Consider the following 72,089-nt stretch of genomic DNA (forward strand, 5'->3'; position numbering starts at 1 on the left):
TGTCGACAACATCCTCAAGCTGCAAAGTGAACCTGTGAAAGACTGCAGTTAACATGCAAGGCCGTAGCATTGTTGGTTCTGTCTTTGGTTACTACTGCCTGTGCCTGTGAATTTAGCACTCTAATACCCCAAAACTCTGTGCTTTTATTAGTACTCTAAAACCCCACAACTCTCTGTGGTTTTATTAGCACTCTAATACCCCAAAACTATCTGTGGTTTTATTAGTACTCTAAAACCCCACAACTCTCTGTGATTTTATTAGTACTCTAATACCCCAAAACCATCTGTGGTTTTATTAGTACTCTAATTGTCACGTCCTGACCATAGTAAGATATTATTTTCTATGGTAGAGTTGGTCAGGGCGTGACAGGGGGAGTTTTGTGTTTTTCTATGTTTTGAATTTCTATGTTTAAGTTCTAGTTTTTCTATTTCTATCTTGTTGTTTTTTGGGATGATCTCCAATTAGAGGCAGCTTGTCCTCGCTGTCTCTAATTGGAGATTAATTGGAGATCATGCTTAAGTAGGATTTTTTTCCACCTGTGTTTGTGTTTAGTTCTATTCTGTTTAGTCTATGTACCTGACAGAACTGTGAGCTTTCGTTTTTCTCTTTGTTATTTTGTCTTTAGTGTTTTTGAGTTAAAATAAATTTCATCATGAGCACTCAACACGCTGCACTTTGGTCCCCTCTCTATGACAGTCGTTACAGAACTACCCACCACAAAAGGACCAAGTAGTGTGGAAAGGAATGGACCTGAGAAGAAATTCTGGACGGAAAAGGACCCTGGAGTCAGGCTGGGGAGTATTGCCGCCCGAGGGAGGAGATTGAGGCAGCAAAAGCAGAGCTGCGTTATTATGAGGCGCTGTACCAACCACGAGGCAAGTGCGAGAGACAGCCCCCTCCAAAAAAAAAAATTGGGGGGGGGGGGAGGCACACGGGGAGATTGGCAGAGTCAGGTTGGAGACCTGAGCCAACAACCCGTGCTTACTGTGGGGGGCGAGTGATCGATCGAGCAAGCACCATGTTATGCGGGGATGCACACTGTGTCGCCAGTGCGCAGTTACAGCCCGGTGCGCGCAGTGCAAGCTTCCCACAGTTGCCGTGCTAGAGTTGGCATTTAGCCAGGAAGGAGTGTGCCTGCTCAGCGTTCCTGGTCTCCGGTGCGTCTCTTCGGACCAGGTTATCCTGCGCCAGCTCTACGCACGGTACCCCCAGTTCTCCAACACAAACCTGTGCGACCTGTTACAATGCCCCGCGCTTGCCGAGCTACGGGGGTTATCCGGCCAGGACGGGTTGTGCCAGCCATAAGCTCCAGACCTCCTGTGCGCCTCCACAGCCCAGTATACCCTGTGCCTGCTCTTCGCACCCGGTCTCCAGCAACGTTCCCTAGTCCAGAACTCCCAGTAACGTTCCCTAGTCCGGTGAGACCTATTCCAGCTCCACGAAAGAAGCCTCCAGTGATGATCTATGGTCCAAAGCCTGTAGAGATGATCCATGGCACGAAGCCTCCAGTGATGATCCATGGCCCGGAGCCTGTAGGGATGATCCATGGCCCGGAGCCTGTAGGGATGATCCATGGCCGGAGCCTGTAGGGATGATCCATGGTGCAGAGCCTGCAGCCACGGTCCCCAGCGCGATGCCTCCAGCAACGCTCCCCAGTCCGGATCCTCCAGCGACGCTCCCCAGTCCGGAGCCTCCAGCGACGCTCCCTAGTACGGAACCTCCTGAGAAGGCCTGCAGCCCAGAGTCTTCAGCGACGGCCTGCAGCCCAGAGTCTTCAGCGACGGCCTGCAGCCCAGAGTCTTCAGCGACGGCCTGCAGCCCAGAGTCTTCAGCGACGGCCTTCAGCCCAGAGTCTTCAGTGACGGCCTTCAGCCCAGAACCTCCAGCGATGATCTACAGTCCGGTTCCTTCAACGACGATCCACGGTCCGGTGGTACAAAAGCAGAGGGATCAGCGGGTGGAGCGGGGGTTACGCCCCGGAGCCGCCTCCTCTGCTGGAGGATAAGGTTATGTGGACTGCGCTAGAGCCGCCATAAACAGTAGTTACCCACCCTACCCTCCCTTTTTGTTTTTGTTTATTAGTAACATTCGGAGTCTGCACGTTTGGAGGGGGTACTGTCACGTCCTGACCATAGTAAGATGTTATTTTCTATGGTTTTTTGGGATGATCTCCAATTAGAGGCAGCTGGTCCTCGTTGTCTCTAATTGGAGATCATACTTAAGTGGGGTTTTTTCCACCTGTGTTTGTGGGTAGTTGTATTCTGTTTAGTCTATGTACCTGACAGAACTGTGCGCTTTCGTTTCTCTCTTTGTTATTTTGTCTTTAGTGTTTTTGAGTTAAAATAAATTTCATCATGAGCACTCAACACGCTGCGCTTTGGTCCCCTCTCTACGACAGTCATTACACTCATACCCCACAACTCTCTGTGGTTTTATTAGTACTCTAATACCCCACAACTCTCTGATTTTATTAGTACTCCAAAACCCCACAATTCTCTGGTTTTATTAGTACTCTAATACCTCAAACTATCTGATTTTATTTGACCATGGGGAAAACAGCTGATGCACAGAATACAATGCAGATTATCTTCCATTGTTTGAGCAATTATTTTGCTTTAGCATTCTTTTACTTAGTGAAGATTTAATCTTTCACTTCTTCTATCCCACACAAATTGATCTGAGCGATGTGAGATGGAATGTTTTCCCCTTTTAGAAAAATCTACAAAAATACCTGTTATGATTCTGTATATACCAATTACAGTAAAGTGAGACAATATCATCTGCTCTAATGATATATAATGATATATATATAAACTAACATATTTCATTTTGTCATACTCATTTGTCATATTAATGTTTTGTCATATTCATATTGTATAGTTATTTTCAAAATAAATAATAAAATTGCTTTAAATCCCAGACTGATTGAACTAAAATGTTAGAAATAGAAATATCTGTAATGATATGGTCAAACTAGATGTCACACTGGACAAGTAGATACAGGATTCACTGGGTCAATATACATATTGTGTCAAGTATCTGGCTAACTAACTTGCATTGTTGGTCAAAGTAAAGGTAAGGTTTTATGTGATGGATGATTATTAAACTTGTCAAAACAACTACATACAAGCCAGTAGATGGTAGTTGTTTCTTTCAATCCTAGTCATCAATAGATCTACAACCAGATACCAAATAAGAACTTGTATTTTTCACAAATCAACATGTTTTAAAACAAAAATGCATGTTTAATGTCACACACGATACACTACTGAAATAATGAATGTATAATATATTAATAACGAATATGGAACACAACGTTGATGCCTGGTTTGATGACAGCAAAGGATCATATGAATTAATCCACAATTCTTTATATTACTTAATCGAAAATGATTCACATAGCTTTATACCACAATAAGCTATTGACAAATGGGGTATGTGATGAATTGTGTATTTCTATGTTGCCGTGATGGGCAAAATTGTGATTGGATCTGCATCGTTGTTCCAGGGTGAGAAAAGTGGCAGGACATCATCCTGATAACTTGGTCCATTGGTAAATGAGTAGATGAGTGAACCTTCTTCTGCACTAAAGAAAGTCACCTTCCTTTCCTGATAATCCAGATAGATACCGACTTTATCTGGAATACCTTTGTCAAGAACACGTTCTTTATCCTCCATGGCTTTAAGTCTTTGCCCATTGGATAGTCTGATTACCCAGAAGCCATTAGTTGGACTGAAAGCCAACGGCCCCTTCCTGTTAGCCGTTGTCTTGGCAACGCCAAGCACCCAGTCATCCTTCTCCTTCACATTCACCTCCCAGTAACTCTTCAAAGGACTTCCCATATTGCCCAACACAAAAGGCTCTTCATCAAAACAGTTCTCAACGATGATTTTTCTCTGTGGTGATTCATTAGTCCACTGTAGTGACTTCCCATCTATCTTCAGTTTAGGGTGAGCAGTGTCCACATCCAGATTAACATTCACTGTGGAGAATAGGAAAACACATTTTTATTTACTCATAATTTTCATTGTAATTTAATATTCACTGATTTAAAGCTTAGTTATATAGGACATATAAAGTATTTTATTTTATTAGGTATTTTAATTGAGTTGAAAAACAGATTCTGTTGTCACAGACCATTACCTTCATGTGAGCGTGCTTGATTTATATCTGGAAAAAAATACATTTAAAAAAGTATAGCAATGAGAAATTCAATGTCTCACATGTCATATGAATATTATCTGAAATTACATTACCGAACTTTGCAGTCTTCTTCCTGGATCTTGCTGATGCATCTACAATTGCAGTGATAAACCAGAATGATGTATGGTACACAAAGGTAATAACTGGGAAAGTTAATGTGTAACTAACAAAAATATACTGACTTAATGTTGCGTGAGATGGTGCAGTAGGGTAAGTTGGTGCAAAGTTGGTGCTTACCCAGAATTTATACAGCATCCTCTGTATTAATGTACAATATTTCTCACCTTTCTTTGGAGATAGTTTGAGATTAGTACCTGTCTGTAAAGTGTTTTCTTGCTCTGCAGTTGAGTCATAACCTTCAGATCACCAAAACAATAGAATTCTCCTTCAATAATGTAAATAAACACTCTTCATCTGAAATATTTTGTCAGACCCTTTAACTGCACATGCTTCCCCCCCCCCCCCACACAAACACTTCATCCACTATGTATAACATCACACACTAAAATATTACGTCATAAAGAGTCAGAGGTCATGTATTTAAATATACCAACTCATGATTGTCTTCTTTTGTAATAATGATTCACTAAAGTATTTCATGAAGAGATTAAAAGCTTACCCTTCTTTGTTGAATCCCATGTGATCAGTGCTGTATGAAGTAATACATTGTTGAATAATACATTTTCTTCTATGGAAAGACAAATATCCATCATAATCTTTCTATGCAGAGACGAAAACAAACTTACTTTCTTCTTCTGGTTTTGAACCATTACATCCTGTAAAATAAAGACAGAGTTATGGCTTATTTCGACCCAGTGGTATATGTACTATAGTTGTAATGAATATAGTAGTCAGGGGTAAATTCATGTATTTGGGGCTAATGATTTAGGTTTGTATATGTGAGCAGCTTTACCCATGGTGATGGTGGCTAAATGGTAACAGCTAACTGTCAAATATTCCCCAATACATCACATCATGTATTTAGGACTAATGATTGAGGGCTGGATTCAATCCATACAAATTTAAAGGCAATGTTCAAGAATTCGCGGAGACTGCATTGACGGTAAATGCTGCATACCGTATGTCGGCTCAATCGGAAAATTACTTTCACATTTGAACAGGGATCTTCCATGATACAGATTGAATACAGCCCTTAAGTAACTATATCTGAGACAGCTTTACCCATGGTGATGGTGGCTAAATGGTAATAGCTAACAGTCATATAGTCCCAGAACAACTCTGTGTCTTGTCCTTCTCCAATACTCAGCCACGGCACCTATAAAGAAATGATCAGCCTTATTTCACATTTGCTAAGCCTGATTCACAATGTTAACAAAAACTAAGAGACGAGTGTAAAGGAAACACGATGCCACAAAAACGATGGAAAATGTCTTGAGTACAGAGGAAGGCAAACATTTTCTCTCCTTCATTTTTTAATTGGAGAAAGTAACTCGCAATGCCTCTGGTCAGTCTCAAACACAGACTCGTTATTGTGTTACCACCAAAAGAAGTGGATGATGCTGAATGGTTTTGTGATACACTCAACCCTGTGGTATTAAACATATTATAACTAACACCTCAAATTTATAGCACTTTATTTATAGTGTCTGTGCACACTTCATAACGGCATATGACACTGTTATTCCATTTAATGTAATAATGTGACACAGAGTTTGATACATTCTATAACGCCCTATTATAACACTGGTACGTAGACACGTATGTAGCATGTAATAACATATGAAATAAGTTGTCATGCAGACTGTGTAATAGCAGTCGTTATTAAAAGGGGACATAAGCGCATATGACAACAGGATGAACAGTCCTCTATAAAAGTGACATAAGCGCATATGACAACAGGATGAACAGTCCTCTATAACACCCATTATAACTCGTTTTATAACATCTTACGCCGTTACTCATAACTATTTAAAACTACTCATTAAAGCTTATGACAAATGTTATGTGTTATACAGCTGTTATAAAGGCTTTATGAATATGTCAATAAGGACACCTACATTAAACTGTTACCTTTGGGACTCATTGGAACAAGCACTAAAAGTTACCAATTGTGTACAATTACTTGAAGTAAGTACCATAAAGTACCCATTGATACCTTATAATGTCCTAGCAAATGTGTAATTTATATACCTGTAAAAGAAAGTACTACCGAAATCATTTTCTACTATGCTAGTTGAATTCCAGAGATATTTCAAGAAAGTGATTAGTTAGTTTTACAAAGGCAGTACTTCAGTTATCCTGTTGAAGGCTTGTCTTTCAGGGATATTTCAAGTTGTCTCATACCAAAAGGATTATTGTTTAACCCACTAGTATAAAAGTTCAAAGATACAGTAATAAAACAATAACGGTGAATGGTTAGTCAGCGAGGGGAGGGGGGGAGAGAAAGAGAGAGAGCGAGAGAGAGAGAGAGAATCAAGGAAGATTGATTTCAGGACCTTATGGTGATTATTTTTTCAGACACTTACCTTGTGTATAAATGAATGTCCTGTTTTGTTGTATATTTACCACCTATAGTCTCAAATATTATTCATTCCAACTTCCCATTTACCAAATTGCTAATGCTAAAGGCTATTGAGTGGCCATAATTATGAAAACAGAAAGATTTGATAAAGAGACAGCATACTGCAGCTCCTCTGGTTAATGTGTAACCAGTCAATTGAACCTTCCAGCAAGAATCACGTAGGGAAACTGGGAAGGTCCAGGTTTTATCAAGACATCAGTATCTTAAGGCTTCCTCATTACAGTGCTTTATAGGAAAGCTGCCTCTCCCCATGGCCAGTTTAGTTACTGCAAGCATTATATATATACTCTATGCAAGTGATTTGCAAACCTTTTTGTCCCACGACCCCATTTTGATATCTGAAAATTGTCACGACCCCAAACATGTAAAAAAACTAAAACAAATCATTAACAGCCATTGTTAACTTTTTTATTTGGGGCTATGGCAGTCAATTTAAAAACATTCTAATAGTACTTCTGATTTCTGATTTTCTCAACTCACCATCACATATTTTAAGTGTGGGGCTATGACAGTGAATTGCAAATTAGACTGACATGATCATTGGCAATTTTAGCATGTAAAAATTGGTGGGGAATTGTATTTATTTTTATTTATGCATGCCAGCAAAGCCACTACACAACACTAAACAATACATGAATTGAAATATAATGGTGAGAAACCGTGCCCAAAAACTGGTAGGGCCTACATAAAGCTGTCCCAACAGCAGAATTTGAACAGCAGTCCCAACACTTTTACCTCTGTTACACCTGGCTATCAGCAGAGAATTGTCTGGCAGCAAAACAGTTCATACAGCCTCATTTACTGCCTTTTAAAAAAGCATAGCTGATATGGCTACCTTGCTAAACAGATGTGGTGTCTACTTGCAATTGAGATGTACAAACTATTGCATAAGGGGACAACGAGCGTATAAAAGGCAATCCGTAACATTGATTAAGACATTAATGAGCGAGCTAGGACTGACGTGGTCAATATAACTATTTGTTCAGCACTTTTGAAATGTACAGCGACAGAATTCAGAACATGGGCCGTTCTTACAGTATTCTCCCTGTACACCAAGTCAGAACCGTAGGATAAAATACGTGTGGTCTATAAGCAGACAATGAAAGCTCTTACAATATTTGATTATTGTCACGTCCTGGCCAGTATAAGGGTAATTGTTTTGTAGTTTGGTCAGGACGTGACAGAGATTATTTGTTTTATGTGGTTCAGGGTGGTGTGTTTTGTTAAAAGGGGGTTTGATTAGTAATTCCGGGTGTTGGTTTATGTTTAGGTATTTCTATGTGGAGTCTAGTGAGTGTATGTCTATGTTTGGTTAATTGGGGTTGGGACTCTCAGTTGAAGGCAGGTGTTGTCTATCTGCCTTTGATTGAGAGTCCCATATAGTAGGGTGTGTTTGTGTTTGGTATTTGTGGGTGATTGTTCTGTGTTCAGCCTTATGCTTTACCAGACTGTTTGTTGTTCGTTCGTTCGTTAGTTCTCGTGTTTTTGTTATTTTTGTATTCAATTTTTTAAAAATAAATAATCATTTAAGATGAGCATACACATACCTGCTGCGTATTGGTCCTCCTTCACCGACGACAACCGTGACAATTATAGCATTTCTCTAAAACAGTCTATAGGCTGAATGTGCACCACCAAGTCAGAACAGTAGGCTAAGTTAAGAGGGGAAAAGGGAGCAAATTATTATAATGAAGCACATGGGCTTTTAACAGCTTACTACACAACATACACTTAGTATTACTTTCTTAGCTACAGCACAGTATACCATATCTCCCTGGAATATTACATCCTTTATGCAGCAGCATACAAAACATTTTTGGACTCACCTTGTTGTGCTGTGCTCACTTGAACAGGAAGGTGGCACGGCGGTCCTTTATGGCAAATTTAGTCATCAGAGTCTGACATTCTCTGGATTTATGGTGCTTTCAAAACAATTGGGAACTCTGAAAAAAAACAAGGTTGAATCGTGACGTCAGTGATCTTCAGGTCAGAGCTCTAGAAAGAAGCCCGAGTTCCTGACTTGGAATTCCGAGTTGGATGACTGTTCAAAACATATTTTCCCAGCCGGACATCGTTTTTTTAGAGTTCCCAGTTGTCTTGAGCTCACTGAAGTCTGAGATTTCCCAGAAGTCATGCTGGAGTGACAGCATGGCGAATATTGACTGTTGATTATTTTTTTATATGTATTTTATTATAATTTTTCACCCCCTTTTCTCCCCAATTTTGTGGTGTCCAATATGTAGTCACAGTCTTGTCCCATCACTGCAACTCCCAAACGGACTCGGGAGAGGCGAAGTTCGCGAGCCGTGCGTCCTCCAAAACACGACCTAGCCAAGCCGCACTGCTTCTTTACACAATGCCCGCTTAACCCGGAAGCCACCTATGTGTCAGAAGAAACACAGTACACCTGGCTACCATGTCAGCGTACATGTGCCCTGCCCGCCAGTTGCTAGAGCGCGATGGGACAAGGACATCCCTGTGCTGGCCCATGGGTCTCCCTATCGCGGCCGACTGCGACAGAGCCTGGACTCGAAACAAGATCTCTAGTGGAATATTTATCATTTTAAGCTTGGAAAGAGACCCTTAATCCCAAATTTGGACCACACACCCACTACACTGAATATCAGGCTAGTGATTGCTTGCAATGCTTGCAGTTAGCCACTGATTCCTTCCAAACCACTCATTTTTGAATTTGCAATTTCCAACTTCTTGTGTAATGTTTATGTCCAATGGCCGATGAGCACTGCACATTTTATCTATAATTTCTCTTCATATGTCAAGAATTGAAAAGGATTTGCCAGTAGATTGTTGACTTGATTCATGATGATGACTGCTAGCTTTCTAGCTAAGATTTTGATAGTATGGTGTTGACATGATCAGTCCAATCAAAGCTACGGTACACAATGGCGTCATTTTAGTTGTGGCCAATGACCTTCGGCACTTCTAATGTAACTGTATAGCAGCACCGAAGGGGCTTGAATTTTCAAGTTCTTCCTGTAGATTTTGCAGTGACGTAGTGTCCCCTTGAGTGACAGAACACTGAGCCAATCACGGCGCAACTAGAGAACATTACCAACCCCTAAGCGCCGTATTTTCCGCTGGCTGCCCCACCCCCACAGAAAGCACTGAGCAAGGCTGAAACACCTGCATTTTAGAGCTGCTTAACTTAAGAAAGCAAAAAAGAGACCATGTTTGCATGAGGCTTTATTAATTAAATGTTGTTTTTTTTTACATTGTTTGCAAACTGATATGTGACACGTATGAAAATAACATGCAAAACAGGCCCAAAAAAAACAGGTGGTGAATCACCTGTCGTGGTTTCTGCCCCACCTGCCCTGAATGACAGTCGCCACCGATGTATCTTATCTCACCAGCACTAATGAGATGGTATGTGCTTAATGCATGTCGCGCCGGAGCTTCTCAAAGTCAGGGCGCGTGGTCGATAGTGCGCAACTCATCTCTGCTGTCACATCCAACCTGGATCGATATTTGGTTTTAATGCAGACGAGAGCATTAAATCCAGCTTCACACAGATATCCGCTGGCGAAGGGTACCATGAGTTTTATAGTGCTTTCAAGACAACAGGGAACTCGGACAAATACGAGGTCAAATCATGATGTCAGTAATCTTCAGGTCGGAATGTCGGAGCATTAATACATTAGTAAAGGATATGGACACAACGTTGATGCCTGGTTAGATGACAGTAAATTATCATGGAAAGTCATCCACAATTCTGGATATGACTTAATCAAAAATGATTCACATAGCTTTCAACCACGACATGCTATTGACAGACAGTGAATGCGATCATTTATGTTTTTCTATGGTGCTGTGATGGACAGAATTGTGATTGGTTTTGCATCATTGTTCCAGGGTGAGAAAAGTGGACGGACATCATCCTGATAACTTGGTCCATTGGTAAATGAGTAGATGAGCGAGCCTTCTTCTGCACTAAAGAAAGTCACCTTCTTTTCCTGATAATCTAGATAGATACCGACTTTATCTGGAATACCTTTCTCAAGAACATGTTCTTCAACCTCCATGGCTTTAAGTCTTTTCCCATTGGATAGTCTGATTACCCAGAAGCCATTACTTGGACTGAAAGCCAACGGCCCCTTCCTGTTAGCTGTTGCCTTGGCAACGCCAAGCACCCAGTCATCCTTCTCCTTCACATTCACCTCCCAGTAACTCTTCCATGCACGGCCCATATTGCCCAACACAAAAGGCTCTTCATCAAAACAGTTCTCAATGTTAATGTTTCTCTGCTGTGATTCATCTATCCACTGTAATGATTTCCCATCTATCTTCAGCTTAGGGTGAGCAGTGTCCACATCCAGAGTAACATCCACTCTGGAGAAAAGGAAACCAAATATTTTATTCATTTATGATTTTCATTGTAATTTCATCTTCAGTGATTCAAAGCTTAGTTATATAGGGCCGATAAAATATTTTATTTTAGTAAGTATTTTAATTTAGTTGAAAAGCAGATTCTGTTGGCAGAGACAATTACCTTCATGTGAGCGTGCCTGAAATATTTCTGGAGAAATATATAAAAAATAAAAAAATAAGTTAAAAATTAGAAATTCAATGTATCACATTACCTATTAATATTTTCTGAAATTATATTGTTTTTAAAAGAGACGCATTAACGATATTAGCAGTTTTCTTCTTGGATCTTACTGATGCATCTACAATTGTAATGATAAACCAGAATAAGGTATGGTACACAAGGCTAATAACTGGGAAAGTTAATGTGTAACTAACAAAAATATACTGACTTAATGTTGCGTAAGATGGTGCAGTAGGGTAGGTTGGTGCAAAGTTGGTGCTTACCCAGAATTTATACAGCATCCTCTGTATTAATGTACAATATTTCTCACCTTTCTTTGGAGATAGTTTGAGATGAGTTTCTGTCTGTAAAGTGTTTTCTTGCTCTGCAGTTGAGTCATAACCTTCAGATCACCAAAACAATAGAATTCTCCTTCAATAATGTAAATAAACACTCTTCATCTGAAATATTTTGTCAGACCCTTTAACTGCACATGCTCCCCCCCCCACCCCACACAAACACTTCCTCCACTATGTATAACATCACACACTAAAATATTACGTCCTGAAGAGTCAGAGATCATGTATTTAAATATACCAACTCATGATTGTCTTCTTTTGTAATAATGAGCAACTAAAAGTATTTACATGAAGAGATTAAAGGCTTACCCTTCTTTGTTGAATCCCCTGTGCTCTGTTCTGTATAAAGTAATATAGTGTTGAATAATACATTTTCTTCTATTGAAAGACAAATATGCATATTTTTATGGCAAGGACAAGAAAACAAACTTACTCTGCTTTCCTGGTTTTGATCCAAATGTTCCTGTAAAAGATGGAAGCAGTTTTTGACCCAGTGGTATAATTAATATAGTAGTCAGGGGTAAATTCATGTATTTAGGGCTAATGATTTAGGTTTTATACGCGAGCAGCTCTATCCATGGGGATGGTGGCTAAATGGTAACAGCTAACTGTCAAATATTCCCCAATATATCACGTAACACATTTAGGGCTAATGATTGAGGTCTGGATTCAATCCATATTGCAGAAGTATTGCGGATCGACGTTATGGCTTGATTGAAATTTAACTGCAATGTTCCAGAATTTGCGGCGACTGCATTCACGGTAAATGCTGCATACCATATGTCGGCTCAATCGCAAATTTGCTTTGAAATTTGAACGCGTATCTAACACAATACGGATTGAATCCAGCCCTTAAGTATCTATATCCGGGCAGCTTTACCCATGGTGATGGTGGCGAAATCGTATTCCTTAACAGTCAAATAGTCCCAGAACAACTCTGTGTCTTGTCCGTCTCCAATACTCAGCCACGGCACCTATAAAGAAATGATCAGACTCATCATGTCTTGACCTAATTAACATTGCTAACAAAAACCAAGAGAAAGGTGCAAAGGAAACATGATTCCACAATAACTACAGAAAATGGCTTGAGTACGTAGGAAGGCAAACTTGATCTATTCTTAATTTTTTTAATTGGTGAAAGTAACTTTCAATGCCTCTGGTCAGTCTCAAACGCAGAACTGTTATTGTGTTACCACCAAAAGAAGTGGGTGATGCTGAATGGTTTTGTGATACGCTCCACCCTGTGGTATTAAGTACATTCATAACTGTTTTATAGCACCTCAAATTAATGTCACTTTATTTCTCTGTGCACACTCCATAACGGCATATGACATGGTTATGACACCCATAATTCCATTGAATGTAATAATGTGACACAGAGTTTGATATATCCTATAATGCTCTATTATAACATCTGGTACGTAGACACGTATGTAGCATGTAATAACATATTAATTAAGTTGTCATGCAGACTGTGTAATAGCAGTTGTTATTAAAAGGTGACATAAGCGCATATGACAACAGGATGAACAGTCATCTATAACACCCATTATAACTCTTTTTATAACATCTTATGACGTTACTCATAACCATTTGAAACTACTCATTACAGCTTATGACAAATGTTATAATGTGTTATATAGCTTTTATAAAGGCTTTATGAATAAGGTCACCTATAGTAAACTGTTACCTTTGGGACTCAATAGAACAAGCACTAAAAGGCATTTGGTATCAGGTAGTTATCAATTGGGTACAATTATTTGAAGTAAGTACCAGAATGTACCCATTGATACCTTAAAATGTCCTGGCAAATATGTAATTTATATACTGTAAAAAAAAATGTACTACCCATATCACTTCCTACTGAGCTAGTTCAATTCCAGAGACATTTCAAGAAAGGATTACGTTCTAAAAGTGAGTATTTCATTTCAGTAGGGCAGTATAGTTATCCTGTTGAAGGTGTTCTGTTTCAGGGATATTTCAAGCTGTCTCAGATCAAAAGGATTATTGTTTATCCCACTAGTATAAAAGTTCAACGATACAGTAATAAAACAATAACGCTGAGTGAATCAGAGAAGATTAATTTCAGGACCTTATGGTGATTATTTTTCAGACACTTACCGTGTGTATAAATTAATTTCCTGTTTTGTTGTATATGTACCACTATAGCCTCAAATATTATTCATACCAAGTACCCATTTACCCACTTACTAGAGCTAAATGCTACTGAGTGGCCATATGAGAACAGAAAGATTTGATAAAGAGACAACATACTGCAGCTCCTCTGGTTAATATGTAACCAGTCAGTTGAACCTTCCAGCAAGAATCACGCTGGGAAACTGGGAAGGTCCAGGTTTATCAAGTCAGCATTATCTTATTGACTTTGTCAGTATAGTACTTTATAGGAAAGCTGCCTCTCTCTCATGGCCAGTTTAGTTACTGCAAGCATTATATATACCAGGGGTTCCCAAACTTTTTTAGCCCACGACCCCATTATGATATCTGAAAGGGTCACGACCCCATTATGATATCTGAAAGGGTCACGACCCCATTATGATATCTGAAAAGGGTCACGACCCCATTATGATATCTGAAAGGGTCACGACCCCATTATGATATCTGAAAAGGGTCACGACCCCATTATGATATCTGAAAGGGTCACGACCCCATTATGATATCTGAAAGGGTCACGACCCCATTATGATATCTGAAAAGGGTCACGACCCCAAACATGTAAAATAAAAAAATGCAGTTCACAGCCATTGTTTACTTTTTTATGTGGGGCTATGACAGTCAATTGCAAGTTAGTCTGACATGACATGTATCTCTGACATGTATCTCACCAGCAATAATGAGATGGGTGTGCTTTAATCATGTCGTGCTGGAGCATCTCAAAGTCAGGGGGCGTGGTCGACAGTGCGCACCTCATCTCTGCTGTCACATCCAACCTGGATCGATATTCGGTTTTAATACAGATGAGAGCCCTGAATCAAGCGTCACACAGATATGAACTGGCAAAGGGTACCATGTATTTTATTGTCCTTTTAAGACAGCATGGACCTCGAGGTAAAATCATGACGTCATTGATTTTCAAGTTGGAATGTCGAGCTCTAGAAAGAGGCCTGAGTTCTCGAGTTGGAATTGCGAGTTAAATGACCGTTCAAAACAATTTTTCAGAAGTTGGAGATTTCCGAGTTCCAGTTCCAAGTTCCCAGTTGTTTTTAAGGCGGCATTAAAGCTCAGAAGCAGACGGCACAGTATTTCCTTTGAATCAGGAAACAAAACTTCATCGTAGTGACCCGTAAATGCATTCGGTGACATGAAAGCTCAATCAGCTGTTTGATTTCAACACCCATTATAGCTAGTTTTATAACATCTTATGCCGTTACTCATAACTATTTGAAACTACTCATTACAGCTTATGACAAATGTTATAATGTGTTATATATCTGTTATAAAGGCTTTATGAATGTATCAATATGGACACCTACAGTAAACTGTTACCTTTGGGACTCATTGGAACAAGCACTGAAAGTTACCAATTGTGTACAATTATTTGAAGTAAGTACCATAAAGTACCCATTGATACTTTAGAGTACTACCCATATCACTTCCTACTATGCTAGTTGAATTCCAGAGACATTTGAAGAAAGGATTACATTCTAAAAGTGATTAGTTAGTTTTACAAAGGCAGTACTTCAGTTATCCTGTTGAAGGCTTGTCTTTCAGGTATATTTCAAGTTGTCTCATATCAAAAGCATTATTGTTTAACCCACTAGTATAAAAGTTCAAAGATACAGTAATAAAACAATAACGCTGAATGATTAGTCGCGAGGGGAGAGAGAGAGAGAGATAGAAAGAGAGAGAGAGAGAATCAAGGAAGATTAATTTCAGGACACAATGGTGATTCTTTTTCAGACACTTACCTTGTGTATAAACGAATGTCCTGTTTTGTTGTATGTGTACCACCTATAGTCTCAAATATTATTCATACCAACTTCCCATTTATCAAATTGCTAATGCTAGTGAGTGTCCATATGAGAACATAAAGATTTTGATAAAGAGACAACATACTGCAGCTATTCTGGTCAATGTGTAACCAGTAAGTTTAACTTTGCAGCAAGAATCACGTAGGCAAACTGGAAAGGTCCAGGTTATATCAAGAAAACAGAATCTTATTAGACTTTCTCAGTACAGTGCTTTACAGGAAAGCTCCCCCCCATGGCCAGTTTAGTTACTGCAAGCATTATATATACTCTATCCAGTGGTTCCCAAACTTTTTTGGCCCACGACCCCATTTTGATATCTGAAAATTATCACGACGCCAAACATGTAAAAAAAAAAAAAAAAAAATCATTAACATCCATTGTTTACTTTTTTATTTAGGGCTATGAGAGTCAATTGAAAAACATTCTAACAGTACTTCTGATTGTCTTCTCAACTCACCATGATGTATCTCACCAGCACTAATGAGATGGGTGTCGCGCCGGAGCTTCTCAAAGTCAGGGGGCGTGGTCGACAGTGCGCACCTCATCTCTGCTGTCACATCCAACCTGAATCGATATTTGGTTTTAATGCAGACGAGAGCATTAAATCCAGCTTCACACAGATATCCGCTGGCGAAGGGTACCATGAGTTTTATGGTGCTTTCAAGACAATTAGGAACTCGAGGTCAAATCACATGTGGTCAAATCATGAACTCAGTGATTTTCAGGTCGGAAAGTCGAAGCTCTAAAAAGAGGACCGAGTTGTTTTGAACGTTGCATTAATGCTCAGAGGGAGACGGCAGTGTATTCCCTTTGAATCAAGTACCAAAACTCCTTCGTAGTGACCTGTGAATGCATTTGGTCACATGGAAGCTCAATCAGCTGTTCGATTTCACTTACCAGCATGTTAACTAAGCCAGGATCGTAGTCATATGGATTGGGAAGTAGGTCTCTCTCCAATAATAACTATTATTTCTGATTCCACTGATTCGTTCACTCATCTGTGGAATGTTTTTGTATTTCCCTTGCATGCTTGCGTTCAGTTCATTCAGTTTACCAAATTTGTCTGTTACATAGGCAAGGAGACACATTTTCTTTTCATTACACAGAAAATCAACCAAGTCAACCAAACAGTTCCTCTCTCGATGTGAAAAATCTGTCCAACACTCCCCTTCAAAAACCACCAAGCCTCGGAGTGTATTAGAACATTGTCTTGCTCTGATCCCATATCTCCACATAGTTTTGCAAACAGGCGTGCGCAGAGTGGATGTGGTTTGATGTAGTTTACAATCAAAGTTACCTGCTGCAGTACATCTCCGAGTTCTGTGCGCAGCTCTTTTGCCACCAGTTGCTCTCGGTGAATCATATAATGTGTCCATATGGCAGAGTGAGACACATTCATAACTAGAGTGCAGAGGCCTGCCTGCCGCCCCATGATAGATTGTGCAAAAGCCCACCATTCCATCCCATGGAATCTGATTTTCAATTTAGCCATGCAGCACACTGAACATCCAGTGTGCTGTTTCATACTCGAGAATCGTGAGACACAACAATATGTCCTTGTGAATACCATCCCTCGACATGTATAGCGAACAAACGTCAATGCATGGGCATCTTGGCCCTCAAAGCTAATGTACATTTGGAAAGCATAAGGTGGAGAGTTTTTGAGTCGTTCAGTCAGTTTCCTCTTTCTTGCTAGAAATAGCATAAATTATTTGTTTGACAGTGTTATCTGACAAAGGTTTTGATGTGAGTTTCTATGCCTCTGCCTCCCCACATATTGTTTTTACCATATCAATTGCGGAAGATAATATAAAAGTGTGTGGTTTCATAGTGTTGCGGACCTAGCCATTCGCTGTGGGAATGATTCAAGTGTTGCCTTTTCCCATGATCTAAGGATGCTCTCTGTTTGAATTTTATTTAGTTATTTTAGTTATTTTCATTTGGAGGCATGGGCGGCAGGGTTGCCTAGTGGTTAGAGCTTTGGACTAGTAATCGAAAGGTTGCAAGTTCAAATCCCCGAGCTGACAAGGTACAAATCTGTTGTTCTGCTCCTGAACAAGGCAGTTAACCCACTGTTCCTAGACCGTCATTGAAAAGAAGAATTTGTCCTTAACTGACTTGCCTAGTTAAATAAAGGAAAAATACACATTTAGATTTTTAAGGTTAACCACATTAAAATGATTTTGAGATACAAAGACGATATTATAATATACAGTTGAAGTCGGAAGTTTACGTACACTTTACATACGCACTCAAATGATGTCAATTAGCCTATCAGAAGCTTCTAAAGCCATGACATCATTTTCTGGAATTTTCCAAGCTGTTTAAAGGCACAGTCAACTTAGTGTATGTAAACTTCTGACCCACTGGAATTGTGATACACTAAATTATAAGTGAAATAATCTCTCTGTAAACAGTTATTGGAAAAATGACTTGTGTCATGCACAAAGTAGATGTCCTAACCGACTTGCCAAAACTATAGTTTGTTAACAAGAAATTTGTGGAGTGGTTGAAAAACTAGTTTTAATGACTCCAACCTAAGTGTATGTAAACTTCCGACTTAAACTGTATATATATATATATATATATATATATATATATATATAGTTATGCTCTTTACTTGTCAGTGTTCCAAACTAGACATGATTTGTCTTTGTACCTACACATGCAAAAACTATCAGATGGAATTCATAGCAAGCAGTGGACTGGATTAATCAGCTTTAATGAAATAGAACAGAACAGATTAACTGGAATGATATTCACTCTCACGGGATGGGTTGCCAGAAATTACTAGTTGAAAGCCACACCCCCAATAAGCCACGAATATGACTGTGTTGAGGCATGGAGTGCTGTCAGAAAGTATGCACACCCCTTGACCTTTCACAAATTGTCTTGTGTTACAAAGTGTGATAAAAATTCTCTACTGTCAAAGTGGAAGAATATTATACATTTTTTTTAATTAATGGAAAATAAAGCATATTTATTTTTATTAGATTGGATAAGTATTCTACCCCCTGAGTCAATACATGTTAGAATCACCTTTCCTTTGGCAGCAATTACAGTTGTGAGTCTTTCAGTCTCCAAGAGCATTGTAGGCCTGGATTGTGCAATATTTTCCCATTATTCTTAAAAAATCTTTAGGCTCTGTCAAGTTGGTTGTTGATCATTGCTAGACAGCCATTTTCATGACTTGCCATAGATTTTCAAGCAGATATAGTCAAATTTGTAACTATGTAACTATGGAATATTCAGTGTTGTCTTGGTAAGCAACTCCAGTGTAGATTTGGCTTTGGGTTTTAGGGTGTTTCCAGCTGAAAGGTGAATTTGTCTGTTGGAGAACAGACTGAATCACCATTATGCTGTATGTGCTTAGCTCCTTTCCATTCATTTTTAACCTAAAAAAAACATCCTGGGGTGGCAGGTAGCCTAGTGGTTAGATCATTGGGCTAGTAACTGAAAGGTTGCTAGATTAAATCTCTGACCTGACAAGGTGAAAAATCTGTTGTTTTACCCCTGAACAAGGCAGTTAACCCAGTGTTCATAGGCTGTCATTGTAAATAAGAATTTGTTCTTAAATAACTTGCCTAGGTAAAAAAGATTAAATAAAATAAATCTGGTCCTAGCCAATGAAATACATACCCATAACATGATGCAGCCACCACTGTGCTTGAAAATATGAAGAGTGGTACTCAGTGATGTGTTGTGTTGAATTTGCCCCAAACATAATGCTTTGTATTCAAGACCAAAATTAATTTAGTGCCTTTATACAAATAGAATGCATGTTTTGGAATATACTTATTCTGTCCAGGCTTCCATCTTATCGATCTGCCATTTAAAGCAAGGGTTCTCAAACCTCTGCTCGGGGACCCAAAGCCGTTCCATGTATTTGAACTGTTCCACAGCTAGCACACCTGATTCAAATTGTCAACTAATCATCAAGCCCTTGACTAGGTGAATCAGGCGAGTTAGTTCAGGGCTACTACAAAATTGTGAAATGTTCTTGATCCATCCTCAGTTTTTTCCTATTAAAGCCATTAAACTCTGTAAGTGTTTTAAAGTCACCTTTCTCTCCAGCAACTGACTTAGGAAGGACGCCTGTGTCTTTGTAGTGACTGGGTGTATTGATACACCATCCAAAGTGTAATTAATAACTTTGTCATGCTCAAAGGGATGGATATTTATCAATCGGTGCCCTCCTTTGCGAGGCATTGAAAAACCTCCCTGGTCTTTGTGGTCAAATCTGTGCTTGAAATGTACTACTCGACTGTGGGACCTCACAGATCATTGTATTTGTGGGGTCCAGAGATGGAGTAGTCATTGAAAAATAATCTTAACCCCTATTATTACACACAAAGTCCATGCAACATATTATGTGATTTGTTAATTACATTTGTAATCCTGAACCTATTTAGGCTCGCCATAACAAAGGGGTTGAATGCTCAAGATATTTCAGCTTTTTACTTTTTATTTGTTTGTAAACCTTTCTAAAAAACAAAATTCTACTTTGAAGTTATGTGTAGATCAGTGACACAAACTGTAACAAAACAAAATGTGTCAAAAGTGAACGGTTATGAATACTTTCTGAAGGCACTGTATATCATGTGTTTTATGCCTCCTGTCATCAAGGCAGTAAAATACTCTCTGAGACAGATTTACGAAATGTTTGATCCTGTGAGAATTTTGCACCTTTTAGTTTTGCAGAACCATGAAGGTTGATGCAGTCTTGTCTCTGACATTCTCAAGAGTCTTGAATTAGATTATATTTGATGTGTAAAGCTTCACCATTGTCAAAATATGTACTGGTTCTGATAGGTTTCACAATTATGTAGCTTTAGTTTGTAAAAATGGTGTCGTGTCACACACACACACACACAAAGACACTTCCACATTCATATAGAAATTATGACAAACAACAATATTACATTTTTAAACGTTTTTTTCTATTTTTTTCCAATATCGGACCAGAAACAATCAAATTCTTTTGTCTTTTTGTGAATTCCAAGATCTGCATAATCATTCTTTGAAACTGCTTTTCTTAAGACTTTTCTTAAGACATTTCAGTGAGGTTAAGTATCCTTCTCTTTAAAAAAATAACACAATATAGTACAATATAGTACAATGTTTCTTCTCTTTACCAGTAGAAAACATGTAGATGTTACAGAGTACAGAAAAATGGAACAAATGAGATAGGGGAAAGGGAGCATCCCTGATTGTGCAAAACGAGATAAAACTAGGTCAAACATGCTAGTTTTCCTCAGATTTGTCCTCACATACACTCACAGTTATAACCCCATGAAGAGAGAGACAAACGTTTTATACTGAACAAGGAACACTGATCTTACATTTGAGCCGCAACCCATTTTCTTTTCAAAGACAAAAATTTCCCCCTGCTTCCATGTATTTTCTTACCCAATGAAATCAGTGGAGGCTGCTGAGGGGTGGGTGGCTCATAATAACGGCTGGAACAGAGCGAAAGGAATGGCATCAAACCATGTGTTTGATGTATTTGATACTGTTCCACCTAATCCGCTCCAGCAATTACCACGAGCCCGTCCTCCCCAATTAAGGTGCCACCAACCTCGTGTGAGTCAATTTGATTTAGGTGTTGCCCTTTGGGCATATCACCGGACTATCTGATCAGGGCTTTGAGAAAGAGATACAGGAAGCAAACAGGAAGGGACACAACATGTGTTTGACGAGATGTTAGGAAACTGATGATTGGTGCCAGCTTTCGGCCACTGTTGGCTAAAGCCGAGCCAACCCAAGGATGGCAAGTAAGCTTTTATTCGTCATCATCATCGTCGTCGTCGTCATCTTCATCATCATCATCGTCGTCATCATCGTCGTCATCATCGTCATCGTCGTCGTCATCATCGTCGTCGTCGTCGTCGTCGTCGTCATCATCATCATCATCATCATCATCATCATCATCATCTGGATCGATCTTTCCGGAGAGCACATCCTCGATCCAGTCCTCAAGCTCATCAGCAGTGGGCATGTCCTCATCATCATCCATCTCCATCCACACACTGTCGGCCTATGAGGGAACACACACACAGTGAGATCTCGATTTGATGGTCACGAAACAAGATGGAGACTAAGTCGGCACAAGACAGAAGACACTGAGATTCAAGAGAGGCTTGGATGAGAAGACAGTGAGAGTAGACCATCAAAAACCTGAGGTTCTCAGAGAAGATGGATGGATGGATAGAAGAGATAAGAGGATGATACAAAGGACACGACGGAGACAAAGTAGGTGGGAAGATCAGACTTACATCTTCCACATCCACAACACCGATCTGAGGGGAACCGAGGTCAATGCCGAAGGTCTTCTCCCAGTAGGGCACAAGCTAAAAAGAGAGAGGGGGTTAGAGAGTGGGGAAATAGAGAGAGAGAGAAAAAAGAAAAATACTATATCTAGGCTTAATCTGAGTCTCGGTAATCACAATTTAAAGTTCTGCTTTTCAAGTCCTTAGTGCATCTGTTGGACATTTCTAATATTCACTTGTTAGACTAGTCGATACACATACAGGTGCAGAATTAATCACCTTGATCATATAATGAGTAGTTATTTGGGATTACAAGGTGATTGCAGGATTCAGTGATTCTGCACTGTCCAACTCCAATTTAGTCAGTCTCAAACACATGCAGCGCATTCAGAAACTATTCAGACCCCATGACTTTTTCACATTTTGTTACATTACAGCCTCATTCTAAAATGTATTAAATAGTTTTTTCCCCTCAATCTACACACAATACCACATAATGACAAAGCAAAAACAGGTTTTTAGAGATTTTTTTAAACGTATATAAAAAACACACAGAAATATCGTATTTACATAAGTATTCAGACCCTTTACTCAGTACTTTGTTGAAGCACCTTTGGCAGCGATTACAGCCTTGAGTATTCTTGGGTATGCCTCCAGAGTGGCGCAGTGGTCTAAGGCACTGCATTGCAGTGCTAGAGGCGTCACTACAGACCCTGGTTCGTTCCCAGGCTGTGTCACAACCGGCCGTGTTCACAACCGGCCGACGCTACAAGCTTGGCACACCTGTATTTGGGGAGTTTCTCGCATTTTTCTCTGCAGATCCTCTCAAGCTCTGTCAGGTTGGATAGGGAGTGTCGCCTCACAGCTATTTTCAGGTCTCTCCAGAGATGTTCGATCGGGTTTAAGTTCGGGCTCTGGCTGGGCCTCTCAAGGTCATTCAGAGACTTGTCCCAAAGCCACTCCTGTGTTGTCTTGGCTGTGTGCCTAGGGTTGTTATCCTGTTGGAAGGTGAAGCTTTGCCTCAGTCTGAGGTGCTTTGTGCTCTGGAGCAGGTTTTCATCAAGGATCTCTCTGTACTTTGCTCTGTTCATCTTTCCCTCGATCCTGACTAGTCTACCAGTCCCTGCCGCTGAAAAACATCCCCACAGCATGATGTTCCCACCGCCATGCTTCACTGTAGGGATGGTGCCAGGTTTGCTCCAGACGTGATGCTTGGCATTCAGGCCAACGGGTTGAATCTTGGTTTCATCAGACCAGAGAATCTTGTTTCCCATGGTCTGAAAGTCCTTTAGGTACCTTTTGGCAAACTCCAAGTGGGCTGTCATGTGTCTTTTACTGTGGATTACCTTCCGTCCGGCCACTCTACCTTAAAGGCCTGATTGGGGGAGTGCTGCAGAGATGCTTGTCCTTCTGGAAGGTTGTCCCATCTCCATAGATGAACTCTGGAGCTCTGCCAGAGTGACCATCGGGTTCTTGTTCACCTCCCTGACCAAGGCCCTTCTCTCCCGATTGCTCAATTTGGCCGGGGAGCCAGCTATAGGAAGTGTCTTGGTGGTTCCTGTCACGGTTGTCGAAAGGAGGAGTGGACCATAGTGCAGCGTGTGTGTCATTCCACATTTTATTTACACTGTGAAACTATGCAATACATATAAAATAAACTGAATAACAAAAAACAACAAACCGTGACGCAGAGTTAACATACACGTACTCAAATACAATCTCCCACAAACCCAGGTGAAAAAAAACCCTACTTAAGTATGATCTCCAATTAGAGACAACGAGGACCAGCTGCCTCTAATTGGAGATCATCCCAAACAAAACCCAACATAGAAATACAAAACTAGAACCTGACAACATAGAAAAACTAAACTAGAAAACCCCCCTGTCACGCCCTGACCTACTCTACCATAGAAAATAACAGCTTTCTAAGGTCAGAACGTGACAGTTCCAAACTTCTTCCATTTAAGAATGAGGGAGGCCACTGTGTTCTTGGGGATCTTCAATGCTGCAGAGATTTTTTGGTACCCTTCCCAAAATCTGTGTCTTGACACAATCCTGTTTCGGAGCTCTATGGACAATTCCTTTTGTCTCATGGCTTGGTTTTTGTGCTGACATGCACTGTCAACCATGGGACCTTATATAGATAGGTGTGTGCCTTTCCAAATTCTGTCCAATCAATTGAATTTAACACGGGTGGACTCCAATCAAGTTGTAGAAACATCTCAAAGACGATCAATGGAAACAGGATGCAGCTGAGATCCATTTCGTTATGAATACTTATGTAAATAAGTTATTTCGATGTATTTATTTTAATTTGCAAACATTTCTAAAAGCTGTTTTTGCTTTGTCATTATGGGGTATTGTGTGTAGATTGATCAAAAAAATGTAATCCATTTTAAATACGGCTGGAACGTAACAAAATTTGGAAAAAGTCAAGGGGTCTGAATACTTTCCAAATGCACTGTACACATATCTTCAGCCTGTTCTTACCAGGGGGAAGTCATCGGGGTCGATCCAGATGATGCTGAGGTCGGGGTTGTCAGTGTTTTCACGGGCCACCTCTTTCAGGATCTCCAGGAACTCAAAACCGTCTTGGAAAGGTCAAAGGTTAGATACTGTCTTTTAGCCCCTTCTACGCCCCCACATTGGAAGGCAATTGTATTTTTATTATGTAACTTTTCTATTTTTTTATGATCAGATTTGTGAAAAAGTAAAACGTTGCTTTGGACTAGTGCACTGTACAATACCAGGGTCATCTTCCTCAGCGAAGGCAACAATGTGCTCTCCATCAATGTCATCTTCCTAAAGGAAGAAAGAAAGAATGCGACTCAGGCCTACTGTACGTCTCCATGAGAAATATTCCCACTGGATAGTTCCCGTTTCTAGATGTTTCAATAGTGAGTGAATAAATCTTACCCAGGTCTCGTACATGCTGTGGGGCTCGAGCTTCCTCAGAGTGGGCCTGGAATGAGAATGATATCAATCAATCACATTTAGATTATCAAGCCCTTTTTACATCGGCAGTCATAGAGTGCATTCACAGTAAAACGGCCTAGACCCAAAAGAGCAAGCAAGGAAAGGCTGAAGCAAGAGCACAGTGGCTTGGAAAAAGAAGTAATGTAGTTTGAACCACACTTTGTCTACCTAACACAGTATAGGCCTTCTGGCTTTGCATTGTAGGTCAGCTGAACTCCAGGCCCTAACTCACCTGTCATGCTCCTCAATGTAGTCTACAAGCTCAGCCTCAGTGTACGGCTTTCCTGGGATGGTCACTGGTTCCTCCATGAAGGGCTCGTAGAAGTCAACCTCGTTCAACTTCATATTCAGCTTCTTGGCAATCTGAATATGGACATAGAACATCAATTAGGCTAACAGAAATCTGTTGTTTCAACATAAAAAGATGAGTTAACATTTTGAATTAAAGTATTTGCAATGTAACTAATATTATGTTTTGTGGACTAAACTTGATTTCCTGAGTTGACTTAACACTTCAAGGTAGCGCAGTAACTTATCTTTTAGTTAAGACTACTAAAAATGGTACAGTGTATAGACAGTTGGTCTGCATTGGGGACAATGGAATTATTCCAGAATGGAGTTTAGAATACAGCCAACTCTAATTTTACCCTCTGTGGTTCCGTACCTTAGGGTCAAAGGTGGCGAAGAATTTGATGAATGGATGGAACTCCTCGGCAGCATCGTCATACTCAATGAAGTCTGTAAAAGTGAAAAATAACATTAACCTAACGTGATATTCTCAATGACATACTTGACTGAGGAAATTGTCAGAATTCAGGCATAGAATACCTGCATGTGGTTCACAGAAATAGGCGTTGTGACTAGCAACCCATTACCCTGATCCCAGATCTGTTTGTGCCAATTCAGTGACAATGACCATAGGAGTTGGCAAGACAGCACTAACACATCTGGGACTAGGCTAGCAATTTCAGTCATGATTTCTCTGGTCTTTCCCACAGAGTTTGTTGGCTGTACTTACGGGGGGATTTTTCACTCTTGAAGTAGCCGACCAGCTTGATGTCCTCGTCAATGTTGTGGAAGCCCTTCAGCTCACGCTCATTATCAATTATCTCCACGGGGTCCTCAATCACCTGCAGAAAGATTGCGTGAGGGAGAAGAGATGTGGAGAGAAGATTTTAGAAGTTAGAGGAAGATTTCACTGGCCTTATATTTTTTACACTTTCAAGAGTGTTTACACAGTAATAAAAGCACACTTAAGTTAAGTTACAACCAAATGACTGTAACCAAAATGAGGTGGCACGACTACTAAATTACTATATAATGTTATAACAGTTACTCACGTCGTATAGGAACTCCACCAGGGTGTCAGCGGCCAGCTCACCGTCATACTCAATGATCTCATTATCAATAAAGATGTAGATGCTCTCCACCTCATCCAGACCTAAGGAGGGATGAGGACAGGTTCGATATGCTGTTTAGGGGCTGGGGAAGGGGGCTAGGGAAGGGATGGGAGGGGGCTAGGGAGGAGATGGGGCTAGGGAGGAGATGGGGCTAGGGAGGAGATGGGGCTAGGGAGGAGATGGGAGCTAGGGAGGAGATGGGGGCTAGAGAAGGGATGGGGCTAGAGAAGGGATGGGGCTAGGTAAAAGATGGTGCTAGGGGCTAGGGAAGGGATGGAAGGGATGGAGGCTAGGGAAGGGGTGGGGCTAGGGAAGGGATGGGGATAAGGAAGGGATGGGGCTAGGGAAGGGATGGGGCTAGGTATAGGTAAGGGATGGGGCTAGGTATAGGTAAGGGATGGGGCTAGGTATAGGTAAGGGATGGGGCTAGGTATAGGTAAGGGATGGGGCTAGGGAAGGGATGGGGCTAGGTATAGGTAAGGGATGGGGCTAGGTATAGGTAAGGGATGGGGCTAGGGAAGGGATGGGGCTAGGTATAGGTAAGGGTGGGGCTAGGGAAGGGATGGGGCTAGGTATAGGTAAGGGATGGGGCTAGGGAAGGGATGGGGCTAGGTATAGGTAAGGGGTGGGGCTAGGGAAGGGATGGGGCTAGGTATAGGTAAGGGGTGGGGCTAGGGAAGGATGGGGGCTAGGGAAGGGATGGGGCTAGGGAAGGGATGGGGATAAGGAAGGGATGGGGCTAGGGAAGGGATGGGGCTAGGGAAGGGATGGGGCTAGGTATAGGTAAGGGATGGGGCTAGGGAAGGGATGGGGCTAGGCATAGGTAAGGGATGGGGCTAGGTAAGGGATGGGGCTAGGTATAGGTAAGGGATGGGGCTAGGTAAGGGATGGGGCTAGGTATAGGTAAGGGATGGGGCTAGGTAAGGGATGGGGCTAGGTATAGGTAAGGGATGGGGCTAGGTATAGGTAAGGGATGGGGCTAGGTATAGGTAAGGGATGGGGCTAGGTAAGGGATGGGGCTAGGTAAGGGATGGGGCTAGGTATAGGTAAGGGATGGGGCTAGGTAAGGGATGGGGCTAGGTAAGGGATGGGGCTAGGTATAGGTAAGGGATGGGGCTAGGTATAGGTAAGGGATGGGGCTAGGGAAGGGATGAGGTTAGGTAAGGGATGAGGCTAGGGAAGGGATGGGGCTAGGTAAGGGATGGGGCTAGGTATAGGTAAGGGATGGGGCTAGGTATAGGTAAGGGATGGGGCTAGGTAAGGGATGGGGCTAGGTAAGGGATGGGGCTAGGTAAGGGATGGGGCTAGGCATAGGTAAGGGATGGGGCTAGGTATAGGTAAGGGATGGGGCTAGGTAAGGGATGGGGCTAGGTAAGGGATGGGGCTAGGTAAGGGATGGGGCTAGGTATAGGTAAGGGATGGGGCTAGGTATAGGTAAGGGATGGGGCTAGGGAAGGGATGGGGCTAGGGAAGGGATGGGGCAGGTTAGAGACTCTGGGGACTAGGGTTTAGAGGAAAGTTTAGGAACTCTACTTAGGGTCTAGGGTTTAGAGGACAGGTTAGGAACTCTACTTAGGGTCTAGGGTTTAGGGGACAGGTTAAGAACTCTGGTTAGAGGTTATGGTTTTGGGGGCAGGTTAGAAAATATACTTAGGGTAAAGGATTTAGGGGGACAGGTTAGAGACTCTGGCTAGGGGCTAGGAGATAGGGGCTAGGAGATAGGGGCTAGGGAAGGGATGGACAAGTAAGTTGGTAACAAGACATTGTTCTCGCCTGTAAAATAATGTATTATTTTATCTACACATTATGAACATAAAGTGAGTTACTCCCTCTTGAAGTAGAATGCTTTAGTTGTTAAATTGCATACCGGTGACTGACCCACTTAGACATGTTTTTTTCCAGGGCAGTGACAGTACAAGATAAGGATAAGATTGGTATTAGATAGAGGGAACTGCAAGTCAGTTAGAAAATGAAAGTATGAAATAATCAGATCTCTGCAAAGGAATGTTTTTTCAGTTAGAAACAGTGTGAAACTCAGATCTCTGCAAGGAATGTTGTTGGACAACTACAGCTCTCTGGTGGCTGAATGATCTACTGAGGGTGCTACTGAAGCTTGTATGTGTCTAGACTGTAGAGCCCTGACTTCTTCATGAACATTTAACATGACCATAACCTTTCTTAATCATAACTAGGGCCATCAACTGGGGGCCATATTTTATTTATTGTTTGGAAAAAGCCTGCCCTTCCCATATAATATGTTCCGTGTTACAAAGATATCTTACACAGCTACTAGATTGGGTCCAGAGTTCTGCCCTACTGTAAATGCAATGGTTGTCTTTACTTTAGCTCAGTGTTTTTTCAAGCCTGGTCCTGGGGAGACAAAGGAGTCCTTTGATAAGTGGAATCAGGTGTGTAGGGACTGAATTTAGTTGTTCAAGGCAGTGACAGTACAAGATAAGGATAAGATTTTTTGGACAATAAATATTACATGGTATTATAAGGACGAAGATACAGAGAGCTGCAAGTCATTTAGAAACTGAAAGTGAGAGACTCAGATCTCTCTGTGAGGAATGTTTGTTGACCACTACAGCTCTCTGGTGGCTGAAAGTGGGGTGCCAGGACAAAGTCTTTAGCCATGGTATATTGGCTATATATCACAAACCCCGAGGTGTCGTATTGCTATTATAGACTTGTAACCAATGTAATTAGAGCAGTAAAAATAAATGTTTTGTCATACCGGTCAGCCAATTAGCATTCAGGGCTCGAACCACCCAGTTTATAACGAGGCTTTTATGTGTCTGTAGGTATACTGCTGTAGCTCTACTACTGTAAGTCTACTACTGTAGGTCTACTACTGAAGGTATATTACTGTAGGTCTACCACTGTAAGTCTACTACTGTAAGTCTACTACTGTAGGAATATTACTGTAGGTCTACTACTGTAGGTATATTACTGTAGGTCTACTACTGTAAGTCTACTACTGTAGGTTTAATACTGTAGCCCTACTACTGAAAGTCTACTTTTGTAGGTCTACTACTGTAGGTATATTACTGTAGGTCTACTACTGTAAGTCTATTACGGTAGGTATATCACTGTAGGTCTACTACTGTAAGTCTACTACTGTAAGTCTACTACTGTAGGTCTACTACTTTAGGTATATTACTGTAGGTCTACTACTGTAAGTCCACTATTGTAAGTCTACTACTGTAGGTATATTACTGTAGGTCTACTACTGTAGGTCTACTACTCAGGTCTGCTACTGTAAGTCTACTATGGTAGGTGTACTACTGTAGGTCTACTACTGTAGGTCTACTGTAGGTCTACTACTGTAAGTCCACTACTGTAAGTCTACTACTGTAGGTCTACTACTGTAGGTCTACTACTGTAAGTCCACTACTGTATGTCTACTACTGTAGGTATATTACTGTAAGTCTACTACTGTAAGTCTACTACTGTAGGTCTACTACCGTAGGTCTATTACTGTAGGTCTACTACTGTAAATCTACTACTGTAGGTCTACTACTGTAGGTGTATTACTGTAAGTCTACTACGGTAGATCTACTACGGTAGATCTACTACTGTAAGTCTACTACGGTAGATCTACTACTGTAAGTCTACTACTGTAGGTCTACTACTGTAGGTCTACTACTGTAGGTATATTACTGTAAGTCTACTACTGTAGGTCTACTACTGTAAGTCTACTACGGCAGGTCTACTACTGTAAGTCTACTACTGTAGGTCTATTACTGTAGCCCTACTAATGTAAGTCTACTACTCTAGGTTTACTACTGTATGTCTACTACTGTAAGTCTACTACTGTAGGTATATTACTGTAGGTCTACTACTGTAAGTCTACTACTGTAAGTCTACTACTGTAGCCCTACTAATGTAAGTCTACTACTCTAGGTTTACTACTGTAAGTCTACCACTGTAAGTCTACTACTGTAGGTCTACTACTGTAAGTCTACTGCTCAGGTCTGCTACTGTAAGTCTATTACTGTAAGTCTACTATGGTAGGTCTACTACTGTAGCCCTACTACTGTAAGTCTACTACTGTAGCCCTACTACTGTAAGTCTACTACAGTTGGTCTACTAGTGTAGCTCTACTACTGTAAGTCTACTACTGTAGGTCTACTACTGAAGGTATATTACTGTAGGTCTACCACTGTAAGTCTACTACTGTAAGTCTACTACTGTAGGAATGTTACTGTAGGTCTACTACTGTAGGTATATTACTGTAGGTCTACTACTGTAAGTCTACTACTGTAGGTATATTAATGTAGGTATATTACTCTAGGTTTACTACTGTAAGTCTACTACTGTAAGTCTACTACTGTAGGTCTACTACTGTAAGTCTACTACTGTAAGTCTACTACTGTAGGTATATTACTGTAGGTCTACTACTGTAAGTCTACTACTGTAGGTTTAATACTGTAGCCCTACTACTGAAAGTCTACTTTTGTAGGTCTACTACTGTAGGTATATTACTGTAGGTCTACTACTGTAAGTCTATTACGGTAGGTATATCACTGTAGGTCTACTACTGTAAGTCTACTACTGTAAGTCTACTACTGTAGGTCTACTACTTGAGGTATATTACTGTAAGTCTACTACTGTAGGTCTACTACTGTAAGTCTACTACTGTAAGTCTACTACGGTAGGTCTACTACTGTAAGTCTACTACGGTAGGTCTACTACTGTAAGTCTACTACTGTAAGTCTACTACTGTAGGTTTAATACTGTAGCCCTACTACTGAAAGTCTACTTTTGTAGGTCTACTACTGTAGGTATATTACTGTAGGTCTACTACTGTAAGTCTATTACGGTAGGTATATCACTGTAGGTCTACTACTGTAAGTCTACTACTGTAAGTCTACTACTGTAGGTCTACTACTTGAGGTATATTACTGTAGGTCTACTACTGTAAGTCCACTATTGTAAGTCTACTACTGTAGGTATATTACTGTAGGTCTACTACTGTAGGTCTACTACTCAGGTCTGCTGCTGTAAGTCTACTACTGTAAGTCTACTACTGTAAGTCTACTATGGTAGGTGTACTACTGTAGGTCTACTACTGTAGGTCTACTGTAGGTCTACTACTGTAAGTCCACTACTGTAAGTCTACTACTGTAGGTCTACTACTGTAGGTCCACTACTGTATGTCTACTACTGTAGGTATATTATTGTAAGTCTACTACTGTAAGTCTACTACTGTAGGTCTACTACTGTAGGTATATTACTGTAAGTCTACTACTGTAGGTCTACTACTGTAAGTCTACTACTGTAAGTCTACTACGGTAGGTCTACTACTGTAAGTCTACTACGGTAGGTCTACTACTGTAAGTCTACTACTGTAGGTCTACTACTGTAGCCCTACTACTGTAAGTCTACTACTGTAGGTCTACTACTGTAGCCCTACTAATGTAAGTCTTCTACTCTAGGTTTACTACTGTAAGTCTACTACTGTAAGTCTACTACTGTAGGTCTACTACTGTAGGTCTACTACTGTAAGTCTACTGCTCAGGTTTGCTACTGTAAGTCTATTACTGTAAGTCTACTACGGTAGGTCTACTACTGTAGCCCTACTACTGTAAGTCTACTACTGTAGCCCTACTACTGTAAGTCTACTACGGTTGGTCTACTACTGTAGGTCTACTACTGTAGGTCTACTAGTGTAGGTATATTACTGTAGGTCTACTGCTGTAGGTCTACTACGGTAGGTCTACTACTGTAGGTCTACTACTGTAGGTATATTACTGTAGGTCTACTACTGTAGGTCTGCTATTGTATTTTGTATATACTTGAAAATACACAGGATCAACAACATTACTTTCACTCCCCATTACTGGCTTGTATGACAAAGTGAAAAGAAGGAAGCCTGTGTTAAAATATCCACTCCAGATCATCCATTGTGTTTGCAAAAAGGCTGTTAAGTAATACTGCAAGACAACACAAATAAATAAATCAACTTTAGCCTAAATGAAAAACTACAGGTTTGTGTCAAATCCAACACAACACTACACAGAGTGAAACCCTCTGTATTTTGAATGGTGGCAGCATCATATTATGGGTATGCTTGTCACTGGCAGGAGCTGGGGAGTTTGTCAGGATCAAAATAAAAATGAGCAAACCCCGGGTAAACAGTTGGAGGAAAACCTCCCTAAAATCTAACCCTGGGATGGAGTTTTTATTTTTCAACGGGACAATTACACAACATTTTAATGTCCAACCAATCCCGTTATCGGGATTGTATGCTCAAGAGGTTTTAATGCCAAAGCTGCTGTGTTGAGTAATATGTGTTGAGTGTTTCTGAATGGTTGAGTCATTCAGGAACTCAGAGACAAGGTTTGAATATTGCTGGCCATCAATGATTCACAACCACATTTTCTGAGCATGTTGCTTTAAGAGTTGTGCAAAGTTTGTAGAATCTTATTCAAAATGATTAACAGCTGTAATTACCTGCCGAAGTTGCCCAACAAGTATTCACTTTGGGGTGTGAAGACATACGCAATCAAAACATCTTCATTTTTTATCAATTAGAACATTTTCTATAATTTTTCTTTCACTTTCAAAATGTGGAGTAGGTTGTGTAGAACTGTAGGAAAAAAATCGAATGAAATCCCTTTTTACATTTAATACTAAGACAGCAAAATGTGAAGACTGTGCAAGGGGTGTCTAAACTTTCACTAGGCCCTGCCTGTCAATCATTTGAGTTAGTTCAGGGCTAAAACAACATTGTGAGATGTCTGGGGGTCCCGAGGAGAGGTTTGAAAAGCACTGCTCTAATCTATTTCAACAGGAAAGATACCACACCTCGAGCAGAAGAGGGCAGGAGAGATCAGGATTCTATGTGAAGTGAGACTGAAAGACTGAGGTTTAATCGATGATGAAAAGGGGGTCAAGAGATGAGTGAGCTTTTACCCAGCTTCTTGGCGACAGAGAGGTCCTTCTTCTCATCCACAAGACCGAATCCAATGTCTTCATCATCGATATCATCAAGAACCTGGGCTGCAAGCTGCAGAGAATAAAGAGAATAAAGAGAATAAAGAAAGAAAGAAAGAAAGAAAGAAAGAAAGAAAGAAAGAAAGAAAGAGTGTAAGAGATGGAGCTGTATCAGAGCACATGGACCCTAGCATCCCAACGTCTGTTTTTACGCTCCATTTTTGGATCTCTAGATCTTGCTTATTTGAACAACCTTGAACGGATCTGACAGGTATCAGCAATATCGCTATAGCTCAACACTGTCCTCTGATAGGCTAGGTGACATTTTCAACATATTGCTTATACCTATCCAATAATTTCAGATCTACACAACTGCCTACAGGGACAGGGGGTTGACTTAGAACGGAATAGATATGTGTATGCCCCCCCCCCCCATGTTAATAGATGTGCCGTCCCCCAGGAATGAGGTGCTCAGCACTCCAGTCCTAGACACATATGACCACATCGCACTCCAATGGACTGCATGGAAAATATATTTCCCACATACTCTGTAAGCACTCCCACCCCCAACCATGGCATTTCCTCCCTCTTTCAAGGCCTTAAAAGCAAAAGCCTTAGAGCGCTGCCTTGCACTTTCTAAATCTGTGTGAAACTGGACCTATTGATGGATAGTTAGCCCAGCAAATGAGAGGGCAGAGAAAGAAGGGGGGGGGGGGCATGGTCCTAGTGTGTCGACAGGAAGAGACGTGGTCACGACAGGTGCAGTGGCCCGGTGGAAAAGGAGAAGGGCTCACGCTTTGTGAGAGTAAACTTACATACACTCGCTCACTAACACCTACTTGCAAAGACACACACAAACACAAACACACACCACAGACACACAAACACACATACTTTATTCTCATTTTAACCACCAGAGGCCACCAATCTATGGCAATACATGGAACAAAATTTCAGTAGAGAAAACATTGTACTCCAATTGATATCTAAGAATCACATAATTACAAATGTCTTAATTACAAATGTCTGCAGATTGGGTATCATTCAAAGGCAGGCAGTATCCATCAAGGAATATCCAGTGATATGTCCAGCCCACACAGTCAAGCTAGGCAACATCCACCCTAGCCAGGTCACGGTTCGGTCCAAGCCTCAACTCCACCTCAGCCATAACAACAGCCCTGAGATCCATTTTGGTTTGGACTGTGCTACCTGGTATCCTTGGCACGTCCTTATCCTAAACCCTGACCACAACTCTTACCTAAGCCTTACCTTAACCATTTTAAATGTCAACTTCAAATGGGGTCGGGAAGTCCCCAGGATCCCAGATAGCACGGACCATTCCCGGATAGCACCAAACCAAGATGGCCACCAAAACAAGAAGGCCAACATTATGTGGCTCAATCTGGTTTACAGTAAAGCCAGTGTGACAAGTACTGCTCTCGTGCCAAGCAATTCCTTTGGGCCAGCATCTATGTTTCGCATGAAATTGTTGAAAGGATGAATGAATGAATGAATGAAAGGATAAAGGAGTTAGACCAGCTGTAGACTGTCAGTTTGTTGTGTTATTTCGGTGACCTTTATTTGCCACATTACTTTCACTGCTGTAGTACAGAGAAGCAGTAATAGTCTGCTTCCCAAATAGCACCCTATTCCCTGTACAGTGCACTACTTTTGAACAGAGCCCATAGGGAATATGGTGCCATTTGGGACGCTGCGATAGAGCAAGCTGCTGAGGGTTTTGCTGTAGGGCAGCAGCTTTGTTGAGGGCTGGTTCGAAGGCCTGGACATACCTGGAACGTCAGGGCAGCTGGACTGGTGAGTAACTGTAGAGAGAAGTTATGCTTTAGCACAGGACATTCACGTGTAGTCCGGGATTCAATCAAAGGCGCATTGACGACAAGAGCACTGCTCTAGACTTTTTAAGGTCATTTACGCTTGAGCCAACATCCGCAGAGAAATTGTCTTTGAAAGGTGCGTTGTTGACAATGCGTCTTTGATTACATTTCGGCCATAACTACTACAAGACTGAGTAAACAAATGACAGTAAACAAAGGACAGTAAACAAGGGACAGTAAACAAGGGACAGTAAACAAATGACAGTAAACCAAGGACAGTGAACGAAGCATAACACAGTGTATGTGTCCCAATATCCATATTCATGTAGACTGCGTTGTCACTTTATTACTTTTACTTTATAGTAAATATATACTAATCACTAATATCCCACTGGGCACAGACTTCAATTTAACATCTATTCCATGTTGGTTCAACGTAATTTTGTTGAAATGCCATGGCAACAACGTTGATTCAACCAGTGTGTGCCCAGTGGGATTACTTGCCGATTTCATTACATCATCATAAAACATATTATGTTAGTATCATGAATATGGATATTAAGACATATGGACAGAGTCATGACATCACAGGACGGTGAATAGAATGTAGAATACTTCCACTGTACAGGACATTCCATAGAACACAGAGATGGTGACGGGTCAAGAGGCAGAGTAGAGAACAATCTAACTTCAATGGAGGTCAGAGTTCAGACTTTAGAATAAGCACAAATGCTCTTTGAACCACAAAGGCTATAGCTCGGGGCCCTTATCCACAAAGTGTCTTAAAGTAGGAGTACTGATTTAGAATCAGTTTGGCCTTTTAGATAATAAGAAATAAGACAGGAGGGACCTGATCTAAAAGCAGCACTCCTACTCTGAGACGCTATTTGAATAAACATTTTACTATGCAACATACAAATGATCCATTATGACAAACAGTTCTACTGTATAGTAAACTACTAGCCAGCCCAGTTGTCCTCACACAGGTTGACCATTTGATCTCCTAACTTTATATCTAGCCATTTCTGATCATTTCCACCTGTATCTCTGATTGACCACTGATTATAAAAATGTTTAACATGTTAAATTAAATGTGGTAAGACCTTTACCACATTTGCCAAGACTTTACAGAGTGGGGCAAAACTGGTCGCAATGACGTCTTTCAGCCAATATCTGTCGGCCGGTGTTATGCTTTTGAGAATGGAACCATCATTACCCCACAGAAAAAGAAAAAAAACACAGCCCCCTCCCACTTCTCCTTCTCCTCTGTCACAGGGTCAAAATAGTCTGAGCAGAGGTATTTCTAAGAGAGACTGAACTGAACTGGACTAGCGTTAGGGTGGGGAGCTGGGCAAGACAGTCCTAGAGCTATATAAGGCCTTCTGGGCAGCCCATCTGAGAAGCTATGACTAGGGCAGAGACACCGGGGAAGACGTGAAGGGCGGAGGGAGTGAAAGAGGGAGGAGAAGGGAGGGAAGGAGGGAGACTGAAGCAGATGAGAAGCTTTGATTATTAATTTAGGAGCGGGGAAGGAAGGGAAAGAGGAAGGGGGAGGAGAATGGATAGAGAAGGATACCTAATACACTGGCTAACACTGTTAGACTATCAATCATCTCCTCACAGAGAAATCACTGTCACTTCTGTCTCTCTCTGACTTGCAGTTTCTGTCTGATTCATTGTGACCATCGCTCTCTCTCTCTCTCTCTCTCTCTCTCTCTCTCTCTCTCTCTCTTTCGCTCTCTCTCTCTGTCTGTCTGCCTGTCTGTCTGTCGGTCTGTCGGTCTGTCGCTCTCCCTCGCTCTCTGTCTATCTCTCTCTCTCAGCTAGCATGAGTCACTCTGACTGACTCAAATTAATAAAAAAAAACTCCATAGTGAGACCAAAGGAGGTACGATATGATCCCACGTACGTGACTTGGAACTTTCTCTCGCTCACTTCTGGTACTGTATGTGCCAAGAGAAAGTGTGACTTATTGGAGGAGAGGTGGTGGTGGACTAACGGGAAAGAAAAGGTTGGATCTGACGATGATAATAATAACATGAATAATAATAACAGTAATAATGATAATAACAGTAATAATGATAACATTTATAATAATAACAGTGATAATAATAACAGTAATAATGATAATACCAGTAAAAGTAACACCAGTAATAATAATACTAGTAATGATAATAACAGTATGTCATGAGTTTCGTAATGAGCGGACCAAGGCACAGCGTGAGTATAGTTCCACATATTTTTAATCTCCGTGAAACAAACAAAACAATAAAGAAACAATGAAACGTGAAGTGATGACGTGCACACAGGCGACTAAACACAAACAATATCCCACAACACACAGGTGGGGAAATGGCTACCTAAATATGATCCCCAATCAGGGGCAACGATGAACAGCTGCCTCTAATTGGGAACCACATTAGCACCAACATAGAAATAGACATACTAGAACACCCCCTAGTCAAGGGCTCTCTATGGTCAGGGCGTGACACAGTAATAATGATAATACCAGTAAATGTAATACCAGTAATAATAACACTAGTAATGATAATAACAGTAATAATGATAATACCAGTAATAACAATAACATTAATAATAATAACAGTAATAATGATAATACCAGTAAATGTAATACCAGTAATAATAACACTAGTAATGATAATAACAGTAATAACAATAACATTAATAATAATAACAGTAATAATGATAATAACAGTAATAATGATAATAACAGTAATAACAATAACATTAATAATAATAACAGTAATAATGATAATACCAGTAATAACAATAACATTAATAATAATAACAGTAATAATGATAATAACACTAGTAATGATAATAACAGTAATAATGATAATAACAGTAATAACAATAACATTAATAATAATAACAGTAATAATAATAACAGTAATAACAATAACATTAATAATAATAACAGTAATAATGATAATAACAGTAATAATAATATCAGTACTAATAATAACAGCAATAATAATAACAGTAATAATGATAATACCAGTAATAACAATAACATTAATAATAATAACAGTAATAATGATAGTAAGAGTAATAATAATATCAGTACTAATAATAACAGCAATAATAATAACAGTAATAATGATAATACCAGTAAATGTAATACCAGTAATAATAACACTAGTAATGATAATAACAGTAATAATGATAATACCAGTAATAACAATAACATTAATAATAATAACAGTAATAATGATAATACCAGTAAATGTAATACCAGTAATAATAACACTAGCAATGATAATAACAGTAATAATGATAATACCAGTAATAACAATAACATTAATAATAATAACAGTAATAATGATAATACCAGTAAATGTAATACCAGTAATAATAACACTAGCAATGATAATAACAGTAATAACAATAACATTAATAATAATAACAGTAATAATGATAATAACAGTAATAATGATAATAACAGTAATAACAATAACATTAATAATAATAACAGTAATAATGATAATAACACTAGTAATGATAATAACAGTAATAATGAAAATACCAGTAATAACAATAACATTAATAATAATAACAGTAATAATGATAATACCAGTAATAACAATAACATTAATAATAATAATAACAGTAATAATGATAGTAACAGTAATAATAATATCAGTACTAATAATAACAGCAATAATAATAACAGTAATAATGATAATACCAGTAATAACAATAACATTAATAATAATAATAACAGTAATAATGATAGTAACAGTAATAATAATATCAGTACTAATAATACCAGCAATAATAATAACAGTAATAATGATAATAACAGTAATAATAATATCAGTAATAATAATATCATTGATAATAATAACAGCAATAATGACAATAACGTGAATAATAATAACATGAATAATAATAACATTGATAATAATGACAATAATAATGATAACAGTAATAATAATAACAGTAATAATTGTAATAATACATTTGTAGAGGGCACTTCCCACACTCAATGTGATAATGTTGATGAATGATGGGGTACAATTCCTCCTAAGATCTTGGAGCAGATTAACCAACCCTCAATCCTATCAATGGGATGAAGAAATGTCAGCCTCTGTTTCAATGCTTAGAGGCATCCTCATTCATATTCTATGGGTGAATGAAGGACAGTCTAAGTGCAAACAGGGAAAACAAAGAGGTAGTACATCCCTAGTTTCTTGTAAATCGCGCATTAACGTCATGTCCATAAATTAAAATAGCTCCATTGTTACAGTAAAGTGGTAGTTCTAGCAGGTCACCTCAACCTTGCTGAACCTGATCTGGGAGCTGAATCGTTTATCTTCAACCTTGCTGTGTGGCTGACCTTTGATGTGACGTAAAACTGATCTGGGAGCTGAACGCTGCTCGTTGTTTGATGAGTCACAACACGTCTGTGTATGCGTCACATCTGATTTGAGTGAGTCACTCACAGAGTGGAGCGGAGCATGGGACGTCTGACGGCCTCCATGATGTTATTATAGCATGTTTTTTTTGTATTAACAGCGCCAGTATATTGTGGTTGTCCTGACGTAATTGGGCAGGGCAAGGAAGGAGGGTGTGTTTATGACTGTGTGCATACTTATTACATCCATCCCTTCTACCTCTCCGTTCCGAAGGAAAGAAGAACACAAACTGATACAATTATGAACACAAAAGACTTCTCATTTGTGTCAAAAGCCATTTTTTCCCTTGCACCAATGTTATGATTAAACCACTTAGTTTTGATGCAGAGAGATTTGAGTTCTGTATGAGACCCCAGGACACCGAAGAGTCACATTTCTACCCATAGCCACTGAATAAGTGTTAGGAGTTCACAACTCAATCCCCGTAAAGAAACTCAATAGCAATACTGCCTTGTTAATTTACAGATTTTCTCCCCATTTTCAAGCCAGGAAACAAACTTCTCTGGAACAGGATAAAAACTAAAGTGATGCAAAAACAGAATGTGTCACAGAGCACCAGCAGGAACCAATCATAGCAGGGGAGGTGGTGACTCGCTCACGATGTGTGTGTGTGTGTGTGTGTGTGTGTGTGTGTGTGTGTGTGTGTGTGTGTGTGTGTGTTTGTTTGTGTGTGTGAGTGTGTGTGTGTGTGTGTGTTTGATGCTAAAACCAGTGTCAATTTTGGCAGTCTTTTTTTAGATTTAGTCTAGTCTTAGTCATTTTGACTAAAATATCACAAAGTCTTAGTCACATTTTTGTCATTTAAATAATGATTTAGTCTAGTTATTTAGTCAACTAAATGCTCTTTGATTTTAGTCACAACACATTTGTATTGCCTCATTAACCCATAGTAAACATAAATCACTGACTTCCACGTGAACAAACATACATAGCCTTGTCCTACCAACATATTATTCTGTATAACATCCTATACTCTTCCCAGCAGCAGAAATATATTTAAGAACAATAATATTATATAGGAATTATCTGGCCATGTCAATTCCTAATTCAGTCTAAGTAGATATTACACATTACATAGGAGAGAGAGAGAGAGAGAGAGAGAGAGAGAGAGAGAGAGAGAGAGAGAGAGAGAGAGAGAGAGAGAGAGAGAGAGAGAGAGAGAGGCCCCAGATGGTGTCACAAAGTATTGGTAAAGTAGACTGTTGTTTTACTATAAAACTTAATGCTGCTATTGTTTTTAATTTTGTAAAGCAGCTTGTGTTTCTTAACCAGGCAAAAGGTAGGTAACTAGAAGGCTGGTGGTGACTGGTTCGCTACGTTGAAACAAGAAAGTCGCCTGCGCAATGTGTATAATTGGAGGCGGAGTCTGATTTTAGTCACAGAGATAATTTAGTCTGGTCTCGTTTATGTCAACTGAAATGATAAATCTTTTAAGTTTAGTTATAGTTTTTCCTGGGTCTATTTAGTCAGTTGTAGTCTCGCCACTGAAAAATAGGTCTTTGACGAATATTTTAGTGACAATTTCTGTTCACAAAATGAGCAATGTGCTGGACACACCAGGACATTCCTAAGAGCCCAGGGATGCAGAATAAGAAGGCCTTCCAGTTCTATCCCATCCACTCCCAGCTAAAGTGTAAATAAGTCATGGATGTAGCTGTAAAATATCAGTGTGTGTGTGTGTGTGTGTGTCTGAGTATGTGTGCGTGTGTGTGTGTGCGTATGTGTGTGTGGTTGTATGTGTGGTTGTATGTGTGTGTGTGTGTGTGTGTGTGTGTGTGTGTGTGTGTGTGTGTGTGTGTGTGTGTGTGTGTGTGTGTGTGTGTGTGTGTGTGTGTGTACAGTATGTTTGATGCTGAACACATCCCTACAGCCTACAGCGACGTGTTACATAACAGTGCACTGGGTGGGCATTAAAGATTCAAACAACAGATTTAAACGTGCTGAGAAAAAGCAGCCAGCAGAGTTTTGTTTAAAGGCAACACGTGGGTGAGACTTAGTAAGTCAGAGTTTGAGTGGCAGTTTTGTCACAGTTTGAATCAAAGTTTAAGTCAGTTTTAAGTAACAGTTTGAATCTGTTTAAGTCAGTTTTATGTCACAGTTTGAATCAAAGTTTAAGTCAGTTTTAAGTCACAGTTTGAATCAGAGTTTAAGTCAGTTTTAAGACACAGTTTGAATCAGAGTTTAAGTCAGTTTTAAGTCACAGTTTGAATCAGAGTTTAAGTCAGTTTTAAGACACAGTTTGAATCAGAGTTTAAGTCAGTTTTAAGTCACAGTTTAAGTTTAATTCCACTGGGGGAATCAAATGAACTGATATCCATTCTAAATCATATCAGACTTAACACCAACACAACTACAGTATCTGCTGGAGGGCTCCGGGGTTAAGGTTCCTCTAGGCACAGATCTAAGGTCAGCTTCCCCTCCCTCATTCCTACGATGAACCATTAGAGGGGAAAATACAAAACTGACCCAAGATCACCGTCTGGGGCAGCTTCACCCTACACCGTCTGGAGGAGTGTTAATGAGCTCTGTTTGTCACCATCGGTGAGTGACTCATGCTCACTACATGAGCTCCATCGCAGCTGTGACACACACCAAACCAGCCAACCAGCCAATACCCTCCTCGCATCACACATTACTCTGCAGTCGTCAGGTGTTGGTTAGCCAAGCAGGATAGATCTATCAAAGAGAGGCCTTGTGGCAAAGCTTTATCAAACACTGTCTATTCTCCTGGAGTACCTCATTCTGGCTATTTTACCTGTATTTAAGAGGCAGAACACAGGCCTAAGATGCACAATAACACACAGTAAACCACACAACAATACTAGGAGTATTTTTCTGACCACATGACCTTAACCGACAATACAATACTACTAACTATATAACTACAGCTCCTATTAGTAGCCATGGTACAGTAGTATACTGTATATCTCTAAAAATGTGCTCAATATCGTGTACATATTAGGCCCAAGATGTTACAACATGATACTCAAATAAACAGGTGTTTATATATGTTTATACTTCGGAGTAACCATGACAACAGCAAGTGAAAACCACACTTTTCCACTTTTGCCTCTCCCTCTAGTTCCGATCTACAAAGCAAGAAATAAAATAAAAATCTAAATTCAGATTTTAAAGTTTAACCAGGCTTTTTGCTCCCCCGTCTTTCAATGTGTGTGTGTGTGTGTGTGTGTGTGTGTGTGTGTGTGTGTGTGTGTGTGTGTGTATGTGCTTTCCCGGCCCTAACATTACCTCTCCTATGAATAAGATATAAAAATACATTCCAACTTTCAGTACGCCTACAGAGAGGGAGGAGGGTCATTCATTAATCATTAGGCACAACACGAAGTACAGACTATTATAACACAACAGCAACGTGTGTGTATGCGTCTTCTCTAAGCCTCCCAGTAGAAACACAATGGAACAACAGTGTGTCACGTTGCCTGTCGCTTGTGACTAAATCTGGGAACGACAACCTCAACGAGGTCAAATCCACCTCAAAGGAACTTTAACAGTGATCATCCACCTAATAGGAGCACAATAAACAGACCCGCATAGAAGCACAATAAACAGATCCGCATAGAAGCACAATAACAGAAATGTATTCTCTTTTAGACATTAAAGAGATTCCAAGGCTTTGATGTCCCACATTCTTCTGAATTCTACCTCCGAATCTACATATGATGTTCAGTAATGCTGAGGCCCAAACATTTCCTGAATGATTCTAGAATGAAAAGCTATTCCAGTGCACACAGCATAAGTTAATTATAGAGCTCAGCAACCTAGTAGTCACAACTATCAGCTGCACCATACTGTAATCTCCAGAAGGGGGCAGATTCAGTGCAAACCCACATAGGAAATAGTGAAAAACAAGAAGGGGATGTGATAGAACTAAAGACAGTGACAGCACCCAAATCATCTCTGATACAAGACCACTCAGAAGAACTTCCTAGCTTAAAGGCGTGGGCCTAAACAGACTAGGTAGGCTAGATTGAGGGAAGCATTAAAGGGTTGAATGTCAGTGTCATGGAGGGTTGGGTAAATTTAGCCCGACATAGACAGAGAGAGAGCAGCCGGCCGGCCGCTTCAACAGGGACTATTTTGGCAAGGCTTTGGGGACTTGCTGACAAGTACAGTATCAAACCCCCATAGCTGTCTGTTACAGGCTGCAGCTAGCCAACGCTGCAGAATCAGTGAGTGTGTGTGTGTGTGTGTGTGTGCGTGCGTGCGTGCGTGTGTTTTTGCCAGAATCTGGGGATAGGAGTCTGATTATCTGATAGGTTAGAAAACTGCTGTGTGCTGTAGTGTTTGGGGAAAACAGACTGTTGCTGGGATGGAAGAAGATGGAGAATGCGTAAGGGCCTGACACCAATATCCTGTTGTTTTCTGTAGTAATGACCAAATACATCGCTAGGCCTGGGGTGTAGCCTAGAGGGTTCTATCTGGAACCAAAACGGGTTATCCTGTGGGGACAGCCGAAGAACCCTTTTGGAGTTTTTTTTTCTAAGAGGATCTGTAGAGAAGAATGGAAGAAACACCCCAAATACAGGTGTGCCAGGCTTGTAGCATCATACCCAAGAAGACTCGAGGTTGTAATCGCTGCCAAAGGTCATTCAATAAAGTACTGAGTAAAGGGTCTGAATACTTATGAAAATGTGATATTTCAGTTTTTTATTTTTAATACATTTGCTAAGATTTCTTAAAACCCGTTTTCACTTTGTCACTATGGGGTAGTATGTGTAGATTGATGAGGGGGAAAAAAACTATTTAATACGTTTTAGAATAAGTCTGTAACGTAACAAAATGTGGAAAAAGTGAAGGGTTCTGAATACTTTCCGAATGCACTGTAAACACATCTTTGTATGACTGACAGTAACCTCCTATACCATGTAACCTATTTAGGTCACACTTTATTTAGATAGTCCCCCATAGATGATCTACAGACGTTCATACCATCAACAAACTGACAAACTGCATATCTACTGTTAGGGCTGTGTTCAGAGTTAGAGTAAACACACATATCTTTTTATGACTCATAGGCTGCGTTTACACAGGAAGCCCAATTCTGATGTTAATTTATCATCAATTGGTCTTTTGACCAATCAGATCAGCTCTGAAAAAAGATCTGATGTAAAACGATCTGTTGTGATTGGTCGAAAGACCAATTAGTAGAAAAAATATCAGAACTGGGCAGCCTGTGTTAACGCAGGCATAGTAACCTATGCCATGTACAGTACCTACTTAATCCTAGATATTTTGGACACAGCCTGACTCTCTTCTGATCATGCAAAAGTATTTTCATATCATATCAAATGTCTCTGACATCATATGCTATATACATTACATATACCCACACAAATGCATAGTCATCCTAGTGATTGATGTGCAATAAATCCCTCTAGTGCAGAGTCCATCTTGCTCAGAAAGGTGTACAGTAACAGCATCATAGATAGGATATTTGTCAATATGTATTCCCATACCTCTCCTGTATATTACTAATTTCCAGACCTGGGTTCAAATACTATTTGAAATCATTTCAACTACTTTAGCTGCACTTGACTGAGCATGACTGAGCTTGCCTGTCGCAGAGGAACCAATAGAATAGTCCCGCAAACACTCAACGTTTTTGATTTTGAATAGTTTTTTGAACCCAGGTGTGGAAATGATTAATGTGCTAGAAAGGTGTGGAAACGCAGTAGAATCAACATTGGGTAAGAGTTGTCTCACACACACACACACACACACACACACACACACACACACACACAAACACACAAGGAGAAACTGTAGTTGTTGAAGTTCTAGATTGTGCTTATACTAAATAACAGGATATGCATAAAGTTGTTTTCCTCCTGTCACATCTTGTCACATGGGGGTGAATCAAACACACACTCACACACAAACACACACACACACACACACACTGAGAAAAAGAAAGAAATCTCTGTGTGAGTGTATTCTTCAATCCCCGTGGCATCATGCCCCAACTATTGGAGCTGTGAGATGATGACGGAATGTGTCCTCCTAACTTGGGATATGTCTCAATAACTTAAATAGCTTCCTCTCCTCGAAGACTAGGGCAGGACAGGTAGGAGTTTGTCATAACCAGAATAAACTCTACAGGATATAGCCTAGCGTTTCCCCCTCAGTTCATGTCTGATGACACTGCCCACTGGGCACAGACGTCATTTCAACGTCTAGTTTTGATTTACATTTGGTTGAGTTGTCAACTAACGTGAATTCCTTTATGTTATCAAATTCCTTTATGTTTATGACTTTTTGCAAATCCATTCAGTTTTCCATATTGATTCAATGTCATCACACATATATTTTTGTTGAAATGACATGGAAACAACATTGATTCCGGCAATTTCTGCCCAGTGGGTCTGTTGCAGTCAAGGTCAGAGTTAAAGAGGCTATGGTCTTCTAGCTGGCTGGCTGGCTGACTGGCACAGAGTCGCCAGGCTTTGGAAAATCCTTTCAACGAGCTCCTAATTCATTCACTCATTAACTAAGATTATGATCTGGACCTGGTCCACGTTGTGCTGTTGATCTGTTCATTCCAAAGTGTCATCAGAGGAAAGGCATTTATGGACTGTAACAGTCAGGAAATGGAGAGCTGGACTGAAAGAATAGTTTGATTATCACATTTCAGAACGAGGAACAGACTATAGAAAAATGCAAACTATGACACACAAGAACACTGCACAACTTAACCATAGGCTACTTCATCCTTTGTAGCATTTTAATCATCCCCAAATGTTGTACTCAGTTCTAAAACTTTTTTACATTTCTTAGTTAGTAGCAGTAAGGCTTGCAAAACATCGTTATTCTCGTGAGAACTTGCAGTAATCAAAGTCTGAAGCTTGTTGTTGTTCCCGCTGCTGCCTAATGAACAAGCAGTTCAACTAGTGCAACTGATCTACACAATAATTAGTTGAACTAAATATGTTTGCGCTGTGCTGGAGCAAAAGCCTGCACTCACTGCAGCCTGTTGATGCCGCAATACTCTACTAATGTTTGCAGAGTAGGGACTATGAGCTCATTGTTTACAGGTAGGGTTGGAAGCTCACTGTTTGCAGGGTAGGTACTGTGAGCTCACTCTTTGCAGGGTAGGTGCTGTGAGATTACTGTTTGCAGGGTAGCTACTGTGAGTTTAATGTTTCCATAGTAGTGCCTGTGAGCTCACTGTTTGCAGGGTAGGGACAGTGAGCTCACTGTTTACAGGGTAGGGACAGTGAGCTCACTGTTTACAGGGTAGAGACTGTGAGCTCACTGTTTGCAGGGTAGGGACTGTGAGCTCACTGTTTATAGGGTAGGGACTGTGAGCACACTGTTAACAGGGTAGGGTCTGTAAGCTCACTGTTTGCAGGCTATCTCAGTCCATATCTCAATCCATGTCCCAAAGGAGGGTTAAAACTACACCGCAGTTTGACCCAGAGACAAAGTTAAATACAGTATCATGTGTGAACTCATGTACCATTTACTTTTCATACAAACTATAAAGTACATTTATCTTTTCAAAGACATAGACCCATAAAACCTATAGCTGCCCGCTGCCCCTTAGTGTCCCACTTCATGTTAGGCCAGGTCAGTCCTGTCCCATAGAAGATTTAAAACTACACCCTAATTTGACCCAAGGAAACTTCAGTATCATGTGGACCCTACTACAGTGGATGCATCTCTTGTTCACTCTATTCCCCTCTTTTCAAAGCCATTGAGCCATAAAGGCCTAACTGCCCACTGTCCCCCTTCTATGACATGAAGAACCAGATGTCCTGCTGCCCCCTTTAGCCAGTATCCCATTCAGCCTATGAGGTTGACCCTTGACCTTTCTGCTTAGAGTACATTCCTAGATGCATAAATCAAGGCACTCCTCAGGCTTTGGGTTACAGTATTCCTTTACTGACCAGACCTCGACCACTCTCTGTCTCCCTACCTTAGATACATGGTATAGACCTAGCTCCCAGTCCCTACCCTGCAAACAGTGGTAGAGCAATGGTGCCCAATATTAGCTATGTAGGTCCAAGGAGCGTTAGTCAGGCAACGACCGAAAAATCATTGTACAGTGTGTTGCAGAGTTATCTGATGTCTGGTGTACCAACATTCTTCATGTTCTTCTTCTTAGGTATAACCCTGAGGTCTGGTCAACATAATGGCTTTAGAGTCCCATAGTGAAACTGAAAGTACAGTGCAAAACCGTGGTGTAGGCTACTTAGGTACTTTACTATGCTTAGGTGCCTTGGGCGATACTTAGCAACGACTCAGCATATTACGTCTTTAACTTTTGATGGAATCCTGTGAGATTTGGATGTGTATACCCAGTAGACATATTGCACATTAAAATACCCTGACAGGCAGACATAGATATTTTCAGGGTAGAATGTTACAAATTCAAGTACAGCTACACATAACCTAACCACTGGGTAAAAACTGGTTGAATCAATGTTGTTTCCACGTCATTTCAATCAAATAAATCAATGTGACGACATTGACTCAACGTGGCATTTTGTCTTTTCTTTACCCAACTTTTAACCTAAATTCAATGACATGGTGCATTTCTTTTTTTCACGTTAGCTGACAACTCAACCAAACGTTCAATAAAACTCAAGTTTGTGCCCAGTTGGTAGATGCTACTCATAGCCTAAATCGACACAGAATCCACCATAGTGTAGTGTGCTAAGCTAGCATGAGTCACTGACAAAGATATTCTCTATAGAATACCACATAGCTAACCACTTCCCTAGGCATAATGTAGTGCAGAAATGCTAGCTCACCAGTACTACACATAGTGCAGCAATGCTACACATTCTCAATAGAATCCACCATAGAGCCAACCAGTTCCCTATGACTTAAGGTAGTAATGCTAGCTTAGCTTACATTAGTCATTGTTGTTCGAGCCTAGTAAAGTAGAGCAATGCTAGCTAGCATGAGTCACTGTTGTTAGGCCTAGTGCAGCAATGCTAGTTTTCCTAGCATGAGTCATTGTTAGCTAGCATGAGTCTATGTTGTTAGGCCTGGTGCAGCAATGCTAGTTTTCCTAGCATGAGTCATTGTTAGCTAGCATGAGTCGATGTTGTTAGGCCTGGTGCAGCAATGCTAGTTTTCCTAGCATGAGTCATTGTTAGCTAGCATGAGTCGATGTTGTTAGGCCTGGTGCAGCAATGCTAGCTAGCATGAGTCACTGTCGTTATGCCTAGTGCAGCAATGCTAGCTTTTGCTAGCCTAAGTCATTGGCGTTTGAGCCTATCACAGTAAAGCAATTATAGCTAGCATGAGTCAATGTTGTTACGCCTACTGCAACAGTCACTGACTGACTCAAATTAAGACGCATCTCCATAGTGACCAAACAGCTGCAATCTGGACCCATTTATAGTAGGCTTGGTACTTTCATTGAGAACAAAGAACTCTCTCTCGCTCTCAGCATTTCTCAATCAGGATTGTTATAATCACACCTCATGAACACAAACTGCACAGGCATGAACACTGATACTCTCCCACACCCAAATAATCCTCAAGCAACATCATATACTCCTCAACATCACATAAACCCAAAAACCGATACGCCCAACCACATTTAGATGTAGCATCTTCCTCTCAGTGGTCTTGTTTTTCAACCCAGAGAGATACACTATAACCTGACTCCAGCAGGGTTAGAGGGGAGACAGACCGGGATGACTCTCGCTAGCGTTTTGACCTTTGATCTCTCTGAGAAGAAGATGCTGAAGGTGTCGTCCGCGACAGCAGAGCAACGTGTTGCCACAGCCCCGCTTAGACGAGGAGGATTCAGTCTCGGGCGGCAGTAAAACCAGGAGTCCTATTTGCTATGGACACAAGAGGACATATTCGCGATCTCGTACACATGGAGAGTCACACTACTTGTCTTAACTGTCAGTGTTATTGGTGTGTCTGCATTCTCTCTCTCTCTCTCTCTCACTCAGCAGTCTTAACAGTTAACCTCTAGACTACCAATTCAATAAGCTTTTCACATAAACACTGCTTTTGAATCCAGACACTGTCACAACCTCAACCACAATGCTCAATCTAAAGAAAGAAACAAGCATCAACAAAAATGACGTCATGTGGCTAGACTGCTGCAATTTGTAGCTAACGGTTAAATCAATCCATGCTGAGCCTCTTTATGGTTTTGGGATATCCATGAGGAGACAGCAGTTTCAGAAGTCTGATCAACACAGTTAGAGCTAGATAGAGGACATTAGATTACACATCTTACGCTACTCATCTGTCCAATAGCATTACAGGACATCACACAGACGAAGAGAAAACATATGAAATGTTCCCAGCTGTGAAATGCGTCGGAGCATGTCACACCACCTAAACCACCATGCTAGACCATTCCTCTGATCAATATCTTGAGACTTTAGGGTCTTCGCTGCAATAAAACCAATAACATATTTTTGTATTGCATGTTTATTGGGTCCATCATTTAACAATGAATGAATCCCATTTGGTAGTAATGACCTGCTATTTTCAGTATGTGTTTTAGACCCCTGAGAGCTAGTTACCGATTGGCTAGGAGTCAGCGGTATGAAAATAGGGGTCTAGCTACTCAACAACTCCTCACACGCGCACCCTGCTCAACTCAGGCATATTCACCCAGTCCATCGATCATATCCAAAGCGTGATAGGTACATAAACAATGATTTAAGACACTGACCTGAGACCAAGCATTGGGTGTTATGGTACATAGAGAGCAGTTCATTTTTTAAACTAGGCAAGTCAGTTAAGAACAAATTCTTGTTTACAATGACAGCCTAAGAACAGTAGGTTAACTGCCTTGTTCAGGGGCAGGATTTGAGCCACCAACCTTTCGGTTACTGGCCCAACGCTCTGACCACTAGGCTACCTGCCACCCTACAGTTAGAGCTATGAGATATGGCCCCATGCTCTCTCTCTCCCTAGAGGGCTTCTTTCTAACCACGCTACCCCTGTCCAGAGCTATTTACAGTCGTGGCTTACAGATAGCCCTACTCTAGACCTGGAAGAAGACACTGTCAGTCTCAGAGTATGAGTATTTTCCTTTTCATTACAATTAATAAGATTAAATGGATGGGGGGGGGGGGTTCCTGATCCTAGATCAGCAATCCTACTCTGACGATTGATACATACAGCCCCAGGTCCCTCGTGTCCATGTAATTGATTAGGATCTAAAAAACTGACCCTAGATCAGCACTCCAACTCTGAGAGGACTGATGCATACAGCCCCCGGTTTAGCCTGGTCTGCTGTGCGCTTGCAGGGAGGGCAGTGTGCAGAAGAACATATCGGTTGTTGTTATGATGTCATAGTCTATTTCCAACCCATTACCGATTCAACAGTTTGGCCATTCGTCGACTGTGGCCGCATACTATACTTGCATACACACACAAGCCGCTTGGACACCATCAATCAGGACCAAATAACCTAGAGAAGCCCAAAGCAAAAGTATTTAGGACTGCAGACCAGACCAGCTTCAACTCTGTTAACAACAACCAATAACATGACGTGACCGAGACCCACTCATTTGGAGCACTCCATATCCTGGCTAAGTCTAACCAGGTTAGACTGACTTGGGATAGACAATAGACTTGGTAAAGACTGATCGACACAGCTATTAAGGTGTTTTTTTCAGCATCTCTCAGCATTTAGTCTTCTCCCCTGCCATCTTGTCTCCCCTCTCTCTCATCCTCTCTTCCCTCCATTTCTTCTGACTTGATGATGCTGGCTTCCTGTGATGTACCTACATCTCCACTGATGCTGTGTGTCTCTTCCTCATTGTTGCCCCTCCCTCCATTCTCTCATTCCTCGGCTTCCTTACATCCACTCTCCCACCCTTCACCTTCTTCTCTGCACCTCGAGGTTCATCCTCACTAGGACCGAACTCCAGGACCATCTCCTGCATCTCCCTCATTCCTCCACCCTCAACCCTTCATGCCTCCATTCCCTTTTCCCCCTCATCCCTCCGCTTCGTCATGCTGTCCCAACACCCACCTACAGGGTCATGCCCTCCATCTCCCTCATCCTCGCATCCCTCAATCCACTCTTTGCCTCTACAACCCTTATTCCCCTCATCCCTCCGATCGTTCATGCTCCTTGGGACACACCTTGAGGGCCAGCTCCATCTCAAAGACTCTTAACTGTTCCCTCCCTACCTCACTCATCGTCTCAATCCACCCACCCTCCATCCCTCCATTCATTCCCTTTAGGACCTACCTCCAGGGCGAGTTCCTCCATCTCAAAAGTTTTCTGGGCGTTTTTGTTGTTCTCCACATGTGCATGGTAGTAGATCACCATCACATCGTACTTCTTCATCACAGATTTGTAATTCTTAGTGTTGAGATCATGGACGCGGTCTTTCCCATCATACTCAGGGATCTCCAGACCCTTCTCCCCCCAGGACAGGGTCCCCAAGGAGAGCAGGGCCCCCAGAAACACCCAACCCCACTTCATGGTTCCAGGTTATTGTTGGTTCGCGACACTCAAGTCTCCCACGACTCGGACGCCAATGGATGAATTGTTTAATGTTTTGTAAAAAAAAAGATATATATATAAATATATATATGTTTTACGTTGTTCCTAAAATACACAAAACACTACACCTAGGAACAAGGTCCACTTCGTTTCGACGCCGGCCAGAGAAGAGCAGGTCGGAGTGTTGAATCCCCCCTTTTAAAAAAATGGCACGTGGGCTCAGACGCTACTGGCCAGGGGGGTGAGGGGGGGATATATAACAACGAGAGTGAGTTGGAGGGAGAGAGAAGCAGGCTGAAGACCCAGGGCGAGTTGACCTCTGAAAAAGTAGGGAGAGAAAGTAGAAGGGGGGGTCTTAATGACGAGGGGTTTGGGGGGGTTAGAAAATAGCAAATGGGTGGGAACGTGGGAGGGGCTATCTTAGGGCCACCTGTTGGATGCCATGGCTACGGAAAGAGGGAGGGAGAAGAGAAAGAGACATACCTAGCGTCAGGGAGGGGAGAAGGTATGGGTGACAGAGAGAGGGAGTGAGAGAGGGAGGATTCCATTCCCATATTAAGTTTTGTAGAGGTCCCTGACCATGCCTAAAAATACTGACACCGAAGGTGTGAGCATTTACAAGATGGCCACCATGGAATTCTGAGGGTTGATGAGCTATACTGTGGAGAGAGAGAGACATATTGAGAGCGTCATATAATCATCAACATGCGTATTTATTATTTGTTTTACCTTTATTTAACTAGGCAAGACAGTTAAGAACAAATTCTTATTTACAATGACAGCAGGGGCAGAATGACAGATTTTTACCTTGTCAGCGGGCAGGCGGGCGGGCGGGCGGACGGGCAGACAGGCAGACAGGCAGGCAGGCAGACAGACAGACAGACAGACAGACAGACAGACAGACAGACAGACAGACAGACAGACAGACAGACAGACAGACAGACAGACAGACAGACAGACAGACAGACAGACAGACAGACAGACAGACAGACAGACAGACAGACAGACAGACAGACAGACAGACAGACAGACAGACAGACAGACAGACAGACAGACAGGGCACCAATTCTATAGAACAGAGTACAGGGCATATATTTATAGTTATGGTGATATCCCCTATGAACAATTTTAAGAATATCAATAACCCAATATCCCATGATGGACTACAAGATAAATATTTTAATGGCCATTTTGCGACTATTGTTATTACATTTGCAAAAACCTGGCAGACCTGTCAGTGAATAAAGGTACTAAAAGAGCCAGAGAGAGAGAGACAGAGATCAAAATCCAGAAAAGAGCCGTTAAATTCTACAACCACCTAAAAGGAAGTGATTCCCAAACCTTCCATAACAAAGCCATCACCTACAGAGAGATTAACCTGGAGAAGAGTCCCCTAAGCAAGCTGGTCCTGGGGGTCTGTTCACAAACACAAACACACCCCACAGAGCCCCAGGACAGCAACACAATTAGACCCAACCAAATCATGAGACAAAAAGATAATTACTTGACACATTGGAAAGAATTAACAAAAAAACTGAGCAAACTAGAATGCTATTTGGCCCTAAACAGAGAGTACACAGTGGCAGAATACCTGACCACTGTGACTGACCCAAACTTAAGGAAAGCTTTGACTATGTACAGACTCAGTGAGCATAGCCTTGCTATTGAGAAAGGCCGCTGTAGGCAGACCTGGCTCTCAAGAGAAGACAGGCTATGTGCACACCACCCACAAAATGAGGTGGAAACTGAGCTGCACTTCCTAACCTCTTGCCAAATGTATGACCATATTAGAGACACATATTTCCCTCAGATTACACAGATCCACAAAGAATTCAAAAACAAACCCGATTTTGATAAACTCCCATATCTATTGGGTGAAATACCACAGTGTGACATCACAGCAGCAAGATTTGTGACCTATTGTCACAAGAAAAGGGCAACCAGTGAAGAACAAACACCGTTGTAAATACAGCCCATATTTTTGTTTATTTATTTTCCCTTTTGTACTTTAACCATTTGCACTTCGTTACAACACTGTATATATACATAATGACATTTGTAATGGAACTTCTGTGAAGTGTAATGTATATTATCTACTTCACCTGCTTTGGCAATGTTAACATGTTTCCCATGCCAGTAAAGCCCCTTGAATTGAATTGAATTGAGAGAGAGAGCTGAAGCCAGAGTGAGAGACAGTGAGAAAAAGGGAGAGCTAAAAAGAGAGAGAGAGCATGTCAGATATTCGTTTATAGAGAGAGAAAGCCTAACGTTGTCATTTTTTTAGCTTTGGCCGACTGTGACATATGTTGGCTAGTGTTGCGTGCATGTCTGCATGTAACACTATATTAGTGAGTGTATATATATTTAGGGGGCTTGGAGAGAGAGAGAGCGAGAGAGAGAGAGGTATTTACACACTAGAGCTGGGATGATAAAGCGGAAATGTGAGAAAGAAGGAGCGCTAAAGAGGGAGAGAGCATGTCAGATATTAGTTTACAAAGTGAAACAGGAGAGGAGAGTTATTAATAATGGTGTAACCTGACCTCTCCTGACCTCTCCTGCTGGCTCATGCAGTTTAGGCCTATTTAGATCCCAGGCCCAGAGGAAGAGGGTGCAGGAAGATGGTACTGTAGGTATGGGGTAGGTAACTATAGCAAGGTTGGAGGAACATCTGTTTTATTCGTGGTGTATGTACGAGAGAGAGAGAGAGAGAAAGAGAGAGAGAGATAGACTGAGTGTGTATCTTTGATTATAGTCAACCAAGCCTGTGTGTGTGTGTGTGTGTGTGTGTGTGTGTGTGTGTGTGTGTGTGTGTGTGTGTGTGTGTGTGTGTGTGTGTGTGTGTACTAGGACACCCTTCCCCCCCAGGATATGATGACCACCGACAGATAGCGTGTACGGTATTGCACCTCAGTGGACAACAGCACCCTCACCTGGCCGTAGCAGTAATGGCACCAAACCTGTTAAAACCCCCATCACTACGATTGTCAGTCACCTGCTTTGCACATATCTACAACCACAGGAGGTTGGTGGCACCTTAATTGGGGAGGATGGGCTCATGGTAATGGCTGCAGCTGAATCAGAACAATGGTATCAAATACATCAAACATATGGCTTCCATGTGTTTGATGCCATTCCATTTGACATTATTATGAGCCGTCCTCCCCTCAGCAGCCATCAACTCCTGTATTCCAATGGCAAGTTGTGTTAGCTAATCCAAGTTTATCATTTTAAAAGGCTAATTGATCATTAGAAAACCCTTTTGCAATTATGTTAGCAGAGCTGAAAACTGTTGTCCTGATTAAAGAAGCAATAAAACTGGCCTTCTTTAGACTAGTTGAGTATCTGGAGCATCAGCAGTTGTGGGTTCGATTACAGGCTCAAAATGGCCAGAAACAAAGACCTTTCTTCTGAAACTCATCAGTCTATTCTTGTTCTAAGAAATTAAGGCTATTTCATGTGAGAAATTGCCAAGAAACTGAAGATCTTGTACAACGCCGTGTCCTACTCCCTTCACAGAACAGTGCAAACTGCCTCTAACCAGAATAGAAAGAGGAGTGGGAGGCCCCGGTGCACAACTGAGCAAGAAGACAAGTACATTGCAGTGTCTAGTTTAAGAAACAGACGCCTCACAAGTCCTAAACTGGCAGCTTCATTAAATAGTCCCCTCAAAACACCAGTCTCAACATCAATAGTGAAGAGGCGACTCCGGGACTCTGGCCTTCAGTTTCTTGGCAATTTCTCGCATGGAATAGCCTTCATTTCTCAGAACAAGAGTAGACTGACGAGTTTCAGAAGAAAGCCTGTAATCAAACCCACAAATGCTGATGCTCCAGATACTCAACGAGTCTAAAGAAGGCCAGTTTTATTGCTTCTTTAAAAAGCAAAACCGTTTTCAGCTGTGCTAACATACTTGTAAAAGGGTTTTCTAATGATAAATTAGCCTTTTAAAATGACAAACTTGGATTAGCTAACACAATGTGCCATTGGAACACAAGAGTGATGGTTGCTGATAATGGGCCTCTGTACGCCTATGTAGATATTCCATAAAAAATCTGCCGTTTCCAGCTAATAGTCATTTACAACATTAACAATGTCCATACTGTATTTCTGATCAATTTGATGTTATTTTAAAAGACAAACAATGTGCTTTTCTTTCAAAAACAAGGACATTTCTAAGTGACCCCAAACTTTTGAACGGTAGTGTACATACATTGTTTTAAATGGAACTAGGACTGGTCACAATATAACCCACCCTCTTCAAATAGAACTTACACTGTTCTCATCAGAATCAACGTTGTTGCCCTCAGCAGCCTCCACCGGTCTACACAGATACATAATAGGATAATATTACTGCATCTTAATGTCGAAAACAAAATTCTTAATAATGCACACTAAAATAACTAGCAATTTCTGTTTTGCCTCTGAAGCTAAACAGGGTCGGTCCTGGTCAGTCCCTGGATGGGAGACCAGATGTAGCTGGAAGTGGTGAAAAAAGTCACATGTGGGGAAATTATTTTTCACATTAGGGATAAACATGTGAAAAATGTAACCGTGTGTCTGACTCATGAAAATATTAAATTTGATTTTTTCTTTTTTATGTGACAATCTTCACGTTACTTGTTCATGTTGTTTTTTCTAAGGGTCTCTCTAAAAATCAATTTTATTGCTTTTCTCTTATTTTCATTTCTCTCTCTCTCTCTCACACTCTCTCTCAGTTCCCACCATGCATCTGGTCTGAGGGAGGTGACATTATGTACAGTACATATCATACTGTGCATTTCACAAGGCTTGATTTAGAAGAACCAATAACATGCAATCACTTATTGAAGGGATAAATGAGATGATGAAAACCTCCTCTTAGTAGACCTTGTGTACTTGCAAGATTAGTGATATGACACTAACACATATGTGTAAACAAACACCTTCTTTGTTTAATAAGGAAGTGAGATCCTCCAATCACGGTGGAAACAGCACACACACAATTTACAATGACTGCAGTAGACAACCATATACAGTCTGTCTCTTTGGTAGGAGAACTTGGGAGAGGAAGGGAGTATATTCAATGGTTGTGTGTTACTCTTCAGTAATCACATACATACAGCAGTGATTTTAGCATGTAAATCTTGATGGGGCAAACTGACCAAAAATGTTTACAATGATTACATTTCTCTAAAACAGGCTATAGGCTACATGTGCACCACCAAGTCAGAACAGTAGGCACATGGGCTACTAACAGCTTACTACACAACATACAATACATGGACTCACCTTGTTGTGCTGTGCTCACATGAACAGGAAGGTGGCGTGGCGGTCCTTCTAGTGGGCAAGTTTGGTCATCAAACTTTGTCATCAAAGTCTGGCATTCTGATTTATGGTGCTTTCAAGACAACTGGGAACTCTAGAAAGAGCCCCAAGTTCCGACATGGAATTCCGAGTTGGATGACCGTTCAAAATGTTTGTTTTTTTTACCAGCAGGACCTCGTTTTTTCCCGAGTTCCCAGTTGTCTTGAACTCACTGAAGTCTGAGATGTCCCAGTTCCAATTTTCCAGTTGTTTTGAACGAGGCAGAAGTCATGCTGGATTGACAGCATGGCCAATGTATTCAACCTTTCCTAGCCCATTGTGTTGAATTTTTATCCTTTTAACCTTGGAAAATAGACCCTTAAACCCAGACTTGGACCACACACCCTCTCCACTGAATAGCAGGCTAGTGATTGCTTGCAATGCTTGCAGTTAGCCACTGATTCCTTCCAAACCACTCTTGTTGAATTATCGATTTCCAACTTGTTGTGTAATGTTTAAGTCCAATTGCCGATGAGCACAGACATGTTTTATCTATAATTTCTCTTCATATGACAAGGATTGAAAGGATTTGCCAGTAGACTGTCCACTTGATTCATAATGATGACTGCTATTCTAGCTTGTTAGCTAAGATTTTGAAAGTATGATGTTGACATGATCAGTCCAATCAAAGCTACGGTAGATATAACGTGATTTGACGTCATTTTATCTGTGACCAATGACCTTGATCCTTCTTGGATGGGCACTTCTAATGTAACTCTATGGCAGCACCCAAGGGGCTTGAATGTTCGAGCTCTCCCCATAGATTTTGCGGTGACGTAGTGTCCCGATGAGTGACAGAACACTGAGCCAATCACGGGGCAACTAGATTACCAACCCCTATGCGCCGTATTTTCTGCTGTCTGTCCCACCACAGAAAGCACTGAGCTAGGCTGAAACACCTGCATTTTGGAGCTGCCTTACTCAAAAAGAGACCATGTTTGTATGTGGCTTTATTAACTTTATTACGTTGTTTACAAACTGATATGTGACACGCATTAATGCCAAAATAACATGCAAAACAGGCAACTACAAAAAAGGCACCTGCCCTGAATGTCGGGGCACCACTGCATGCATGCATGCATGCATGCATACATGCATACATGCATACATACATACATACATACAGACATACATGTGATTCCACATGTGAAAAACAGTGTTTTTTTGTGTGAGGGGAGGTACTTTGCAGTTTGGAATCTATGAGAAAATGAAAATCATTATGAGGCAAATGTAAATTGTCTCTCTGACTTGGCAAGTATCAAAGTAATTACACTCAGTGGAGATGACTGAGTTATACCCAAAGACTCACTGGGAGTGTGTATAGTGCACACACACACACACGCATGCACACACACACACACATTTTGCATGGGCACACACATACACTGAGTGTACAAAACATTTGCACCCCCTTTTTCCCTCAGAACACCCTCAATTTGTCAGGGCATGGACTGTACAAAGTGTCGAAGGCGTTCCACAGTGATCCTGGCCCATGTTGACTCCAATGCCCCCCACAGTTGTTTCAAGTTGGCTGGATGTCCTTTTGGTGGTGGATCATTCTTGATACACAAGGGAAACTGTTGAGCGTGAAAAACCCAGCAGTGTTGCAGTTCTTGACACACTCAAAACGGTGCGCCTGGCACCTGCTACCATACCCTGTTCAAAGGCACTTAAACGTTTTGTATTGCCCATTCACCCTCTAAATGGCATGTCTAAACTATCTCAAGCCTTGAAAATCCTTCTTTAACCTGTCTCCTACCCTTAATTTATACTGATTGAAGTGGATTTAAGAATTGATATCAATAAGGGATCATAGCTTTCACCTGGATTCACCTGGTCAGTCTATGTCATGGAAAGAGCAGGTGTTCTTAATGTTATGTGCACTCAGTCTATATTCACACACATATTCAAACACACAAACATTTGCATAGACGCAAGCTCAAAAATGCTTCTGTTTGCTCACACACATAGAAAGAGACAAACACACACACACCTTTCCGAAAAGTCCCTTCCATATTGATGTTGGCTTGAACCTGAGCTCCAACAGATCATTAAACCCTCATCCACTCTCTCCTTTTCCTACCATTAGAGCTCCATAACCTGCTCTAAAATCTAACAGGAACACAGTGTATAACATACCAAACACATACACACACAAACAAACCCTGCTGGGACTGTAATGGCCCTAGTACCTGCTCCCCCTCTGCAGCTCGCCCACAGTCCATATGTTAGTGTAAACGTTGCTAAGCAGTGTGTGTGTGTGTGTGTGTGTGTGTGTATATATATATGTGTCTTTCCCCTCTGCTGCGAGTTCACCAAATGGGTTTGGGAAACCTGTGCCAGCCTTTTACACTGGTGTCCAGGCAACCAGAAATGGCAGAGAAGTGTGTGGGTAAGACACACAAACACGCACGTCAGCCTGAGGAGTATTACTTTGACATTTTAGAGAGATTTTGAAAAGGGTATTGCGTGTGAAGGAACACAAATGATTTTGCATGCCTTGTATTGTTATCAAAATCATTATTATTCTATACGCCTTCTATTAGCTTTACTCATATCAGACCTGGGTCCAAATACTATTTGAAATTTCAAATACTTTATATGTGCTTAATTGAGCTTGCCTGGTTTAATTGACCAATACAATAGTCCCCAAACTGCTGATCCTGTTCAGCTGGCACTCCAGGCATGCTAGACCAAACGCTGAAAGTATTTAAAATATTTAAAATAGTATTTTAACCCATGTCTGACACATACTGGCATTTCAGGATGACAAGAGGAGGAAAATGTTTAGTCACTGTTTGCGTCCCAAAAGGCACCCTAGAGTACCCTTGCCCATAGGGAATAGGATGCCATTTGGGACAAAGTAAGTGTAAAAATGGAAGCATTCTTTGACCGTTTCTTAACGACTCAGGGACATGCTGCTTGGTAACTGCAGAACCTTACAGAATGTCAACATCTAAACTCAAAGTGTGTGTGTGTGTGTTTTTTACACACTCTGTCTCTTTCTCTCTATTCACACACACACACACACACACACACACACACACACACACACACACACACACACACACACACACACACACACACACACACACACTAAAGAGCTAGATCTGAGGCAGATGGTGCTTTAACCAAAGAGCAATACAGAGGCCAAGGCCCTTTTTTTTAGTTTATCTTAATTCTCTGTTTATCATATTCTGTGGAAAACATCTTTGTCCAATTAGTCACTTCAGTTCCTGAAATTGCAATTGCTTTCCTTTAGTCTACATGACCTTGAATCAACTTGATGCAGCCATTTCATAGTCAAAAAACATACTGTTGGTCTACTGTAACAACCTCTTAATTGTTTATGTAAATTGGTACAAAGTCAATAAAACGGATCACAAAGAAACAGAACATTAATTTAACCCGCTCTAGTTTTGCAACCCGCCATTACTGTTCTTCTCCCTGACCCACACTGAAACTGCAACCATTTTGGATATTTTCCCTCCTCCTGCACCACACTCAAACTGCAGCCATTAGGGAACTTCTCCCTCCACCTGCACCAAATTGAAACTGCAAACAATTTGGATACAGATTAATGAGGTAAACGCTGTAGCTCAGCAGGGGTTCTGTGCTGCAGTCGCCAGGGCCTGGTAGCTGCTTAATCAGGTCTGCAATCACAGCGTGGCTTCCAGTCACAGCCCCCGGGGGAGGGGCCTAATTAACGAGCTTCTGGTAATGGATACTAATTAGTGTTGTCGTTAGTGTCCCACTCGGGTCTTAGGCCGGTTCTGTGTGGCACCCTATTCTCTATATAGTGCACTACTTTTGACCAGAGCCATGAGAGCCCCAGGTCAGAAGTACTGCACTATAAAGGGAATAGGGTGCCCTTTGACCTGGCCTCGTCGACTCTCACGCAAGCACTGGGGAGAACACAAATTGGTGTTGATGCATGGCTGTGAGAAACTCAGGGTCCCATCCAATTAGTTAAAAGGTTTTGCTACGTTTTCTAGCTGTGCATTCTGAATAACACATTCTCTCTGAAAATGGCTGGATAAATTCCACCTACTGAACATGGTCTCCCAGGGTTTTAAGCAAAAAAGGTCAACTCAAAAAGCTGAAGTACCTCAGAAGGCAATCCAGGAGCAGGGTTGCCTTTCCTGCCACTGCACTGGAACACACATCTCTAAGTACTAACTAGATGTCAATATTAAGCGCTCTTTACTTCCTTATGCTTGTTATTGACGTCCAATTAGTACTTAGTGATGTGTGTTGGCCAGCCTGTACTTAGACACATGCACGTGCACACGCGCACACGCGCACACACACACACACGACTGTCCAGTCTCTAATCAGGGCTGTCAGATCAGTGTCAGACAGAAAAAAGAGAGAGAGTGGTTTAAAACATGGAAAGAGCAAGAGTTAAAAGGAGAGAGGGGCAGAATGACTCCGCATTTTCACTTGTCTTTTCTGTCGACCCCCCCCCACAACAAGCGTTCCTTTCAGCAACATCACAGCCAGTGGCCAGAAAGAGGACACACACACAGACGCTCTCTCTCTGTCCTGCTTCTCCCTCTCTCTCTCTCTGTCCTTCTGCATCTCCCTCTCTCTCTCTGTTCTTCTCCTTGTCTCTCTCTCTGTCCTTCTGCTTCTCCCTGTCTCTCTCTCTGTCCTTCTCCCTGTCTCTCTCTCTGTCCTTCTCCTTCTCACTGTGTCTCTCTCTCTGTCCTTCTCCCTGTCTCTCTCTCTGTCCTTCTGCTTCTCCCTGTCTCTCTCTCTGTGCTTCTCCTTCTCCCTCTCTCTCTCTGTCCTTCTCCTTCTCCCTGTCTCTCTCTCCCTGTCTCTCTCTCTGTCCTTCTCCCTGTCTCTCTCTCTGTCCTTCTGCTTCTCCCTGTCTCTCTCTCTGTGCTTCTCCTTCTCCCTGTCTCTCTCTCTGTCCTTCTGCTTCTCCCTGTCTCTCTCTCTCAGTGTTTCTCCTTCTCCCTGTCTCTCTCTCTGTCCTTCTGCTTCTCCCTGTCTTTCTCTCTGTCCTTCTCCTTCTCCCTGTCTCTCTCTCTGTCCTTCTCCTTCTCCCTGTCTCTCTCTCTGTACTTCTCCTTCTCCCTGTCTCTCACTCTGTTCTTCTGCTTCTCCCTCTCTCTCTCTCTGTCCTTCTCCTTCTCCCTGTCTCTCTCTCTGTCCTTCTCCTTGTCTCTCTCTCTGTCCTTCTGCTTCTCCCTGTCTCTCTCTCTGTGTTTCTCCTTCTCCCTGTCTCTCTCTCTGTCCTTCTACTTCTCACTGTCTCTCTCTCTGTACTTCTGCATCTCAATGTCTCTCTCTCTGTGTTTCTCCTTGTCTCTCTCTCTGTCCTTCTTCACCCTGTCTATCTCTGTGTTTCTCCTTCTCCCTGTCTCTCTCTCTGTCCTTCTGCTTCTCCCTGTCTCTCTCTCTGTCCTTCTGCTTCTCCCTGTCTCTCTCTGTCCTTCTGCTTCTCCCTGTATCCCTCTCTCCTTCTCACTCCTTCTCCCTGTCTCTCTCTGTCCTTCTCCTTCTCCCTGTCTCTCTCCTTCTCCCTGTCTCTCTCTGTACTTCTGCTGCTCCCTGTCTCGCTCTCTGTCCTTCTCCTTCTCCCTGTCCTTCTCCTCCCTGACTCTCTCTGTCCTTCTCCTCCCTGTCTCTCTCTGTCCTTCTCCTTCTCCCTGTCTCTCTCTGTCCTTCTCCTTGTCTCTCTCTGTCCTTCTCCTACTCCCTGTCTCTCTCCTTCTCCCCGTCTCTCTCTCTGTCCTTCTCCTCCCTGACTCTCTCTGTCCTTCTCCTCCCTGTCTCTCTCTGTCCTTCTCCCTGTCTCTTTCTCTCTGTCCTTCTCCTTCTCCCTGTCTCTCTCTCTCCTTCTCTCTCCATCAGATGACTAGCAGAAATGTGTTTAGGCTGTTATGTACCATAGCTCTCAGAATCCACAATAACAAAGCTACTTTTGTATCTACGACAGTAAATCTTTGTCTTTATCATTTCAAAAATATATATTTCTCTCCTCTATCTCTACTACTAATCATTTAGTTTTATCTTTGTATCTAATATTTCTTCCTTTCTTTCCCTTCCTTTGTTCTCAAATGGCCTTGATAAGCATGGGTTGTTTTTGAAGAGTTCCTCTGTGTGTGTGTGTGTGTGTGTGTGTTCGTCTCTGATAGTCACTTCTTCTTCTCCCTAAATGAGTTGATCTTGTGATGGGAAATGAGAACTTCCCTATTAGACTGTCTCCTGGGTGTGAACACACAAACACACACACACACACACACACAGACAAACAAACGGACACCCATCGCACTATGCAAAACAAACATGCTCTCTCACACATAATACACACACGAAGACAGACAGACAGACAGACAGACAGACAGACAGAGACACACACACACACACACACACACACACACAAAGACAAAGACAAACAGACACACACACACAGACAGGGCCTTGTTTCCTAGTATGTGCTATGTCTCGGCCCAGGGCCATGACAGTCCCTGTAAACACAATCCAGACCAAACAGGGAGAGCCAACACAGCACTTCAAATGCACTTAAAAAACACACATTTGCATGCATGCAAACACACTCACAAACACATATGGATTCACACGCGAGTATGTACACACACCACACACACATATCTGTGCATGTGCATAAACTCACACACACACATACGCATGCACACACACGTACACTTCTGAATAGCACACACTAGCACACACAAGCACACTTCTGAATAGCACACACACACACAAGCACACGTACACATGAACATGGCAGGACACGTGCTGTGTTTGTCAAACCAACACGATCAAATATTAATGTATGTGAAAAACAAGTAAAAACACAATCCAGGATCCAGTCAGAATCTCTTGGGAACATTACGTAAAACCACTGCATGAATATTCCAACACCAAAGAGTCTGCGTTTCTCTATAATAGTTAATAGTAATTACTTTTGGGTTACTCTGTAGATCTGCTGTGCTATTCAAACGCTGCGTAACACTTCATTTAATTAAAGGGTATGGAACCAGATCTGTAAAAAACACTCTCATTATCCATTGCAAAGTCACAGAGAAAACACGGATACTTTCTATATTATATACAGTTGAAGTCGGAAGTTTACATACACCTTAGCCAAATACATTTAAACTCAGTTTTTCACAATTCCTGACATGTAATCTTAGTAACCATTTCCTGTCTTAGGTCAGTTAGGATCACCACTTATATTAAGAATGTGAAATGTCAGAATAATAGTAGACAGAATGATTTATTTCAGCTTTTATTTCTTTCATCACATTCCCAGTGGGCCAGAAGTTTACATACACTCAATTAGTATTTGGTAGAATTGCCTTTAAATTGTTTAACTTGGGTCAAATGTTTAGGGGATCCTTCCACAAGCTTCCCACAATAAGTTGGGTGAAATTTGGCCCATTCCTCCTGACAGAGCTGGTGTAACTGAGTCAGGGTTGTAGGCCTCCTTGCTCGCACACGCTTTTTCAGTTCTGCACACACATTTTCTATAGGACTGAGGTCAGGGCTTTGTGATGGCCACTCCAATATCTTGACTTTGTTGTCCTTAAGCCATTTTGCCATAACTTTGGAAGTATGCTTAGGGTCATTGTCCATTTGGAAGACCCATTTCCGACCAAGCTTTAACTTCCTGACTGATGTCTTGAGATGTTGCTTCAATATATCCACATAATTTTCCTACCTCACGATGCCATCTATTTTGTGAAGTGCACCAGTCCCTCCTGCAGAAAAGCACCCCCACAAAATGATGCTGCTACCCCTGTGCTTCAAGGTTGGGATGGTGTTCTTCGGCTTGTAAGCCTCCCCCTTTTTCCTCCGAACATAACGATGGTCATTATGGCCAAACAGTTCTATTTTTGTTTCATCAGACCAGAGGACATTTCTCCAAATTGTACAATCTTTGTCCCCATGTGCAGTTGCAAACCGTAGTCTGGCTCTTTTATGGAGTTTTGGAGCAGTGACTTCTTCCTTGCTGAGCGGCCTTTCGGGTTATGTTGATATAGGACTAATTTTACTGTGGATATAGATACTTTTGAACCTGTTTCCTCCAGCATCTTTACAGGGTCCTTTTGCTGTTAATCGTGGTCCATGGTGTTTATACTTGTACTATTGTTTGTACAGATGAACGTGGTACCTTCAGGTGTTTGGAAATTGCTCCCAAGGCTGAACCAGACTTGTGGAGGTTTACAGTTTTTTTCTGAGATCTTGGCTGATTTCTTTAGATTTTCCCATGATGTCAAGCAAAGTGGCACTGAGTTTGAAGGTAGGCCTTGAAAGACATCCACAGGTACACCTCCAATTGACTCAAATGATGTCATTTAGCCTATCAGAAGCTTCTAAAGCCATTACATAATTTTCTGGAATTTTCCAAGCTGTTTAAAGCCACAGTCAACTTACTGTATGTAAACTTCTGACCCACTGGAATTTTGATACAGTGAAATAATCTGTCTGTAAACAATTGTTGGAAAAATGACTTGTGTCATGCACAAAGTAGATGTCCTAACCGACTTGCCAAAACTATAGTTTGTTAACAAGAAATTTGTGGAATGGTGGACAAACGAGTTTAAATGACTCCAACCTAAGTGTATGTAAACTTCCGACTTCAACTGTATTTTTTTTCCCCGTTTGGCTATTGTGCTGTATCTGCTTCAGCAACAAGGGTCCACCAATCAGCCTTTTTCTGTTAGATGTATGCAAATATAGAACTGGAAGATGATTTGCATTTTTCAAAAACAATATGCAAGTGTTATTCTTGAAACCAACTGTCAATATGATGAAGAAAACCATGGGCCTATAACGTAGTTGAGCAGTGCAAATGCAAAGTTTGGTAACAGAACGACGGCACAAACAGCAGAAACCGTCATTCTCTTACCAAACTTTGCACTTTGGTATAATGATTCCAACTTATAAAATGAATCACTCTATGCTTTATAGCTACCTATTTTTATTATGACACATCCGATATTATTGTCATGGCGATATGTAACTATAAAGTAATTGGTCTTGTGGAGTCGAGCTTGTACTTCATATTATCATTTTAAATAATACAATAAAGATTATCCGTGCATAGCAGAGTAATTCTGCTTGTCTAGTGTCATCCATCCTAACACACACACACACAAGTCCTTTCACATAAAACATGTCGGCGGTGTGTATTCTATCATTGCTATGCAGACGACACACAATTAATCTTCTCCTTTCCCCCTTCTGATAACCAGGCGGCGAATCGCATCTCTGCATGTCTGGCAGACATATCAGTGTGGATGACGGATCACCACCTCAAGCTGAACCTCGGCAAGACGGAGCTGCTCTTCCTCCCGGGGAAGGACTGCCCGTTCCATGATCTCGCCATCACGGTTGACAACTCCCTTGTGTCCTCCTCCCAGAGTGCTAAGAACCTTGGCGTGATCCTGGACAACACCCTGTCGTTCTCCACTAACATCAAGGCGGTGACCCGATCCTGTAGGTTCATGCTCTACAACATTCGCAGAGTACGACCCTGCCTCACACAGGAAGCGGCGCAGGTCCTAATCCAGGCACTTGTCATCTCCCGTCTGGATTACTGCAACTCGCTGTTGGCTGGGCTCCCTGCCTGTGCCATTAAACCCCTACAACTCATCCAGAACGCCGCAGCCCGTCTGGTGTTCAACCTTCCCAAGTTCTCTCACGTCACCCGCTCCTCCGCTCTCTCCACTGGCTTCCAGTTGAAGCTCGCATCCGCTACAAGACCATGGTGCTTGCCTACGGAGCTGTGAGGGGAACGGCACCTCCATACCTTCAGGCTCTGATCAGGCCCTACACCCAAACAAGGGCACTGCGTTCATCCACCTCTGGCCTGCTGGCCCCCCTACCTCTGAGGAAGCACGGTTCCCGCTCAGCCCAGTCCAAACTGTTCGCTGCTCTGGCATTCCCAATGGTGGAACAAGCTCCCTCACGACGCCAGGACAGCGGAGTCAATCACCACCTTCCGGAGACACCTGAAACCCCACCTCTTTAAGGAATACCTGGGATAGGATAAAGTAATCCTTCTAACCCCCCCCCTTAAAAGATCTAGATGCACTATTGTAAAGTGGTTGTTACACTGGATATCATAAGGTGAATGCACCAATTTGTAAGTCGCTCTGGATAAGAGCGTCTGCTAAATGACTTAAATGTAAATGTATTCACATTTCATATTAGGATATCCTATGATATTCAATACCATAATGAGTTTGGATGTAAAGACATGGGGAATAGGGTCAAACGTAGTGCACTACTGTATTCAGAGAATAGGCTGCCATTTGGGATGCAGCCTTTGTTCATTTCTCACACTTTCTGGCATAGTTCTTAGAGTACTAATGCTGCTTTTAAACAGATCAGGGCATATTCAGACATGGTGACATGCCCTCTTCAACACACACACACACACACACACACACACACACAGAGACAGAGAGAGAGAGAGAGACAGAGACACAGAAAGAGAGATATTTACACACTATAACTGGGATGATAATGCAAAAATGATCGACACTGACCATACCGATCATTAATCCCAGGCATTTTGTTGATATCATTCATTATGATAAGTAATCTACGCTAGAGAAATGTTAAGTTTGAAAAGAAATACGTTTGTAATATGGGTGATTGTTAGTGGGACATTTGATGGCTACAACCATCAGACTAGTAGTAGAAGTTCTAAAGATGATTAAGAAAAACTGTGGTGCACATTAATGTTATATTTATTCATTTTATTTTTTATTGAACCTTTATTTAACTAGGCAAATCAGTTAAGAACACAATCTTATTACCATGACTGCTTACCAAAAGGCAAACGGCCTCCTGTGGGGATTGGGGCTGGGATTGAAAATAAAGGGCAAAACACACACACGACAAGAGAGACACCACAACACTACATAAAGAGAGACACCACCACACTACATAAAGAGAGACACCACCACACTACATAAAAAGAGACACCACCACACTACATAAAGAGAGACACCACAACACTACATAAAGAGAGAAACCACAACACTACATAAAGAGAGACACCACCACACTACATAAAGAGAGACACCACCACACTACATAAAGAGAGACACCACCACACTACATAAAGAGAGACACCACCACACTACATGAAGAGAGACACCACCACACTACATAAAGAGAGAAACCACAACACTACATAAAGAGAGACACCACCACACTACATAAGAGAGACACCACCACACTACATAAAGAGAGACACCACCACACTACATAAAGAGAGACACCACCACACTACATAAAGAGAGACACCACCACACTACATAAAGAGAGACACCACCACACTACATAAAGAGAGACACCACCACACTACATAAAGAGAGACACCACCACACTACATAAAGAGAGACACCACCACACTACATAAAGAGAGACACCACCACACTACATAAAGAGAGACACCACAACACACACTACATAAGAGAGACACCACCACACTACATAAAGAGAGACACCACCACACGACATAAAGAGAGACACCACCACACTACATAAAGAGAGACACCACCACACTACATAAAGAGAGACACCACAACACTACATAAAGAGAGACACCACAACACTACATAAAGAGAGACACCACCACACTACATAAAGAGAGACACCACCACACTACATAAAGAGAGACACCACCACACTACATAAAGAGAGACACCACCACACTACATAAAGAGAGACACCACCACACTACATAAAGAGAGACACCACCACACTACATAAAGAGAGACACCACCACACTACATAAAGAGAGACACCACCACACTACATAAAGAGAGACACCACCACACTACATAAAGAGAGACACCACCACACTACATAAAGAGAGACACCACCACACTACATAAAGAGAGACACCACAACACTACATAAAGAGACACCACCACACGACATAAAGAGAGACACCACCACACTACATAAAGAGAGACACCACCACACTACATAAAGAGAGACACCACAACACTACATAAAGAGAGACACCACAACACTACATAAAGAGAGACACCACCACACTACATAAAGAGAGACACCACCACACTACATAAAGAGAGACACCACCACACTACATAAAGAGAGACACCACCACACTACATAAAGAGAGACACCACCACACTACATAAAGAGAGACACCACCACACTACATAAAGAGAGACACCACCTCACTACATAAAGAGACACCACCACACTACATAAAGAGAGACACCACCACACTACATATAGAGAGACACCACAACACTACATAAAGAGAGACACCACAACACTACATAAAGAGAGACACCACAACACTACATAAAGAGAGACACCACAACACTACATAAAGAGACACACCACAACACTACATAAAGAGAAACACCACAACACTACATAAAGAGAGACACCACCACACTACATAAAGAGACACCACCACACTACATAAAGAGAGACACCACCACACTACATAAAGAGAGACACCACCACACTACATAAAGAGAGACACCACCACACTACATAAAGAGAGACACCACCACACTACATAAAGAGAGACACCACCACACTACATAAAGAGAGAAACCACCACACTACATAAAGAGAGAAACCACAACACTACATAAAGAGAGAAACCACAACACTACATAAAGAGAGAAACCACAACACTACATAAAGAGAGACACCACAACACTACATAAAGAGAGACACCACCTCACTACATAAAGAGAGACACCACCACACTACATAAAGAGAGACACCGCCACACTACATAAAGAGAGACACCGCCACACTACATAAAGAGAGACACCGCCACACTACATAAAGGGAGACACCGCCACACTACATAAAGAGAGACACCACAACACTACATAAAGAGAGACACCACAACACTACATAAAGAGAGACACCACCACACTACATAAAGAGAGACACCACCACACTACATAAAGAGAGACACCACCACACTACATAAAGAGAGACACCACCACACTACATAAAGGGAGACACCACCACACTACATAAAGAGAGACACCACCACACTACATAAAGAGAGACACCACCACACTACATAAAGAGAGACACCACCACACTACATAAAGAGAGACACCACCACACTACATAAAGGGAGACACCACCACACTACATAAAGAGAGACACCACAACACTACATAAAGGGAGACACCACAACACTACATAAAGAGAGACACCACCACACTACATAAAGAGAGACACCACCACACTACATAAAGAGAGACACCACCACACTACATAAAGAGAGACACCACAACACTACATAAAGAGAGAAACCACAACACTACATAAAGAGAGACACCACCACACTACATAAAGAGAGACACCACCACACTACATAAAGAGAGACACCACCACACTACATAAAGAGAGACACCACCACACTACATAAAGGGAGACACCACCACACTACATAAAGAGAGACACCACCACACTGCATAAAGAGAGACACCACCACACTGCATAAAGAGAGACACCACCACACTACATAAAGAGAGACACCACCACACTACATAAAGGGAGACACCACAACACTACATAAAGAGAGACACCACAACACTACATAAAGAGAGACACCACAACACTACATAAAGAGAGACACCACAACACTACATAAAGAGAGACACCACCACACTACATAAAGAGAGACACCACCACACTACATAAAGAGAGACACCACCACACTACATAAAGAGAGACACCACCACACTACATAAAGGGAGACACCACAACACTACATAAAGAGAGACACCACCACACTACATAAAGAGAGACACCACCACACTACATAAAGAGAGACACCACCACACTACATAAAGAGAGACACCACCACACTACATATAGAGAGACAACACAACACTACATAAAGAGAGACACCACCACACTACATAAAGAGAGACACCACCACACTACATAAAGAGAGACACCACCACACTACATAAAGAGAGACACAACAACACTACTTAAAGAGAGACACCACCACACTCCATAAAGAGAGACACCACCACACTCCATAAAGAGAGACACCACCACACTCCATAAAGAGAGACACCACCACACTACATAAATAGAGACACCACCACACTACATAAATAGAGACACCACCACACTACATAAAGAGAGACACCACCACACTACATAAAGAGAGACACCACAACACTACATAAAGAGAGACACCACCACACTACATAAAGAGAGACACCACAACACTACATAAAGAGAGACACCACCACACTACATAAAGAGAGACACCACCACACTACATAAAGAGAGACACCACCACACTACATAAAGAGAGACACCACCACACTACATAAAGGGAGACACCACAACACTACATAAAGAGAGACACCACAACACTACATAAAGAGAGACACCACAACACTACATAAAGAGAGACACCACAACACTACATAAAGAGAGACACCACCACACTACATAAAGAGAGACACCACCACACTACATAAAGAGAGACACCACCACACTACATAAAGAGAGACACCACCACACTACATAAAGAGAGACACCACCACCACTACATATAGAGAGACAACACAACACTACATAAAGAGAGACACCACCACACTACATAAAGAGAGACACCACCACACTACATAAAGAGAGACACAACAACACTACTTAAAGAGAGACACCACCACACTCCATAAAGAGAGACACCACCACACTCCATAAAGAGAGACACCACCACACTCCATAAAGAGAGACACC

At 41.4% G+C, this 72,089-nt stretch overlaps 2 protein-coding genes across 12 annotated transcripts; both read right to left on the reverse strand.

Annotated features, from left to right (window-relative positions):
* Positions 1 to 3,189: 3,189 nt before the first annotated feature.
* Positions 3,190 to 15,796, reverse strand: LOC115194555 (butyrophilin subfamily 1 member A1). Of its 10 annotated transcripts, none has more exons than XM_029754341.1 (8): positions 15,582 to 15,795; positions 12,536 to 12,629; positions 12,089 to 12,118; positions 11,965 to 11,994; positions 4,520 to 4,561; positions 4,259 to 4,297; positions 4,146 to 4,172; positions 3,190 to 3,984 (listed from the first exon to the last, which is right to left on the reverse strand). In XM_029754341.1, exons 2-8 carry the CDS (start codon positions 12,537 to 12,539, stop codon positions 3,458 to 3,460), a joined length of 699 nt encoding a protein of 232 aa, XP_029610201.1. In that variant the 5' UTR covers positions 12,540 to 12,629; positions 15,582 to 15,795; the 3' UTR covers positions 3,190 to 3,457. The 10 variants fall into 10 exon arrangements, with proteins under 10 accessions (XP_029610201.1, XP_029610199.1, XP_029610195.1 ...); XM_029754339.1 differs by lacking the exons at positions 11,965 to 11,994; positions 12,089 to 12,118; positions 12,536 to 12,629; positions 15,582 to 15,795 and adding exons at positions 4,825 to 4,854; positions 4,952 to 4,981; positions 5,388 to 5,481; positions 6,692 to 7,473; XM_029754340.1 differs by lacking the exons at positions 3,190 to 3,984; positions 4,146 to 4,172; positions 4,259 to 4,297; positions 4,520 to 4,561 and adding exons at positions 9,954 to 11,095; positions 11,258 to 11,284; positions 11,397 to 11,437; positions 11,660 to 11,699 and having other exon boundaries at positions 15,582 to 15,787.
* Positions 15,797 to 20,562: 4,766 nt separating this feature from the next.
* On the reverse strand, positions 20,563 to 52,273 carry LOC115194556 (calsequestrin-1). Of its 2 annotated transcripts, XM_029754344.1 has the most exons (12): positions 51,714 to 52,273; positions 35,022 to 35,054; positions 33,211 to 33,304; positions 26,230 to 26,330; positions 25,908 to 26,019; positions 25,554 to 25,627; positions 25,122 to 25,252; positions 24,830 to 24,875; positions 24,661 to 24,715; positions 24,404 to 24,504; positions 21,920 to 21,994; positions 20,563 to 21,681 (listed from the first exon to the last, which is right to left on the reverse strand). In XM_029754344.1, exons 1-12 carry the CDS (start codon positions 51,948 to 51,950, stop codon positions 21,427 to 21,429), a joined length of 1,314 nt encoding a protein of 437 aa, XP_029610204.1. In that variant the 5' UTR covers positions 51,951 to 52,273; the 3' UTR covers positions 20,563 to 21,426. The 2 variants fall into 2 exon arrangements, with proteins under 2 accessions (XP_029610204.1, XP_029610205.1); XM_029754345.1 differs by lacking the exon at positions 35,022 to 35,054 and having other exon boundaries at positions 51,714 to 52,270.
* Between the last annotated feature and the right edge of the window lie 19,816 nt (positions 52,274 to 72,089).

Source organism: Salmo trutta, chromosome 5, assembly GCF_901001165.1.
Source record: "Salmo trutta chromosome 5, fSalTru1.1, whole genome shotgun sequence".
NCBI classification, from domain to species: domain Eukaryota; kingdom Metazoa; phylum Chordata; class Actinopteri; order Salmoniformes; family Salmonidae; genus Salmo; species Salmo trutta.

What these genes read in the sequence shown, in the direction of transcription:
- LOC115194555 (XM_029754334.1), bottom strand. Translation starts at nt 5,427, where the DNA reads ATGACTGTTAGCTATTACCATTTAGCCACCATCACCATGG. An exon ending in TTCAAAACCAGAAGAAGAAA is followed by an intron (nt 4,855 to 4,951) that starts GTAAGTTTGTTT and finishes TACTTCATACAG; the next exon opens with CACTGATCACATGGGATTCA. An exon ending in ATGGGATTCAACAAAGAAGG is followed by an intron (nt 4,562 to 4,824) that starts GTAAGCTTTTAA and finishes GGTGATCTGAAG; the next exon opens with GTTATGACTCAACTGCAGAG.
- LOC115194556 (XM_029754344.1), bottom strand. Translation starts at nt 51,950, where the DNA reads ATGAAGTGGGGTTGGGTGTTTCTGGGGGCCCTGCTCTCCTTGGGGACC. An exon ending in TGGAGGAACTCGCCCTGGAG is followed by an intron (nt 35,055 to 51,713) that starts GTAGGTCCTAAA and finishes TTCTCTCTACAG; the next exon opens with TTACTCACCAGTCCAGCTGC. An exon ending in GTGTTGTGGATGTGGAAGAT is followed by an intron (nt 21,682 to 21,919) that starts GTAAGTCTGATC and finishes GTTCCCTCATAG; the next exon opens with GCCGACAGTGTGTGGATGGA.